Below are 60,948 nucleotides of genomic sequence, written 5' to 3' on the forward strand. Positions count from 1 at the left end.
TTATTTATTTATATTTTGTTATTACTAAGACGAGGAAGTAAGTTGGGTTGAGCGCCTCTTTGAAAAGTAGTATATTATGTGTGTATAGATAAGAGTTTAATGGTGAAGGTTGTGGGATAACTAGGGGTTAAAGTGTGTGTTTGTCACGGCGCAGGTCCCGAATCGATTTCCCGCATGGGTACAATGTACGAAGTCCATTTCTGGTATCCCCTGCCTTGACATTGTTGCTAAAAGCGGTGTAAAACAGTTCTCAGTTCGTTAACAAATTGAAACCCAAGAGTTCGACTGGCAAAGGATCATAATCAGGACGAATCTGAAATCTCCGGATCCTGGCATGGCTAAGGAATACAACTCTACATAGCAATGCCAGACACCCCAGGGCTATACTTGGTTTGGAGATGCCTACTTCTCTTGGCGGGAGGGGAGCGGTCGGGTAGTCTAGTGGTGAAAGCGTTCGCTCGACATGCCGAAGACCCGGGCTCGATTCCCGACAAGGGTACAATGTGTGAAGCCCATTTCTGGTGTCCACCGCCGTGATGTTGCTGGAATATTGCTAAAAGCGGCGTAAACCCATACTCACTCACTCTTGGCGTGAGAGAACGTTTTGAAATATTATTTGGTGACATTTATCAAATCTCTGTCACTGTTGGAGGCCTCATACATGCTTCGTTTCATGACAATAAATGTGCCACTTTTGTGACAGATGATTTTGTTTCGTCATCACACATGCCTGTACACCCACACATACAGTCTGAGTCTACGGTGTGGTAGCCTTGTGGTTAAAGTATTAGCGAGTCCCGACGATGTCCCGGGTTCCTATACCAACATCGGTACAGTCCTTGAAAACCAGCTCTGGAGTCCCAAGCTGGGAAGTGGCTGGGATTTTGAGCAAGTCCTCACACTCAGAGTGAGTGAGTGAGTGAGTGAGTATGGTTTTACGCCGCTTTTAGCAATATTCCAGCAATATCACGGCGGGGGACACCAGAGTTGGCTTCACACATTGTACCCATGTCGGGAATCGAACCCGGGTCTTCGGCGTGACGAGCGAACGCTTTAACCACTAGGCTACCCGACCGCCCCCTCACACTCAGACTCCCAAAGTAGTGGGATATGTATTTACTGCACAAATGATGTATAAGTATATAAGTATCACCAGTCTGAACTGTGGAGTTCCTGGATGATACCGTGCAGAACTTCACATCAACCTTTCCGTCGGTCTTCTTGTCTAAATGGGTGTACTCGACATAAAGAGAACTGAGAACCAAACTTAACCAAATGTGATGTCCTCACGCTACAAAGGTTGTTCTAATGGGCATAATATGACTTAGGTACTGCCGAGATGACGTCAACTCACTCACTCATTCACTCACTCTCATGCGCTCTCTCTCACGCGCTCGCTCGCTCGCATTCACTCTCACACTCACTCCCGCACGCACGCTCGCTCGCTCGCTTACTCACTCACTCATTCACTCACTCTCATGCGCTCTTTCTCACGCGCTCGCTCGCTCGCATTCACTCACACACTCACTCCCGCACGCACGCACGCACGCTCGCTCGCTTTCTCACTCACTCATTCACTCACGCAAGCACGCACGCACGCACGCACGCACGCACGCACGCACGCACGCACGCACTCACTCACTCACTCACTCAAACGGGTATTTCGATAGTGAGTTTCCTGACGTGAGGTTTGAAGTGTTGTACGTTAGGGCGGGGATAAGAAAACCCTAACGAGTTTGAAAGACAGCTAAAGCTTTCAAGATGCCTTGAACATCCTTTACATTAGCTCGGGCCAGTGTGGAGATTAAGCGTTGGAAGGTTCATCATTATGTCTTGAAAAGACCACTATATAATTTAACACATGACTCTCATTAGGTACATGTAGGTGCGCCCGCCTGTAGAAGCAAACCTTCAGATCATCAGATCGGAGCGTGCAAATCTTGAACAAGTGAATCTTCACACGTACCAATTAAAATTGTTACTTCATTGCAATCAGTGCAATTTCAGCACTAAGTCCAGGACCACGGGTGGAGCTGACATCCCATCTTTCAGCGTCTGTGTCGCTTTAGCTGTTGAGCAGAACCGCCAGGAGTGACGTCTTTGACTTGACAGTAATTGGCAGAGCAGTGACGTAGTCTCGTGGTTCAGGTGCCCGCTCGCCATGCGGACCCGCGTTCTACGCGGTAAGCCCATACCTCTTGGCCCCGCATTGATATAACTAATATTCTTGGCAAAAAGTCATATACATCGTCACGACTACCCACTTCGCTGTGGACTTACGTCCCTTGGCCTTGTCAGGATCCGCTGATCTCGGGTTCGAATCCCATTTTAGGATCCCATGTGTTTGTCAGCACCTTATGTCACTTAAATGACAAACATCCGTAATTTGCGTCACTTTAGGCTTTCTATCGCATCAAGCTGACACCCCGTGAAGTAACTGAAATACTGCGTTAAACTCGACGCGTGAAGATCCGGGATAGAATAGGTCCACAGCAACCCATGCTTGCCGTAAAAGGCGACAATGCTTGTTGTCAGAGGCAACATATGGATCGGGAGGTCAGATTCGCTGACTTGACTCATGCATGCATCGTATCCCAATTGCATAGATCGATGCTCATGATGTCAGTCACTGGGTTGTCTGGTCCAGATACGAATATTTACAGACCGCCGCCATATACATGTAGCTGGAATATGTAGCGGTAAACAACAAACAAACAAACCAAACTCACTCACTTCACTATCATGTGATGGCGTGTCGGGTTCACAATAACGCTGGCCAGTAGCCCCTGTCAGGTTTAAGCAGCAGTAAGTTTTGTCCTGAGATAAGATCATCTAGTTATCACATTTCTCCGCTGGACTGACAGGAAACAGTCAGTGTCAGAGGCATCGAGTTTCCCAACAGGTAACGAACGTGGGGGTGCGGGGAGCCTGTGATGTTGGGTTTTTTTAATAGATTTTTTCTGGAAACAAATAGGAATAATATAACGTTTTACAAAGAACAAATGGTCACTAGTCATATTGGGTGTACTGAAAACAAATGTGAAATAACAGAGAACAACTTTGTGTTTGTTTCAGGTTTTGGGGGTTGTTTGGATGAAAATGTATATAATATACACCAATGTGAACAGTTATGACTGGAATATGAATATGGAATATATAAATACGCCTGCCGAATACACACAAACAAATGCAAACCCATACACATAAACACACTCGAACCAGGCGCCACACACACCCAAACCACCTGACAGACGAACAAACGCCTGCAATCACACATGTATGTGGAAACACAGACTCAAACACACATATTCGTACACACACAAGATGCACGCCCACAAACCAACAGCCACACGACCAAAGACACATACGAACAAATACCTCCAGTCCTATATATCTATACGTACAAACACAAACAATCACACACAATAACACTTAAACAAACACTCACACACACTCACATACACTCGAACAAACGCACATACTCCCACACGAACAAACGCAAACACACACACACTAACCATACACAAAATCTCACTAACACACTCAGACAGACTGTACAGACAACAAAAACATAAATCTTGTAAAATATTGACAACACAAAAACTAATAAAACTGCAATCGGTCTAAATCTAAATTTAAAACCGCCCCCACTCCAGCGCCTTGTTTATCAATACGTTTACTCATACACTAACGCAATAAATTATTCTTTCCATTTTATAAATCGATAATGGAAGTCGGTGCACAAAAATCTCACGAACGGGTCTAAGCAACACACTAGTTATGTGTTATAGGAAATTAAGCATACAGCAAGTCCTGTCCATGTCCAATGTAGCCGGCTACAACGCACAGTAAGTGCGCGGTTTAACTTCCTCTATATTTTTATATGAATTATGTAGCAAATGTCAAACTACGGCCAGGTATTTCTGACAAAGTGCAGCACCTTTTCCTCCCTTACTGCAAACAGCTTACATTTTGTACGTTCAGGAGCCTTTTTAAAGTGTGTATTTAGCGTTTGCCTATCAACAACTATTTGCCAAGTAGTAAATCTCGATAACCAAGCATCGCCCTAACATCACGGGAGATGCTCGCTGCAGGCGCTCCTCACCGCCGACTGTCGAGCTAAATATACGATCCGAGCTTTTATACTCCTCCGGAGAGAAGGCGAGGCGATAATTACTACGCGCGGGGACCGACCTCACAGCCTGCGCGGTGTAATACGGCCGGGAAGGGACGAGGACCTATGACCTTACAAAAATAGCACGTGCTATGCAAATTAATTTTTTCTCAGGGATATGGGTTGGGAGGGAGAGTAAACCAGTGACATACCTCTTGTCCTAATTCTTAAAATACCCGACGTGTTGTAAATTACAGCCCAAGTGAATTAGCTTAAAGAAAGGGTGGGTCGCATTTTCACTAAACATCTTTGTATCCGCTGCGGGCAATGTTAGAACAAGAACGATGCCTCTTTGTTTTTAGTGGTATAATTTAAGTCACACAAAGGGAAATCACTGGTGTGTGATTAATTGTGGGGTACAGTAAGGTCAAAGGCCGCATATATATCATGTATACTCTAACTTGCGTAAATAAACATCTTGATATGCATTATATACGCGCAAAGGAGATTTTCTGAATGTTTTAGCGTGTCTATCAAATAGGCCAACTACTTGTAGAACGCGGTAACGCCCAAACTCTAGGTGTGCTTGTCCGCTGGACGCCGGCCAACCAGAAATAAAATAGTTAGAACACATTCTCATTCGCTTCATATAAAGAATTTGAAACGACATATGATTCATGCATAATATTTGATTTGCACAAATCAATAAAATACGGTGTGGATTATCTATATATACAATAACAACAATAGTATGATAGTATCACATTCAATTTCACCTAAACTAACCTCATCAGCATTGCTGCGAGGGATATACATGTATATTAAAACACTAAATACTATACCACGTATACGTACACATCATCAGTGTTATGAACGAGGAAGCAAATAACACGAGTTTGTAGAAACATGGATATTCTATGTTATAATGTATCGATAATGGTTTACTGTAGTTAGACTTATCATTATTAACTATGTTATAGAAAATGAACTACCACCCCTTGTTAATCATAAAAGGTAGTTACGAATGAGTACGTTCCTACATTGTTAACGCCATTGCACCTGTAGACCCCTGCCGTATCCAGATGGGCGTTGTCAAAATTATGTGGTATCGAGTCCTTGCATTGTGCGAAGCGATGACACGCTCGGTGTCTACTGCTTCTGAAATAATCAATACATCGGCTTGGTGATATCCTGGTGGTATTCTGGTGTATGAACTTGATTGCATTTGTAACGGAAGTGCTCGCCTTGTTTCCCAAAGGTTACGTAAAGTTCCGCCATGGGCATTGAACGGCCGCTTCAAACAACTACCATCCTCTCGTCTTGTCATTTCCGGGTTATTCGCTCCCGTCTGAATAAAAGGTGGGAGGTGAGATGAAATTGTGTTTAACGTCGCGTTCAAGATTATTTCACTCATATGGAGACATGTTGCTTGTACTAATCCGGACGAATACTGGTTCTATGGTGCCATCCCTCCGAGATACTATGCTGCATAGTGCTGCATCGATACCCTACTCAGACACATTCTACTGAGCAGACCAGTCCTTGTTTTATCCAACTAAAGCCGAGCGCCAGGCAGGGTAACAACAAGTACCATCTTTAACTTTTTTTTGGTATGATACAATGTGTGAAGATCTTTTTGGTGTCTCCCGCCGTGTTATTGCTAAAAGCGGCGTAAAATCTTAGTTTTGGTACGATGTGCTGGTTTGTTTGTTATTTAACGCCGTACGCAACAATATTCCAGCTACATTATAGCGGCCAGACAATCCAGTGATTGACATCATAAACATCGATCCACGCAATTGGGATACGATGACATGCATCAACCAAGTCATCGAGTCTGACCACCCGATCCCGTTAGTCGCCTTTTACGTCAAGCATGGGTTGCTGAAGACCTATTCCAACCCAAATCTTCACGGGTTCAGTTTTGGTATGAGTGAGTGAGTGAGTATGGTTTTACGCCGCTTTTAGCAGTATTTCAGCAATATCACGGGGGGGGGGGGGGGGGGGGGACACCAGAAATGTACCCATTCACACATTGTACCCATGTCGGGAATCGAACCCGGGTCTTCGGCGTGACGAGCGAATGCTTAAACCACTAAGCTACCCGACCGCCCACAGTTTTTGGTATGACGCGACAGGGAATCAAACCACGACCTTCCTCTCCGGGCGGACGTTTTGTCCACTACACCACCTGGGCGATCTGTTTGAATAGAAACACGGTCTGAATGCACGTCTCCATAAAACGGCGAGTTTGTATGATTGGTTTACTTGCCCCCCCAGCTGTGAATGGGTACCCGGTAGGATAGGTCGTCTTCAGGGCCGAACTGGTAAATCAGCTGCCCGAAGAGGTGTGAAAGCAACATGTTGAGATGGTTGGTTGGTTGCTTTGTTGTTTAACGCCGCACTCAGCAATATTCCAGCTATATGACGGCGGTTTGTAAATAATCGAGTCTGGACCAGACAATCCAGTGATTGATATCATGAGCATCGATCCACACAATTGGGATACGATAACATGCATCAACCAAGTCAGCGTGCCTGACCACCCGATCCCGTTAGTCGCCTTTTACGACAAGCATAGTCGCCTTTTATGGCAAGCATTGGTTGCTGAAGACCTATTCTACCCCGGATCTTCACGGGTAGTTACGCATCATGGATTACATTAAGTTACCAACAGTGAAAGACATGATGGCCCCAATCTGTCCCAGCAAGTGTCCCAAAGCACCTGGACTTGGGGTGGACAGATGGTTATATATAGAGAATACTACACTCATTCTCGTTAGATACCATTTTTACTAAACGATTGGACTTTCTATGCTATCTGACCGAGCGAAAGCGAGTTCAGATAACATAGAAAGTTCACGAGTTTCGTAAAAACGGTATATAACTAGAATGAGTGTGGTATTTTATTTATTACCCACGTTAAATATGTATGTAAGAGTAAATACATAACAACTTGGTAATAAATCTCAGGTTGTCTTGTGTTTGTTGCACAGTTCTCTCGTCCAAATGTAAAGGGTGGTCGGGTAGCCTAGTGGTTAAAGCGCTCGCTCGTCACGCCGAAGACCCGAGTTCGATTCGCGACATGGTACAATGTGTGAAGCCCATTTCTGGTGTCCCCCGCCGTGATATTGCTGGAATATTGCTAAAAGCGGCGTAAAACCGTACTCACTCACTCGTCCAAATGTTTATCATCCCTTAAGGCTTTTATTATAGGGTGTGTTGTTTTGATTGTGTACCCACTATAACATAAGATATGCCCAACGTGACCCGGTCATCTACACTGAAAGAAATTCGACTATTTCTTTTAATCTAAATACCATAATGACTTATCGACTCCCAGGGTAACAAATATACACGTTTTCCTATAAGGCAAACCAGAGACAATAATGACGACCTACAGATTTAACTTATGTCATATGAACACGCTGTGTTGTTGGCGAATGTAGGGAAACAAGGTCACAGGGGAAAAAACACAACAAACAACAGAGGAACAATGTTAAGTTTTCAGTCTAAGAAGTAATTATTTTTATTGTTATGTGTCACGATTATCAATTTTCAAGTGCACTAAACTCTTATATTCAAAATAGTTGTCAGTGTTTCCATGACATTGTGTTTTTTTACAGGCAAATTTGTGATTTTTTCGGGGTAATTTTTGTTCGTTTATTATTTGGTCCTGTGAATTTTCGATCTCCATCATGACAGTGTCCCCAATGACACTTGGTTTTTTATCTCTCTTTTTTTTTATCTCTGCTTCTTATATCTGCTTATCGCAGGAATTAAACAAGTGTGTCCTTCGAATAGTTTGAGCTTTATTCTACGATTCGCATCCATCACGTTAGTCTGTCATACAGACCCTGAAACAAATATATCCACCACCCCATGCAAGTCTATAATGTTCGGCAAGTCTAGATTACTGCTGTATCTGAAAATGAAGAAATTCTCTGGGATCCTTTTATTCTTATTTTATAACTATAATTCAACAACTGGTTTATTTGTTTTTTGGGGGTTTTTTTTGTTTTGTTTTTTTTTTCATAAAAAGGGTCATTTCAGAGACTTAATGTCAGTCTACCATCACAAGGGAGACTGAGGGGATCAGCGCAAAACTCTGTGACCTTGACCTTGTTCTTCGCGTACTAGTAGGTCGAGGTCGATTTAAAGGTCGTCAGATATGGACTTCGAGGGATTAAATTCTCAGGTTAATTTTCTTTCATTCTGATTTATTTCCAGGTCATTATACAAAAGTATTGCCTTACGGCAGTTAGAAACGTCTTGCTTATTAATATGTCAACGTATGTCAATGCAGATTTCACTCATCGTTTGACGATTACATTTTGAATGCTGTCGTAAACCTGCGTCATTTTGAGGGTGTAGTCGGGTGGGTTTGTGAAGCCATTACCGCATGTTGGAGTCTTAAACTCGACAGCGCATCGTGGAGTACGTAGCTAAACTGTGTATTATGTGGGCCAATGTCCACCTGTAATGCCTGAGCGATGGTTAGTAAAATCACTGAAGTGTGTTTGATAAAAATAATATCGCACACCAGCCAACCGATCTAGACCCTTGCTAAGCACATGGCTTCGCATGTTGGAAATCGAGATTTGGAAATACGGGATAACTGTCCGTCAATCCAGTGACAGTGTCAGACGCTCAGCGCAATCCATGCCCATGATTTTTTCGTTTATGTAGGAATATCCAACTGGTGGGATCGATATCCCGGAATACATCCGGGAATATTTACTCCGATAAGCTCACCCAAGGTGCGAAGAGTTGTCTCCCATATGTTGTAATCGCGAGGCACTGTAAGTGATCTTCCAAGGACACTGATGGGCCTACATTTAGAAAAGATTGTTTAATCATCACAGTTTGGCTTCTTCACATAAGAAGTTAAAATTGTTTTGTGAATTCAATGAACATATTATTATGCTTCTGCGTGAAATTATTACCTTTATTATATTGTAATCATTAATTTAAAGTTTTCTCAGTGAGGATACGGTATGTGCAAAATAGCATGGTTTTTTTATTCAAATTAGGCTTAAAAACATCGTCAGTCGCCAAAATAGTATGTTTTTTTTATTCAAATTAGGCTTGTCGTCAGTCGCATGTAGTGTACAAGAGAGGAGACACCAAGAACTTTTAGAAAAAAAATACACATTTTTATTAAAACCTTTTATTGTTCATGATATATTGATATATAGTTCAGTAAATGTACGAGGTAAAAGGAGTTGAAAACCACCCGAAATTTCAAAAGTAAGATTTTAATAAGCCTTCACTATAACAGTAGGGAATGAATCTTGAAACCAATATACAATATTTACATATACACAACAAATATACAAATTGTTTGTCCATGGCCAGCAACATTACTAATACATTAAGCCAAACATGACCCGCTCTCCTTTATTCCTGTTATTAGCTGATGGTCAAGCAAATCAGAAACTGAGCGAACTTTTGACAAAAAGGTGTCCTATAGCTATGTGTACTGGCTATGTCATAAGAAGACAGGCAATGAGATTGAGGTATTTAGCTGACAAGACTTATCCATAACAGCACGAGAAGCTTTTGTTTTGTTGTTTTTTATTCAAAAGTATAACAAAAGTTTTTACAGTTTTTGGTATTGCTGTTCTCTATGTAGTCTATAGAACCATGCAGTATTGATGACAGCCATAAAATATATGGTTCGAGTTACCCAACAGCCCTAATTGAAGGTGCTGACTCCTTTGTTGTACTTACTGGTAATGACACACTTGAAAATGTTTAACATAGTATTACTGTAGTTCACCAACATTGCACAGTCTTAAAGTAAACAACACCTACCTCATCTTCCCGGGACAAGAGAGGTAACTGACTTTAAAAGTCCAGTTTCCACCCTTGCCGAACTAGGCTGGAATTCCTGGTCTCGATCGTAGCGCCACCAGTGGCTATTACCAGTTATGTCCCTTCTAAGCCTTTCCTATGGACCAATCAGATTCCACCTCTCGTATCACTTGCATTTGATTCAAACAAAATGGCGGTGCCCAGTCAAGACAATCTGATCAATAATCAAGATCTATATTGTGATAAAACGGGTCTTACATTGCGAAGTGCATCAAATCATGTGAGCACCTTGATTTAAATCATCAAAAGATTTGGAAAATATCTGCTGACAAGGAGTTGGCGGTGCACATGCTTTACAAATCCTGCAATCGACCGAAATCTGCATGACAGTTTACAAACCGAATTTCGATTTCGTTGCACAATTTTGATTGGACTATGCACAGACTCGTTAGTCCAGCCAAAATGTAACTCCATAATACGAGCCTAGTTCGGCAAGGGTGGGAACTGGGCTTTTATAGTCAGTTAACTCTTGCCTCGGGAGATGCACCTACCTATGGCAACTACTCTATGATTGAAGTGAACCGCCCCTGTGGTGCAGTGGATAGAGCATCAGTCCGGAGAGCAAGAGGTTGATGGTTCGATGCCCGGCCGCATCACAAAAAAAGCGTAAAAGATGGCAGAGATCTACTTGTTGTTACCTTGCCTGGCACTCAGCATTAAGGGAATAAAACAAGGACTGGTATAATGTGTCTGATTGGGGTGTCAAATTTAAACACTGTTACACTGCAGCATAGTATCTCGGAGGGCTAGTACTATAAAACCAGCATTAGTCTGGATTCCCCGGAATTATACAAGCAACATGTCGCTGTTTGAGTGAAATAATCTTGAACGCGATGTTAAATTCCATTTCACCCCATTACACTGAAGCCCTAGGCCCACTTGCACAAAGTGATCTTAGTGCTTCAACTGTCTTTACTCTATGTTAGAGTATGGGAGTTTAGATCATCATAGTGCAAAGATGGCTTTGTGCAAGTGGGCCCTGGTCATCGGTAAAATAAGGTTGAATCATGTATGACAGAATTTTCCTCACACGCAGCTCCAGAAAGACGGTTACGCTGTCATTCCAAATTTCCTTGACGACACCGATATATCAGCACTACGTCATGAATGCAGCAACATCATCAATGACATGGACCCAGCACAGCACCACACCATCTTCTCTACCACAGAACAGGTAACCATGGTAACCATTCATCAACAGGTGGATAAAATGGTGCAATTGTTAGAACAATGGGTGAAGGGTGGAGAAGTCCTATTATTCTTGAAAATGGTCTGTTTTATTCTAAATTAGTAATAATGTACTGTCATCAGTCCTCTGTCTTAGAACTTGAGAACCTGAATAGCTTGCGTTATTGAATACAGATTTGTTGATATTCTTTTCATCATGACAAGAAGACGTTGTCAGGATGGTGGCCCAGCTTAGGTACCAGACATACCATTTTGATACAGTGAGTGAGTTGGGTTTAACGCTGCTTTTAACAGTATTCCAGTTATATCGCGGTGTGTCAGCTTAATGTGGGAGGAAAGCCCGAAGTGATGCAGGTCTCAGATATTTACCACTTCGGTGAAACCCTGCGAGCATGGGTATGGTGCTGACAAACCTAGAAACATATTCCGGATTCAAACCCACAATCATAGGTCTCTGGCATACCTCAAGCTTTCCTAACACTTCAAGCTTTCCTCACACATCAAACTTTCCTAACACCTCAAGCTTTCCTCACACTTTAAACTTTCCTAACACCTCAAGCTTTCCTAACACCTTAAGAATCCAAACACGTCAAGTTTTCCTGACACGTCCATGATTTTGCAAAAGAAAAGTGTTGAAAGTAGTGTTTACCTAACTTTCTCTCTATTGTATTTTTTTAAATTTGGATTCATATTTTCAGACAAATGATGACTATTTCATGACAAGTGGTGATAAAATTCGATTTTTCTTCGAGAAGGGAGCACTTGATAAAGAAGGTGAGAGAACTGTCAAGATGATAATAAGTATGATGTATTCTTATAAACAATAAAAAGAAGCATTTCAGTCCAAAGACTGACTGTGTAGATAAGTGTTCTTAAATCACTTAGTCGACTGATGACACAAAGAGAATGTTGTGCTTGTTATCTATACAAAACTTCATTACAATATGTTCAAGCATGAACTTTCTCCAGCTATGTGGGTTTTTTTCTTGTCTCATTTCCTTGTGATAAAATTACATAAACACATGATAAGCAGATAAAAGCCTGATGAAGACCACGACCATTTGTGCCAAATTCTGCAAGAACATTCTGTCAGTACTCTAAAATAGGAATCTTTTGGTGTTATTTAATGTTTTCAATACTTGTAAAAAATAATACCGTATTCGACCTAATAAGCGTCCAGGGCGTTCTCCAAAATAAAAATAGGGGGCTCTTATTAGAATATTATTTTTGTGGAAAAAAACAGAGTTGAAAGATCGTAAATTCCATGGTTTATGCTCACAGCCTGAAATGTTTATGCACGACAGATATATTTTCCAGAATTTAATTGCTCATAATTAAGGTTGCATATATGACCCATGAGTGTGTATTATACATGAATAAATAAGTCTTGTGTGATCAATCGGAAGAGGTGCTTATTAGAGCGGGGGGCGCTTATCATGTCGAATACGGTATGCTCATTAGTCAGAGCATATACCATTTATATCATGTGTAGTAACATGCTATCACATGCTATTCCACATGAAATCAACATCAGGAAAGACGTGTATTGTGTAATATAAGATTTCATGTTAGTCTAGTATGCTGGTCGTTTGTCCTCAGGGGTGCTGCAAGTGGACAAGCAGCACTCAGTCAACAAAATAGGCCATGGTAAGTCCACAGCTCATCACTTGGGTTTTATCCACCTCTGTTGAAAGTTTCAGATCTGTTCTTTGACTTGGTTATGTCGAGGATTGTCAAATCTGTGGCATGGTTTATATGTTAATCACAGAAACGGCTCAGGAAAGACGGTTCTGTATCACCCTGATGTTGTTTCTAGGTTTGTCACCACCATACCTGTGCTCAAGGTTTCAAAGAAGTTGTTCTAATACATGCATCACCTAGGGCTTTCCTCCCACATCAAGCAGTCAAACTTTGATATTAGGATAAATACTGTAATACTGTTCAAAGCAGTGTTAAACCCAACACTCACTCACTCACTCACTCAACCACTCACTCACCCACAAACCCACTCAACCACTCACTCAACCACTCACTCACCCACCCACTCACTCACTCAACCACTCGCCCACTCACTCACTCACTCAACCACTCAACCACCAACCCATTCACTCACTCACTCACTCACTCACTCACTCACTCACTCACTCACTCACTCGCATCTGTAATGTTATAATATTTCATTATATTTAACATGATTAAGGGTGTGATTGGGTAGCCTTGTGGTGAAAGCTGTCACTCAAAGTCCCCTGGTTTGATTCTCCACGTGGGTTTTTGTTAAGCATTCTCCATGGGCATTCTGGGTTAGATTTGGTCACCAGCAACCAGTGCTTGTCGTAAGTGGCGACCAGATGGATCCAGTGGTCAGGCTTGGTTGATTGGGTGTCATCATTGTCCAGCATCGTGGATCATTGCTCTTAATATCAATCACTGGATTGTCTGCTCCAGTGTCAATTCTTTACAGACCGCTGTCATGTAGCTAGCATATGAGTGTGACATTTAACATGTGCAGAGCTCCAGATAAGCTTTTGGTGTTGTGGGTATTTTACCCATGCATTTTAAAATCATTGGGTATCAGTAATTCTATCTGGGTATTCAAATTTCTGTTACCCACTTGTTTTTACACATGTGGGTATTTAAGTTAAATATTTAAAAACACTATTCATCTAGTCCCTGCAAACTGGTGTCGTGTGGGTTCGAGAGCTTTATAGGACTAAAAAATACCACGATACTTCCACAAGAAAGTGTGCTGGCAAATGATCATGATGTTACTATCATAGTGGAGTTTGGCATGGAGGTTGACGGAATGTCTGTTTATAATTTCAAAATAAGTTGCTGATTTGCTAATCGAATACGCAGGGTTACTTCACAATATTTTGATGATCCGCACAAGTTTTATTTTTGTAGCGTATCTGTTATGTTCGTTGCGTATTTGATATGCTTGGATTTTATTTTACTGCATATTTCTGCATTTCTGATGTGTATTTTACTCAGATACGCAGCTTTTCTGGAGCTCTGCATGTGAAAGCTGGCATGTTGCTAGAAGCTGCATGAAACATACTTGCTTACTCATGTATAGTGAGTGAGTGAGTGAATGTGTTGGGTTTTACACCGCTTTTAACAGTATTACAGATATATCGCAGTGTGTCAGCTTAATGTGGGAGGAAAGCCCGAAGTGATGCAGTTACCACTTCGGTGAAACCCCCAGGCATGGTGCTGACAGACCTAGAAACTTAGTCGGGGTGAACCAGCATTCGAACCCACAATCATAGGGTTCTAGGGTGCACAATGGACACAACTCTGCACAGCGAATCGCGGCACCTTAGACGTGCCCGAACTCATATTGAATAGGATCATTGGGGTAGCCAAGTGGTTAAAGTTTTTGCTGTTCATGCTGAAGACCTGGGTTCAATTCCCCACATGGTTACAATTTAAGTAGCCAATTTTTGGTGTCATGCAATGATATTCCTGGAATATTGCAAAAAGCAGCATAAAACCTCACTCACTCAACTCGTTGATATTGAAGAACATATGTTCCATGAGATGAAATGTAAAGAAATAATGAGATATTTACATTTTTTTCAGCTCTCCATATTCTGAACCCGGTGTTCAGACGGGTCACCTTCAGCGATAGAATGAAGGTGAGTTCCACAGCTGGGATAACATTCTAAGAATTGTCAAGCTTTCTGCAAATTGTACTTCTCAAATAAAGTTGAGGATCTACCGATTCTTTCACATTGTTATAGTTAATCTGTGATGGCATGGCAAAAAAGTTCTGAAAGAAATCGAGGGACCTTAATTCTTTTTTATAGTAGTATATATAGGGAATCTCACCCTCATGTCTTTTGATATCAAATATTTCAACACAAGTTGATAAAAGTTGATCAACGAGTGTTGATATATTTTATATCAAAAGACACGAAGGTGAGATTTTATTTATCATCCAACATTATTCTTCTAACATTTTCAGTTTGTACACAGTAATAAGCAGTGTCTTAAGTGTGAAAAGTACTGATAACAGCTTCAGTACCAGAGCCATCAGTGATGTCATTTGGTTGTGACGTCATGGTAACCAATGACATCACAATGGTCTGCAAAGCATTGTGATGCCATTTCATAACAGCGATATCTACAATGTAGATATCACTTGATCTCACCTAAGGATATGGTCTGAATAATCTAGGACCACAGCATGTTATTACCCCTTGCCATGAAGTCGGGCGTGGGATATAAGACCGGACTTCATACGACAAATGTTCTCAAAAGCTATTTTAGTTGGAGAAATGAAATTTACACACTGGTGTTACTGGTCACGATCTCAAATGAGTTCGAAAATTGGTGTCTTAAAGTAATTTTTTACAGAGTTATGGCCCTTGTTCCATGCTTTTCAACTTTTTGCATACTCAAAAACTATGAAATGATTGAAAGTTTGCATGTTTATCTAGGGGATACTTGTCAAGACTGAGTTTGAAAATTGGTGCCGTAAATTATGTTTTCCAGAGTTACATACCTTGCTACATGTTTTTATATTTTATGCATACACAGTTACGGCCCTTGATCCATGTTATTTTTTTATTTAGTGCATAGTGTCTGCAATGGGAAAATCTTTCTGAGAAACTTCTGAAGTTACATGAGGGGAAATCTGTATACGCCTATCGCTTCCTAAGGCTTTATAGGACTTTTTTTATAATTAACGTTAACTTCCTTGTTATTCACTGCTATGTGAATAAACAAAATTCTAATACGCCCCATAGCGAGGAATAGTGTTAATGCTATTTTCTTATTCAGCTATTTTCGAAAGAAGGATCAGTGTTTGAAATTGCCTCTTGGATTCTAAATAGATAGTTCCTTTAATGATGATGCAGTCATCAGCAAAGTCATGGTCTAACATAGATTCAATACTGCTGACTGACCAATCAGACACAGGATTCTAAAATGTCATGGTCGAGTGCATTTTGACTTTGGCCGAGTTTAGATAATCATCCCCGTCTGTTTTCTCAGTCCCTACCTCGCGTGATTTCATTTGTTATTTTGTCCTTCACCTTGAAACTTAGACTTCCTGTTCATGATTTTGAACCGTCAGAATAGCTGCAGTCTATGATGGAGCTGACTTGTTCCTAAGGCAGAACTTATTTTGGTTTTTGGATTCCAGGACCTTAAAACCTGAAAGTTGGGCAAAAAAAATGAAACTTTTTAAGTAAGAATATGTCATGGCCTGCTTGTGTGGCGCTGTTGTGAGCATCGCCATGGTAACCACAGTGGAACAATCTACAGTCTTTACACAGCCATTTCTGTTCAAGATTTTGTGTATGCATAGTTCGATGGGCTCAACAAAATGGTCTGATTATTGAAATATAAATTTCTTTGTGCCTATATTTTCATTTAGTATACATGTAAAGTGTTCTGGTTTCAGGATGTGTTGCGGGCTGTTGGGATGGTGGAGCCCACCGTGTGTCAGAGCATGTACATATTCAAGGTAACCTGTGAAGATCCGGGGTAGAATAGGTCTTCAGCAACTCATTCTTGCCGTAAAAGGTGACTATGCTCGTCGTAAGAGGCAACGAACGGGATCGGATGGTCAGACTCGCTAACTTGGTTGATGCATGTCATCGATCCCAAATGAATGGATCAATGCTCATGATGTCAATCACCGAATTGTCTGATCCAGACTCGATTATTTAGAAACCGCCGCCATATGGCTGGAATATTGCTGAGTGCAGCGTTAAATAACAAGTATACAAACAAATCATGTTACCTTACCTTACCTTAATTCATTTTATTATCAACTTAACTTATAACTATTTCGTTATTAACTTGTTTTGTTGTGAACTCATATTATTATTAATTCATATTTTATGAACTCATTTTATTATGAACTCATATTATTATCAACTCCTTTTGTTATACCCCCGACCTAAAATGGCGTAGGTATATAGTTATACCAAGGAATTCCGTCCATCCGTCTTCCCGTCTGTTGGCCCATCAATCTGTCCTTCGAAGGACATTTTTTGTGCGACCTATAACTTGAAAACTACTGCATTGATTCTTTTCATACTTCGTGAATACTTTCTCTACCAGTAGGAGAGGCGCAGTGTAAAGTTTAATTTCGATAAGTGGATTTTCTAAAAAAAAGATTGCTTTTTTTTCATTTTTTATTCTTAGAAATATGTCGAAGTCAGGGGTATTAGTGAGCCCTGCTCACTTTTTGCCTTGTTATAAATTCAATTTATTATGAACTTGTTTTATTATCAACTCCTATTGAAGATCAGTGAGCTGAAGAGAAGTTGAGCTTTACTGTCATTATTGGTCCAGCCATCAGCTCAGACTGGCAGTTTGTTTCAAGAAAGATTGTTGCATTTAAATATTTGACAATTCCGTATGTTGGTTTGTTTGAAAGATGTGTTGGAGGTGAGGTAAGGTGGAATGGGGTTTAAAGTCATTGCATTCAAGAATGTTGAACTCATACTGACTTCAAACTGACCAGTCCATGTTTTATCCCCTTAGTGCCGAATGCCAGGCAGGGTAACAAGAACTACCATTTTTGAACACCTCTTGGTCAGTGATCGTCTAGACGGTCCCAATGAGCTGGAAACTGATGAAAAAGTATCCCCCACACAACTACTGTTTCTTCATCCATAGAACAGGGGGGCACAGATGGCTTCGTTGTCTGAGGTGCCATGACCGCTGTGCAGAGTTGTGTCCCTTTGGCACACCAGAAATCTAGGATTGTGGGTTTGAATCCCAGTTCGCCCTGATTATGTTTCTAGGTTTGTCAGCACCATACCCGTGCTCGTGGGTTTCACCGAAGTGGTAAATGTCTAATACCTGCATCACTTCGGGCTTTCCTCCCACATTAAGCTAACAGCTGTGATATACCTGGAATACTGTTAAAAGCGGCGGTAAACTCACTCACTCACTCACTCACTCACTCACTCATCCAACAAGAAAATAATTTGGTGCCTCATCATAAGTTCTTGTTTCCTGTCTTTATCTGAAGAGTATTTCTCATCACATTTCAGCAACCTGGCATCGGAGGTGAAGGTAATTATTAAAGCTTATTTGTCTTAACACAAACTAGGGTGAGTGAGGTGGTTTAGAAGCTCTGTGAACAGTTATGGCACAACATGGTAGGGTAGCCTAGAGGTTAAAGAGTTTGCTTGTCACACTGAAGACCCAAGTCCGTTTCACCACAAGGGGAACAATGTGTGAAGCCCATGTCTGGTGTCCCCCCCCACACACTCTGTGATATTGCTGGAATATTGCTTAAAGCGGAATAAAACCATACTCACTCTTGGCGTGAGAGAACATTTTGAAATATTATTTGGTGACATTTATCAAATCAATTTATTATTTATCAATTTATCAAAGAGTGATACTTCAGTGGAAGAGTAGGACCGTAGTTTGGTTGTCATGGAAGGATACGCTTGCACTCAGCAACATTCCAGCTGTATGACGGTGGTATGTTAATAATCAAGTCTGGGCCGGATAATCCAGGGATTGACATCATGAGCATCGATCCATGCAATTGGTTTATAATGACATGTTATTGACCAAATAACCGAGCCTGACTACCCAATACATTCAGCAGGGGACACATGTACCTATTCCAGAATCCCCATGAAGCATAAGATATCTCATAGATGTAAGAATACCCATAAAGGTTTTTAGATTATCATGTGTGATTGAGTATTTGATACCCTGGAAATATAACATTTGAAACCTCAAGCTTAAACTGTTGGTTATGGCATTAGGGTAGTGGTGTGGTTAAAGCATTTGTTCATCCATCATGCCTAGGTGCTGGGTTTGATTCCCTACATGGGTACAATACGGGAAGTGCCGCCTCCGTGGTCTTGTGGTCCAGGGCTCGATCCCGGCCGCGTCATACCAAAAGACGTTAAAAGATGGTACTTGTTACCCTGTCTGGCGCTCGACATTAAGGGGCTAAAACAAGGACTGGTCGGCTCGGAGACAGTATACAGTGTCTGAGTGGGGTGTTCATGTTAAACTAAGGCATGGTATCTCAGTGACCTAGCACTATAAATCGGCATCAGTCCAGACTAGTACAAGCAGCCACACACACACACGTGCATGCACGTCGCTATATAAGTGCAATAATCTTGGACGCGACGTTAAACCCAATTTCACCTCACCTCACCACACCTCACCTCACCTCACCTCACCTCACCTCAACTCAACTCAACTCAACTCAACTCAACTCAACTCAACTCACCTCACCTCACCTCACCTCACCTCACCTCACCTCACCTCACCTCACCTCACCTCACCTCACCTCACCTCACCTCACCTCACCTCACCTCACCTCACCTCACCTCACCTCACCTCACCTCACCTCACCTCACCTCACCTCACCTCACCTCACCTCACCTCACCTCACCTCACCTCACCTCACCTCACCTCACCTCACCTCACCTCACCTCACCTCACCTCACCTCACCTCACCTACAATACGGGAAGTCTGTTTCTGGTGTCCCCCTGAATATCGAAATCTGTGACCCCCAGGAGACCTTTTGGTTGCTAGGATACAATTGTGATGTGATGTTGTAAAGACGTTTGACGTCAATTTACTTCAGTGAAGACGCCATGTGTGCGGGCTGTACAAAAATATCTTATTTTTCTCTTGTTAATTCATAATGTAACAAAAACATTATTTTAAAAAAACTTTCAGCATACATGTCTACTTCCAATTCATCAGACATTATGTCTGAAAACTGCAATTATTACCTGGTAATATTTAAATAGTTATAAGTCGGAATATGAGTCCAAATGTATCTCTGTAATAAATTTGAATGGAGGCATGTGAGTTGTATTTTTGTGTTCCGAAAATAAAATACAATGAAAAGTCAAAATGTGATTTTTCACCCATAAGGTCCCTTATTTCATGGTTGGTCAGGGACGGTCAGGTAGCCTAGTGGTTAAAGCGTTCGCTCGTCACGCCGAAGACCTGGGTTCGATTCCCGACATGGGTACAATGTGTGAAGCCCATTTCTGGTGTCCCACGCCGTGATATTGCTGGAATATTGCTAAAAGCGGCGTAAAACCATACTCACTCATTCATGGTTGGTCACAGAGAATATCACTAGCATTCTAAAGGCAGTGTAAAATCTGAATCACTCACTAACTCTTTACAGTCGCCCAGAGGTTTCAATTGTTATAATGATACCTTCGAATTTTAACCATTGGTGTTAACGAGCGGTATGACACCTGTATATCTGATGTCTCCCCTACAGTGGTGCCGCACCAGGACTCCACGTTCCTGTACACGGACCCCATGAAGCTGGTGGGGGTCTGGATAGCGCTGGAAGATGCCACACTGGACAATGGATGTCTGTGGTTCATCCCTGGATCTCACAAAGGTAGGGATTTTCATCAGTAGAATTGTCATTCAGTATTCCACATGCTAAAAGCACCGTTAAATTAATAACAGCACGGGCAGAATATGTTCCAGGACCCCGGGCCGATCACACAAAGATCTGGCTAAATAAAGAATCTTGACATTAATGCAAGAGTGAATTAGATGCAAAAAATGCAAGTGGTCTTTGTTCACATTAATGAAACTTCGCATTTATGTCCGCAAAATGACTATCAACAATAAGATGACCTCACTGCACACTTTGGATAGCGGAAATACCAGCTTGAATATAAACACAAACACAGTTTATTGAGCAGCAGTTGTAACAAGTACACAACAATGTCATTAAAAAAATAGGAATTACACAATAGGGATCCGGTGAGTTATCACTGCTGGGGACAAGAGTTCTACCCACTTGTGTCAAACTAGGCGTCATTGACCACTCCAGTTCAAGTTTGTTGACACCTTCCCAGCGTACCAATCAGGGCTAATAAGCAGTGATATGTGCTGTTTGATTGGATTACGATAATGTGTCATTCCACTGGGGATGAGTGGGAGCACAACCCCCTTTCTCCATCATACTCTAAAACATTTACACATTTGGAAGTGTTATGGTTCCGGTGAACACAAAATGTAAACACATCCCAACACTACATGTATTACCTACTCTCTTAGGGGTACGTTCAACAGAAGTAAAATGACCCACTTGTATACTACTCAAAAGAATGATTTAAGGGAGATAACTCTCATTCCAGAAGTTTTGGCGCGTGAATTGTATCGGTAAAGTTGAAGGTTGCAAGTATAGAATGTCCCCTTGATTATGTTGTGTGTTGTCATAGTGTTTCAGAATGATTGTGTGTGTGTGTGTGTGTGTGTGTGTGTGTGTGTGTGTGTGTGTGTGTGTGTGTGTGTGTGTGGAGAAGATCTTATGTCAGTTGTATAATGAAATTTTAACGAATAACAGTGTTTACCTGAAGCATCAAGTTCTGTAGTTTATCATTAGGACCACCATTCTTTCATATTGCAATTGCTAGATAGCTTTATGGTCCACCAGTGCCTTAGATCGGAGGATCAGTGCCCACTTGCACAAAGCCATCTTAGCACTACGATGATTGTAACTCCCAGACTCTAATATATACTTAAGATAGCTGTAGTGCTAAGATCGCTTTGTGCAAGTGGGCCCAGGGGGTTACAGCATGTGACTAGGCTGACTGTATATGATAGTGCTGTAACATTGATGTGTGTTGCTGTCACCAGATGGCGTTGCTGGCAACAGACGTATGATCATCAACCCAGAGCGGGGTCCAGGAAAACCAGGCACCATGTTTACAGGAGAAGTCGTCAAATTTGATGACAAGAAATTTGTACCAGCTGAAGTTAAGAAAGGTAAGATTACAGATACAAGGCGATTAATTGGATTGGGTGGTGAGGTGACTTTGTTGTTGTCATGGTAATCCATGACATCATGCATCCAGCCAGTATTTTCTGAGTTGCTGATGCTAAACATTGACAATTTCTACCCGCTCATCTGTTTGACCTTGCCCTACAGGGTCGCTGGTGTTGATCCATGGCGAGGTGGTTCACAAGAGCGAGCAGAACTTGTCTTCACGATCCCGGCACGTGTACACGTTCCATGTGTACGACCAGCACAACACAGAATACAGCACACAGAACTGGTGAGACATCACATTGTAAACAACTGTTGTGTACGAAGTAGACACTATTCATGGACAACAGTAAACTGAAATGTTGCGTTTACAGTAATTAAAGAGTGAGTGAGTGAGTAGAGTTTTACGCCGCTTTTAGCAATATTCCAGCAATATCACGGCGGGGGACACCAGAAATGGGCTTCACACATTGTAGCCATGTCGGGAATCGAACCCGGGTCTTCGGCGTTACGATCGAACGCTTTAACCACTAGGCTACCTGACCGCCCCCAGTAATTAAAGAAGTTGTTATCCATAAATTGTGTCTATTTTGTCATCCGTCAAGTTCTAAGCAATGCCTATCAAACAGTGTAGCTACCACACTCTCCGACGAACACACTCGGTTGGAATTGTTGCTCATGCTTTCAGTCACTGGTTTGCTTGCCGTAAGAGGCGACTAAAGGGATCGGGTGGTCAGGCTTGCTGGCTTGGTTGATGCATGTAATCGTATCCCAATTGAGTAGATTGATACTCATGATGTCAATCACTGAATTGTCTTTCCAGATACAATTGCTTACAGATATCATATAGCTCAAATATTGCTGAGTGCGGCGTTAAACAACAAAGAAACAAGCAGTCGAGATAGTCAGAATACTGCTGACTGGGACACTTAACAACATTCCCTCACTCACTCCACTTGTATGGGGTATCAAGGTGTTAAACGTTGGAGATAGACATTGTGTGTTTTCAGATTTGTGGTTGTTCATTTTCAACCAACAAGAAACCCGGACGTTTCAAATGTTAAAATTACCCCACATCCAAGTACTCAATAACACTCAAGATCTGTAAAAACACAATGTTCATCCTCATCACTCACTATTCTTCCCTCACTCACTCACTCACTATTCTTCCCTCTCTTCCTGTTTCTCTCCCTCACTCACTCACTGTTTTTCCCTCTCTTCCTGTTTCTCTCACTCACTCACTGTTTTTCCCTCTTCCTCTCAGTTTCTCTCCCTCACTCACTCACTATTCTTCCCTCTCTTCCTGTTTTTCCCTCCCTCCCTCACTCACTGTTTTTCCCTCTCAGTTTCTCTCCCTCACTCACTCACTATTCTTCCCTCTCTTCCTGTTTTTCCCTCCCTCCCTAACTCACTGTTTTCCCCTCTCTTCCTCTCAGTTTCTCTCCTTCACTCACTCACTATTCTTCCCTCTCTTCTTCTCACTGTTTTTCCCTCCCTCACTCACTATTCTTCCCTCTTCCTGTTTTTCCCTCCCTCCCTCACTCACTGTTTTTCCCTCTCTTCCTCTCACTGTTTCCCTCACTCACTATTCTTTCTCCTCTTCCTCTCAGTTGTTCCCTCCCTCACTCACTCACTATTCTTCTCTCTCTTCCTGTTTTTCCCTCCCTCCCTCCCTCCCTCACTCAGTTTTTCCCTCTCTTCCTCTCACTGTTTCCCTCCCTCACTCACTGTTTTTCCCTCACTCACCCACTCACTGTTCTTCCCTCTCTTCCACTCACTATTTTCCTCTCACTCATTTACTATTTTTCCCTCACTCACTCATCCTCTCATCACTATTTCTCACTCACTCACGCATTGTTCCAGGTTACAGCCAACAGATGCCGAAACATTCTCTCCAGTCTACACGACCACACAATAGCAGGGGAGACAACTCACTGCAGATGTGATGCCACATTCAGGAGACGTCCAATCATCCAGCATCTCGTCTTATGCGATATTTGCACGATTACTGCATAATAGAATAAGATCATGCACAGATTTTTTCTCCTAATTTTATAAATACAAAATATATATGTGGATAAGAAATACCATATTTTCTTGAATATGGTGCATCCATCCCTAGCAGATTCAGTATTTTGGAGAATTTTTTTTTTTGAATATTATACGCAGAAAGAAATTACACCATACCCATTCAGCGAATTCCAGTAAACGAAGGGGTGATAAGAAACTTGGTCAGTACAAATTTGTAATTTGAGATGAAAAATCACCAGACATGTTGATTTACCATTTCAATTGTATTTTTTGTTCTGCTAGGCATTGTTTTACATATAGGGTTAAGGTTTCCTTGTGTATTTTCTCGTAAACTAAGCTGGAAACAGCAATCAGCTGTACACACGTTTCCTTGGAATCTACTGGTGATTCGGTTAAAGGTTACCCAGTGATATAACTTTGAAGGATTTTGATCAGGAAGATGCACACGGAATTGTTAACAATGATTGAATTTAAACAGTTTGTTACTCAAGTACAGACATATTAAATTTTAAGATCTGTTTAGGGTGAAATATCAATTCACTGCTGTCATTAATTCGTCATGCTGAATTCATTACAGAATTGTTTTTAATATGATGATAACATTGATAACAGCCATGGGTGTTACATATAGAATCTCACCCGAGTGTGTTGATATCATATATATCAACACAGGTGGATTAAAGGAGTAAAGCGGAGTCTTGTCAAGAATGTCTCCACTTTTATCAACAATCATTCCTGTGGCAAGGATGTTCTTCGCTACCTTGCTCACTTTTTATGAATGCAACGGTGATTATTGTATGGCAGGAGTATTGGAAAATAAAAGTTTTAACATTACAAGACTGTTAATGTGTGTGTTGTTTCATAATCATAGTATTTCATACTGATTCTCTGGTCTTGCGTTAATGAACAGAGTTTGACAAAAACATGGTGACAAGAGCAAGGTGGAACCCACATATTTCTGATAGGGATGTGTTATCAGATGTCATTAGGGATGCATTTGATTGTGTTGCGTTTGGATGACACTCGAAGCTACACAAGGGAGAGAGAGAGAGAGATCGAGAGAGATGGACACACACGCACACACACACACACACACACACGCACACCTGTATGAGTGCAATAATCCTTGACGCAACATTAGACCCCATTTCACCTCACCTCACCTCACCTGAAAATGCCCTTTATTATATGTATAATGTGGAAAGGGTTCTGTCACTTTTATTCAACCAGACTATCAGCATCTGTTCAAGACAAAGCTCAAGCGATACAGCCACAGAACAGTTGCCTCTGCAACAGCTTCAGTCCCTGCTGCCATCAAGCTGTGTCCACGCTAGCCTGTTTCAAAGCAGTGACCGGTCTGCTCGACTATTTACACATCATATCACAGTGGAAGATATTTGGCTTTACGAGTGAACAAAATTGATATTGGTGCCTCATGTATAGAACTGAGTCTTAACTGAGATACCATGCCTGAGTTTAACACGGATACCCCCCTCAGACACAGTATACTGACTCGAAGCTGGTCAGTCCTTGTTTTAGCCCCCTGATGCCGAGTGCATCTTTTTCCTCTTTTGTATGCTGAACCTTGGGATCCCACAAAGACAGTCCAAGCATGAAAACATTCAGACAAGTCAACTCTGTTACAAAGACTTTTGTTTATTACATACAGGCTGTAATAAATATGGCTTTAAAAGCCTCAAAAAGAAAGTCACATTTTCATTGTTTTAAAATACAATGTCTAAAATAGCATATAAAACTACACAGTCACAAAAACTATGCGAGCATTATAAAAATACATAGAAAAGAGCAATATGTGAAAAGAGATATGGTTTGCTGTTGGCATTAAGATGGATTTCACAGACAAGTTACTTGTAAATATCTCGCACTGCATAGTCACTCAGGGGCTACAGACACTCGCCATTGCTGTATTGTAAACCCTTAACCCTTATCCGAGTCATTCTGCCCTTACAACCTTTAAAGCCTTTCTCTAGTTAGTACCCTGTCCCCATACCCTATCTCCTGCTCGTATCTTGTAATATTTAACACATTGTAACAGTTGGTACCCTGTAACTCACTCAAACCCTTTTCAGCATACCTGTTTTCCTTATCAAATACCCCATTCCCCATGCCATAGTTCATATCCCATGCTAGTGGGGGCACGTGTGGCCCAGTCATCTAAGGCGCCGCTATTCGCTGTGCAGAGATGCGTCCTTTGGACATGCCAGAAACCTATGATTGTGGGTTTGAATCCCTGTTTGACCTGACTTTGTCTCTAGGTTTGTCAGCACCATACCCTTGTTCATGGGTTTCACCAACAGTGATAAACATCTGAGGCCTGCATCACTTCAGTCTTTCCTCACACATTAAGCTGACATGCCGTGATATAACTGGATTATTGTTCAAAGCAGCGTTAAATCCCAACCCTCCCTCACACACTTGTTTTCTACACTCATATGCCTTTCTTGTCCATCACCAATTTCTTTATTCCATACCCCATATCCCATACTTTCTTTGCCCTATATCGCTTCCTTATCCTATAGCCCTTGTTCCATACCCGCTTCCTTATTCCATACCCCATATCCCATACTTTCTTTGCCCTATATCACTTCCTTATCCTATAGCCCTTGTTCCATACCCGCTTCCTTATTCCATACCCCATACTTTCTTTGCCCTATATCGCTTCCTTGTCCTATAGCCCTTGTTCCATACCCGCTTCCTTATTCCACACCCCATATCCCATTCTTTCAATATGATAAAAAGTAACCAATCCTTAACCAATACTCACACTTGCGACCTAGCTCTACCTAATCTCATACCCCTTACTATATTCAGTCTCCACTCTCATCACCCCACATCCTCACTACGTTGACAGGATATTTTCATCACATGAAATCAAGTAACAAATAAGGATACACATTTGTACATGTTGTATATATCCAAGCTTTACATATGGTAAGTAAAGCTGAAGGGTTGTTGTCGAATAGGATACTAACAAGATGTACTCATGGCTCAAGTGTAATACAGAAATGTACCCAAGCTAACCACTGCTCAGCTCTCAAGGGACTGGGAAAGTTTCAGTTTACTTGTAACATAAGTTTTGCAGCTGTATTAGAAAGTGGCAACAATGTTGTCGACAAAAATTGATTTTTTCAGACCATGTACTGAACCAAAAGAGTTAGGGATCATGAATATTTTGGGGGATATTTTTTGTAGTGAAGACTGAGCACACAATCCCTAACGTATTTTGTTCAGTATATGATCCTCCAACTCCAAAATGTACAGCCATGCTTTTTGGCATTCTAGAAGTCTACACAGAAGGTGAGGTGAAATGGTGTTTAACGTTGCGTCCAAGATTATTGCACTTATATAGCGACGTGCATATACGTGTGTGTGTGTTTGTGTGGCTGCTTGTACTAGTCCGGACTGATGCCGATTAATGGTGCTAGCTCACTGAGATACCATGCTGCAGCTTAACATGAATACCCCACTCAGACACAGCATACTGACTCCGAGCCGACCAATCCTTGTTTTAGCCCCTTAATACCGAGCGCCAGACAGGGTAACAACAAGTACCATCTTTTAACGTCTTTTGGTGTGACGCGGCTGGGGATCGAGCCCTGGACCTTCCGCTCTCCGGGCGGACTTTCTACCACTAGACCACAGAGGCGGTCTCTACACAGCAGATGGATTCAGGCACCTTTGAATGAACTTATCAAGTGGCTTCAGTGAAGGCCATTTGAGACACATTTCTGTACATGGATCTAGCCAGGGTACACTTCTAGCATACCCTCTATGACAACAACCCCTTCAGCTCCAGTAAGTTCTTTTCAAAAGACTTTGAGAGACAGAACACATTCCAAGGACATGTTGACAGAAAATGGTTGTATATACACAGACACACAAGAAACAGGACAAGACACAAGCTCTCTGGGAGTTGTAGGACTGCATATTGATGCTACATGTTACTTAGCATGGAGCCATCAACACAACACACATGGTGGGTACCTAGAATGCAGTCACATCACACAAATCTCAAATAATGTAGTTCTTGACAATTAGGCTAAATCAGGTGCTACAGCATATAAAATATCCGACCATACCTACAAACTTGGCCCTTGCTCCCTCTAGTGTCCCTCAGAGCATTTCCACACAAAGGGACATCACCCATGATCCTCACACCCACTAAAAAGTTTTCTGTCATATCTTACACAATCATAAACAGTCCTCTTCAATTTAATGAGAATCCAAAGTGCGACATCAAAACTATTATTGTCAAGGTGATGCAAAATACATATGACAATATGGATGACCAAGTCACAAGAGTCCTGATGACAAGATAGAATGGATGATTAACTTCTGCATTTCAATTGTAGCGGTGTTTTGTGGCAATTCTTCTAAATGCTAGTCAAGAGTTTTACACCTGATCTAGCCTAGGGATTGCACAAGTATATATCTACTGTGATCTGATGCAACATCAAAGCGTAGTTAGCATGTGGTTTAAGGCAAGTTATCACACAGGTAGCTCATCTATACTACAGTCATAGCAGCATAGGCAACATTGTATCTATACATGAGTAGGGGGCTTTTATGTCATAGGCAGCAATATATCTTAATTTGTAAGCTATTGCTGATTTTCTCTAGACCTGGCCAAATGTTGGACATAACAACAGTGCATCCAAATCCATACCAAGTGCAGTATCAAAGACTAAAAACCAAGAGTTATATACTACTCTAAAGAAGTTAAGGACCACAGATTCTTTCATATTATTATAGTTAATCTGTCCTGTCCTGACTTCTTTCGAGTAGTATAACATTGGTTTGTATAGACAGTATGTATTAGCTTTGAGTAAGTAGTACTAATTGATCTCATTTCAAAACACTAAATTGTAAAATTGGACAGAATACAAATCATATTTTAATACAGTGCATTAAGAATGTTAAAATGGCAATGAGTTGCTATAATGTAGCAAATTCACATCAGAATTTTAAAAAACCATGTTTAACATCCACAACAAGAGATTCCTATACAATGACAAATACAGCATGTAGAATGTTAAACAAAGATGTGACCATTTGTAAATAGACTACAAAATATGGAGGGATATATTTGATGGACTGGCCAACACAACCATGACATGTAAACAGATCAGATCAGGTCCACACCCATTCCAGGGTTCTAGCAACTTACACAATGTTACATCTTACAATGATGTCGACTCTTACCGACTTCCTTATTTCAATTATTATCGAATATTAAAGCAAGAAGTGCTAGGTACTGTTCTGAATATTCATATCAATAAAGATTCACATAAATGAAATCTTGTCACAATTCATCCTCTATATCTCCAGGTCTAGTATTTCAGTAAACCTTCACTAACCCCAGGGCCCCGTTCCACAAAGCAATTGTAGCGCTAAGATGATCGTAACTCCCATTCTTTATCATAGGCTTACGACAGGCATAGCGCTACGATCGCTTTGTGGAACGGGGCCCTGATCCATACCTGTGGTTCTCACAATCTCAAATTACACAAAATGTATAACAAAATATTCAAACACTGTTAAAAACTTCGAAACCTGTTGTTGCACCTCTTGTAATAACTGAGCCTACATACCAGTACTGTTATTGTATAGTAAGCTGTTGGAATCAAACATTAGGCCACACTTCTTATATTTTTCGGTTTACGAATTCAACCAATCAAAGCCAAAAATTGCAATCAGAAACTACATTACAAATAGCTTATATTTACTTTAACAGGCTGACTGTTCCAACAACTACAAAAATCATATCAAATGTAAGCAATTAATAATCATTAAATAATAATTCATCATATGCACTGTACGTAGACTCTGGTAAACCTCTCACACAGGGAAGAAAACCTCAGGTAACAGAAAACGGTCAACTCAAGAAATTTTATGCCAACAAAATAGAAATATAGTTTGCTACATAAATCTAATCATATTTTCATTTCAACAAGATCCAAGCTAATTAGTCAGTAAAAGTCAATAAACCATACAATCTAAAGAGCATGGACCTTCCAGCAGTCAGGGTGGTCATGAAACAGATTGCAATGCTCATAACGGAAGATGGGAAGACATTTAATGACAAATGTTAGCTCACATATCCAAAACATGACCTGATGTATAACAAGCAATGGAAACAGCTGTTGAATGACACATGCGACACTGAAAGCTTAGTAAGCTTGTACGTATTTCTAACAAATCATAACAAAATGGCCCATAATTGTAACAGAGAACAATAGTTGGACAACTTTCTTAACCAACCCCATACTTAACAAACTTTCCTCTTATTTTTTTAATCAACATTAGAAAAGTGATCCCTAAACAACATTTTCTTGATCCCTATGTAATTTATTTAATTTTCAATTACAATGTATTTCTGAATTCATATGAAACTACTCACCAAAATAAATCATAATACAGTACCTTAGGTAAAAACTGTGCATAAAATAATTAGAACCAATTACTATTTCAATTGTATCACAAAATATTGAAAAAAAACTTGTTTAATAATTTGAGTAGTAGTTAGCAAATATTTTAATTGACATGAATTAATTGAGCTTGGTTTGCCTATAGATTTACATCCTCAATTATCCAATGTATTCTACATCCCTTCTATTGTGACATACGAATCGTATATCCTGATCCCTTTTGGCACCAATAACTTAACACAGAAATTCTCTCTCTCAGCCTGAGGGTACTTTAATTTGATGGTTCTTTTTACCATAATGCCATTCGAATCAGGCTTCGAAACCCAAGTAAATGGGTCAAGGGTGTTTATCCTGATAAGGCCACACATTTTTTTTATTTTCGTTTCACAGGCCTGACCCGACTGAAAAGCAGCCAGTCTAAGAAATAAATTAAACATATTTGAACATATAAACATTTATAAAGTCTCCCACTAGTAATATAGACCCTCTAATACAACTTGAAATGTTATATATGAATTCCATGTCTACATCACTATCCGTGATTCAAGAAGCCAGCTGCAGTCAAATCCTCAGGAGAATGACTTTCATATAAAGAAAAAAATAATTCAATTTATTTTTATTTTTATTGTGACTGACCTTGTGTGAAAAAGCTGGAATAAATCTGTGAAACAAAATTTAAACGGTGTGGCCTAAAAGAATGGAGAGAAGACCCTGGATAATGAAGGACGTGGGATTTACTGACCAACTCCATCACACTTGATCTATAATAATCTCTAAGAACCAACCATGGGCACGTAATTACTCTATACTAATACTTCAAGTCACACCACAAATCTTTGGTTAAATATTTGTACAAAGAGAGTATCTTTGGTTACCATCTATGACACAAAGATGAAAATGAAACAAAGGGAAGTAACTCCATTGGGGCAGAACTGAGAACCACAAATCTCTAGGTCAAAGTTCAAGCTTCCTTATTGCTGTGTTAGGGAAAGACAATTTGGACAATAATTTGAGCTTGTCACATAAATTCAAATCAAATTTTATTCGTCACACTCTCATGGTGTAACAGCATTGGCTCTTGTTAATAACAGGACTGAAAATGTATCACCAAATCATGTTACCTTGTTTCTTACAAGATCGTACATCAAAATACTACTATGATGACCTTGAGTACAGGAAATACAGGATTCAAGTAGTCCTTGTGAGTGAAGAAAAATCGTTTTAATTTAAAACAAAAACAAATGAGAGTGAGTGAGTGAGTATGGTTTTACGCCGCTTTTAGCAATATTCCAGCAATATCACGGCGGGGGATACCAGAAATGGGCTTCACACATTGTACCCATGTCGGGAATCGAACCCGGGTCTTTGGCGTGACGAGCGAACGCTTTAACCACTAGGCTACCCGACCGCCCCAAAACAAACGAGAATCATTGTCGACATTGTCCCCAACCAGCAGTGGTGTTTCCCTGGAAGTAATGATACATGAAAATCAAGTGGAAGTATACAAACTCATTTTGGCTTCTTTTGATAATTGGCTGTAATGCTACGAGTCATGAGGTATTTCATATCCAGAACACAAATCTATGATGATAAAAACGGAAGACGACAACGACACAGACTAAAACGGCATTAACACAAACCTTTGTACAAAAGTTAAAAATATCTGTACATGAAATTAAACATTGATATAAACAATGTTTAACCTTGAATATTGTCTACACTGCTTGAACTAATCCCACTACTTCCTTCTGCAAAGCTAACACTACTTAGGTAACATTACACTGGCTTGACACTGTACACAGCAGTACAAGTAGCATGGGATACATGGCCCCGTTCCACAAAGCGATATTAGCGCTAAGATGATCGTAACTCCATACTTTAACATAGGCTTACGATGATCGTAGCGCTAAGATCGATTTGTGGAACGGGGCCCAGGATACTTTTTATGGATATCAACTTCTTTTATTCTTTCTTACGTTTCAGAGCTACTTCTTGCTCCTTCATCAGGTAAATTAGATCATTCACCCGATGAAGGGGCAAGACGTAGCTCTGAAATGTCGTGACAAAGAATAAAAGAAGTTGCTAGCCATAAAAAGTGTCATGCATTCATAATCAACTTCAAAATGCCTATCAAAGAGTTTAAATGGTATGGGAGTATCAAGGTCTTACACAAAGTTCTCAGGGGTTTATCTAAGGATTCCACTCTCAGGATTATCCTCATCCACGATTATCCAGGGTATTAGATGTCCATTCTCATGGATCGATTCACGACCCTATCTTGTGACAGAGGTGACGCCACCACCTCCATTGCTCCCATCTCTCCTTACCACAGAATTTCTCTTGCTTGTGAGGATGTTCTGACTGGACGGCTATTTTAGCATTGTGCTGTAAAAATTGGGCTCAAAACGAAGATATGGCAGTGATTGGGGCCCAGGTAATTTTGATTTTAGAATGGAAACATATTACACACTATTATCAAGGACAAAGTTAACAGCACAATATGCATTTATAAGCTGAAATAATAAAATCAGGAAGGTCGTTTCCAGGAAATATTTACTTAGGAAATTCATATCTATTGGGTCATTCAAAACCACAAATGTAACGTAAACAGAGCCTAAGGCTGAATGCAGGATGCGCACCTATCCCCCTTTCTTTGTAGTATACTAAAATGTGTACATTAGGAAACTTCCTGGGTGGATTGCTAAAAGTAAATGTATAACAACACTATGACTAACTCACTTGGTGAGATATCCAACAAAATTACTAAACATCAATTGCCAAATCACAAAATGCACCCTTCCTTTTCGAAAAGCTGTATTCACACTTCTGGAACAACTTAGCCGAGTAAGTTTAACTTTCACCAAGAGTTTCTGCCAAATATCAGTGAAAGGCCAGATAAATCCTGACATACAATGGTCTAACTGCCTTCATGACACAAGGATTCAACATTTTGCAACTATATACTGCCTTTTAGTTTTTCTACATTATTTCTCTATTTCTACACTTGTCAATCTCATTAAAATCAGATCTTAGTTCTTGCTACCGCTAAACAAAGATCTGAAGACATTCCATTAGGGGTCACGTCAGAAGACCTTTCATCCGGCCTATCAGAGCGTCGCTTCCCAGATCATAAAAGTGACAGTCGGAATGTGATTTCTAATCATACAACCTCGAAAACTGAAACATGGAGTATTCCGAAAGATAGTTCTGAATCCATACAATCTAGACCATCTATTAGCCATTCCAGAATGTTCTTTTGTTTAGGTTTCAAATTTGTAATCGAGAATATGTTGCAAAGCGCAGTCGCCAATTTCAAATTAGTGCCGTAAAGCATGAGAAAGCTGCCTTCTGATTGGTCATTCCATTGGTCAGTCAAAGTTCGCGAAGGTCGGTCTGACGTGACCCATAATGGGATGTCCTCAGATCTTTGTTTAGCGTTGCGAGAACTAAGGTCTGATTTAAATGATATTGCTACACTTGTAAGATGACTACTTCAAGTAGGTCCTTTCACTTATGCTTATCATGATGATGTATTAGCTATTAACACTGTAAAGCTACAGGGTGGTGTATATAGTTTGAGACAAGTCTTGCATGCACCATAAAAATATTGTCTTGTGACTCCAAATGGGTATATGAAAAAGCACCATGATCAAATCTATTGGCAATCACATGATAATGTCACATGATCATTGTAGTCACATGACCTGTCACATGACACAACCTGGTCACATGGCCATATGGATATGTAAGGAAGGGTGGTATTAGAATCCTTTTGTTAATGTGACATATAAACTTCACGTCATTGTCACAAAAACCTAAAGTGGCAATACAGCATATAAAACAGCGCCATGACTTTTTAGCTCACCGGTCCATATAATACCACAGTTACTTCAGCATTCCAAAATAACGCCATTTCTGTTTCACAGCCGACTGTTTACCAAAAATTACAGATAACTTCTGTATGTACAAACACTCTTGTAGATTTACTCCATGTTTGGTCCTGGAGTATCTAATGTAAAAAATAACCATTAAAAATTATCAACACTAAGGAGATGTTGAGCATGCCTGGCAACTATACACAGACGTGGAAATAAACTCACTTGGAATTTCAGTCCAGGTTAGCTACAAAGTCATAGAGCAATATGGCATATCAATCCAATACATCAATATCAAACATAAACCTCACATGGCAATACGCCATATGAACCACATAAAGCAATATGGCCAATAAACTCACGTGTCAATACGGTGTGTGACACCCCCTGTTGTATACAAAGTCTATATACACGAATTGAAGTCATCAAACAAGGTTCAAATACATTAAAGCTGCCTAAAACATATCTACATTGGAGCAGGTGGGGGTGGGGCAGTGGCCTGTTGCCGTGGAAACTCAGAAGATTGCTGTTGGTTCGTGTTGTATTGCTGGGCAGCCATATTAACTTGCCGCTGAAACTCTTGTTGTAAATGATGTGGCACCCCTTGTGGTAAAGGCTGCTTCATCTCGCCCGGCCCGGGGGAGTAGAGAGAGTATGGCATGGGTGCCCCCCCTGAGGTGTTGGCCTGGGAGTTCTCCGGGGGTGCCCCGTCCGGTGCTCCAAATACTGCCAGAGTTGTCATAGGCTGGAAGCTAGGCTGGGGGACTTGGTACATGTAAGGGGGCCCCATGTTGGCTGCGTTAGGGTACCCAGGGTAAGGCTGGTGTCCGGGATGGCCTGGGTGGCCTCCGTACATCTGGCCCGGCTGCTGGGGGTGTGGCATGGGGGGGCCTGGAGAGGAAAACATTGAGTGTAAGTTGTGCCATCATTATCTTCATGAAACAACAAAATATCATTCTAATGTCTGACATACAAGCTTGTAGAGCATATAGTGGCTGTATTATGCACACTAGTCTAGAAGAGATTACAAAGACCTAAAAGACTGAGAAAAGCATGAGTGCTGAAAATATCTTCTTCTTTGGAACCCCTAAAGGGCAAAGACAAGCATGAAACACCTATAGGAACTGCCAGGTCTGGCATACCCGAGGGGAGAGACAAGCATGAGGCACCTATAGGAGCTACCAGGCATGGCATACCCGAGGGGAGAGACAAGCATGAAACACCTATAGGAGCTTCCAGGCCTGGCATACCCGAGGGGAGAGACAAGCATGAAACACCTATAGGAACTGCCAGGTCTGGCATACCCGAGGGGAGAGACAAGCATGAAACACCTATAGGAACTGCCAGGTCTGGCATACCCGATGGGAGAGACAAGCATGAGACACCTATAGGAGCTACCAGGCCTGGCATACCCGAGGGGAGAGACAAGCATGAGACACCTATAGGAGCTACCAGGCCTGGCATACCCGAGGGGAGAGACAAGCATGAAACACCTATAGGAACTGCCAGGTCTGGCATACCCGATGGGAGAGACAAGCATGAGACACCTATAGGAGCTACCAGGCCTGGCATACCCGAGGGGAGAGACAAGCATGAGACACCTATAGGAGCTACCAGGCCTGGCATACCCGAGGGGAGAGACAAGCATGAAACACCTATAGGAACTGCCAGGTCTGGCATACCCAAGGGGAGAGACAAGCATGAAACACCTATAGGAACTGCCAGGTCTGGCATACCCGAGGGGAGAGACAAGCATGAGGCACCTATAGGAGCTACCAGGCATGGCATACCCTAGTGAGAGACAAGCATGAGGCACCTTTAGGAACTGCCAGGTCTGGCATATCTGAGGGGAGAGACAAACATGAAGCACCTATAGGAGCTACCAGGTCTGGCATATCTGAGGGGAGAGTGAGTGAGTATAGTTTTACGCCGCTTTTAGCAATATTCCAGCAATATCGCGGCGGGGGACACCAGAAATGGGCTTCACACATTGTACCCATGTCGGGAATCGAACCCGGGTCTTCGGCGTGACGAGCGAACGCTTTAACCACTAGGCTACCCGACCGCCCCTCTGAGGGGAGAGACGAGCATGAGGCACCTATAGGAACTGCCAGGCATGGCATACCCGAGGGAAGAGACAAGCATGAGGCACCTATAGGAACTGCCAGGTCTGGCATACCCTAGTGAGAGACAAGCATGAGGCACCTATAGGAGCTAGCTACCAGGCCTGGCATACCCTAGTGAGAGACAAGCATGAGGCACCTATAGGAGCTAGCTACCAGGCCTGGCATACCCTAGAGAGAGACATGCATGAGACACCTATAGGAACTGCCAGGTCTGGCATACCCTAGAGAGAGACAAGCATGAGGCACCTATAGGAGCTAGCTACCAGGCCTGGCATACCCCAGGGGAGAGACATACATGAGGCACCTATAGGAGTTACCAGGCCTAGCATACCCTAGGGTGAGACAAGCAGGCGTATGTAGGAGCTACCTGGCCTGGCACACCCTAGAGGCGAGACAAGCATGAAGCACCTATAGGATTTTCCAGGTCTGGCATACTCTAGGGTGAGACAAGCATGAACCACCGATAGGAGTTACCAGGACTAGCATACCCTAGGGTGAGACAAGCAGGCACCTCTAGAAGCCACCAGGCAGGAATCCCTTGGTTGAGAGACAAGCATCAGGCACATACAGGGTTATCTGGCCTGGAACCCCAATAGGGGACAGACAAGCATCAGGCACATACAGGGTTATCTGGCCTGGAACCCCAATAGGGGAGAGACAAGCATCAGGCACATACAGGGTTATCTGGCCTGGAACCCCAATAGGGGAGAGACAAGCATCAGGCACATATAGGGTGACGTGGCCTGGAACCCCAATAGGGGAGACACAAACATCAGGCACATATAGGGTGACGTGGCCTGGAACCCCAATAGGGGAGGGACAAGCATCAGGCACATGTAGGGTTATCTGGCCTGGAACCCCAACAGGGGAGACACAAGCATCAGGCACATGTAGGGTTATCTGGCCTGGAACCCCAATAGGGGAGAGACAAGCATCAGGCACATGTAGGGTTATCTGGCCTGGAACCCCAATAGGGGAGAGACAAGCATCAGGCACATACAGAGTTATCTGGCCTGGAACCCCAATAGGGGAGAGACAAGCATCAGGCACATATAGGGTTATCTGGCCTGGAACCCCAATAGGGGAGAGACAAGCATCAGGCACATACAGGGTTATCTGGCCTGGAACCCCAATAGGGGAGAGACAAGCATCAGGCACGTGTAGGGTTATCTGGCCTGGAACCCCAATATGGGAAGAGACATGCATCAGGCACATATAGGGTTATCTGGCCTGGAACCCCAATAGGGGAGAGTGAGTGAGTTAAAATTTAACGTCGCATCAGCATTATTTCAGCCATATAGCGACCAATAGGGGAGAGACAAGCATCAGGCACTCGCAACACATAGGGATTAACACAAGCATGCTGTACATTGTATTTTTTCTGCCCGGGAATACCATCAAGCAGAGACATTAGGGCTGTTAGATATGATTATACAATACGATTATACGCATGATTCGGTACAAATTCAACTAACAACATGAACATTGACTTGATATTACATAACATAGACAAGCAAAAAGCATTTTGGACCTATTCTGCCCTGAATCCACTCAAGGAGAGACTAGCATGAAGCATTCGGGATCTATTATGTGCCAAATCCCCTCTAAAGGAGAGACAAGCATGAAGCACTGAGGATCTATTGTGTGCCAAATCCCCACTCAAGGAGAGACTAGCATGAAGCATTGAGGACCTATTTAGCCCCTAATCCCCTCTCAAGGAGAGACAAGCATGAAGCACTGAGGATCTATTGTGTGCCAAATCCCCACTCAAGGAGAGACTAGCATGAAGCATTGAGGACCTATTCTGCCCCTAATCCCCACGATTGTGGCACAAGCATGTAGCACTGAAGTCCTTTTGTGCACTGTGCCCCAAATCCCAAGACTTAGTGACAGACAAGCAGGAAGCACTGAGGACCCATTTTGCCGCAACTCCCCACATTCAAGGAGCGACAAATGGCTGCAGCAATGGTTAGTAAAGCGAGACTCTTGACAGAGACCAGCCTACCTCCACTGGACATTTGAGACGCAGCGGTTGACGTTGTCTTGGACACTGTCATGCCAGACTGGGTGGACGGAGCACTACCTGTTGTCACTGGACCGAGGGGGTAGGAGGTGACCACGCTCTGGCCGTCCGACGTCGCTGCCCGCTCGTACATGGCCCCCTGGGAATCTGGAGGCTGTCGCTTCCTGCACACGCAGCAGATGACCACTATCAAGATGGCTGCTCCCACAAACGCCATGGTGAGGCCCACAATGAGAACCAGAGATGGCCCTGATTGTAGTTCCCTGGGGCTGTCATTGTAGTCTGTAACAGGACAAAGATAGACACATTCAAACATCTGTTCAAAGGCAACCAACCATTTGGGGCCTGGAATGTATTTGAAAAAAATAACTTATAAATAATTTGTCAGGTTTCGCTTAAAAAATGTTCGCTGACAATGCTGGATCTTCTGAAAAATATGTCATGTGAAACTCTTGTCAGTTGTTTAGCTCTTCTTTTCATATAAAAAATTCGTGTTTTGAAAAGGGAACAGAAAAAAGTATCCCATCTGACAAACATCCCATTCCAGCCACACCAGGGAATAAATCATGCAAATAATGGCCGCTTAGTAGCACTCACTCCTGGTAGTCCAAACATGAAGTCTATTAGCAATTCTTTCAGCATACATAGACTAATCGAACCTGGACCACACAATGCAGTGATCGATATAGTGAGCAACAATCAATGCGGGTTAGGTACAATCATACTAGGGCAGGGACGGGTAAAATCCCGTAAATATTGTACCCAGTTTGGGTAGGTAACGAGTCGGACCCAGGTACCCATTGGACTACCCGGACTTGTGGTTAGTCACGTGATATATTGTTTAATGACAAAAATTATCAAGAACTCTGTGGTTACACTATAAGTCACTAATGTTGGCATTTCTTTCTGACTATGCATCCATTCCTTCTGACTTTACATATTTTTTATATAACTTTAGTCAACTTCAGTGTGTGCATGACCAGATTGTTTAATACATGTATCTAAATATGTTTTGCCAGGACTATGGTAAAAAATTCCCAATTGGACATTTTGTGCCTATCTCTTGAGACCTACAGCAGGTACCCAGGTAGGGTCGGGTAATAGGGGGTTGGGTACCTGGGTAGTAAATTTGGACTCGTCCCAGCCCTAAATCATACAGAATCATCCAAGTCAGAAAGCCTGACCACCCAATCCTTTTTGTCGTCCCTTTCGACCAGCATAGGTTGCTGGGGACGTATTTTAACCTGGAATGTCTACATGGGCTTATATTGTGATTCAGGCTGTTACCTCCTACATTTCTTCATAAAACTGTTGACATGTTGTTAAATTTGAACTATGAATACTTTTTTTATAGCATGTTGCATGCATGAGAGTATGAAGACTTATAACAAAACCCAACAAGAACAAAGTAACAATATGTATATCAGTTTACCTAAATGTAAACATGTCAGGTGTCATTTTCACAGGGTTTTCACAGGGTTAAGGATTTCCCATGGCCATTGTTCAGAGCATTCAACTTTTTTTTCTAAAATGAGAATTTGTAAAGTCTAAATTATTTAATGTTATTTTTCCCATAAACAGAAAGGGGTCAGTGTGCACACTATTGCATGGGGCAAACTTATCAGCTACCTACGAAATTCAAACTTTTATGTTTAGTATTGCACCAATAAAAATGGTTACGAAATCACCGACCCGTGAAGATCAGGGGAAGTTTTGGTCTTCAGAAACCCATGCTTGCCGCAAAAGACGACTAACACTACAGGATTGGGTGGTCAGGCTCACTGACTTGGTTCATGCATGTCATCGTATCCCAATTGTGTGGATCAATGCTCATGATGTCAATCACTGGATTGTCTGGTTCAGACTCGATTATTTACAGACCACCGTCTTATAGCTGGAATATTGCCGAGTGTGGCATTAAACAACACACAAACTATGAAATCACTCACCATTTTTACAGTTTAGCATTAATGTATAATTAAAAGTTTTTAACTTAACTTTTTTAACTACATTGTACATATGGACAAAATGTTCATCTATAAGCATGATAAGAAAATGTAAAACTTTTTATACATTTGTGTACTGGTTTTTTTCAAAACTAATAAAAATTTAATCTGATAGGTTGGTTGACATTTTGACCAGCTTTATTTTGTTTGAAAGAAACCAAATTTTAGACTCATGGGTTTATACAGAAAACAAGTAATTCATGAAATTAATGCAAGCATGAAATTATGAAAAATCTGAGTGTCTGTTAAATGAAATGACCTATTTTTATCTGCACATGCTGGAGTTGATTGACAGGTCAGTTTACTGCATGTACCAGCTATCAAGGACATGGATCTCCCAGCCAAGCTGGGAGTTAGTTCTAGGCTCTGTATTTCTTGAAAAATCGTAAATTTCGTGGTTTATGCTGACAGCCTGAAATGTTTATATACAACAGAAATATTTTTCCAGGATTTAATTGCCCATAATTAAGGGTGCATATAACATACGAATACGTATTATACACAAATAAATAAGTCTTGTGTACGTAAACCACTTGGAAGGGGTGCTAATTGAGATTGTTCACTAGCCAATATATTGGCAAATATCGCCTTGGGCGCTTATTAGAGCAGGGCGCTTATTACGTCTAATATGGTATTTGTTTGTTTGTTAACGCAGCACTCAGCACTATTCCAGCTATATAACGGTGGTCTGTAAATAATCGAGACTGGACCAGACAATCCAATGATTGACATGAGCATTGATTCATGCAATTGATCAATGTACACAAGACTTATTTATTCGCGTAAAATATGTGTGTTATATGCATCCTTAATCGTGGGAAATAAAATTCTGGGAAAATATAACTGTGGTATATAAACATTTCAGGCTGTCAGCAAAAACCACAAAATTTACGATCTTTCAACTCTGTTGTTTTTCACCAAAATATTATTCTAATAAGAGCCCCCTATTTCTAATTTTGAGAGCGCCCTGGGCGCTTATTATGTCGAATACAGTATTTGGAATTTTCTGCTGTTGACGTTAGCATGGTTAGAATTATGTTTGCCCTAATATGCTCAGCAAATAATTAAGAAAAATAAGGTTCCTCTACTCCCATGTGTAGTGTAATAAAGTGTAGTTTTACCCTGACATATTATAGTTAAAGCACAGAGACACCTACATCCATGGTGGTCTTATCAGACTCATGTTAGGAAACTATCTTATCGATAATATTGATGCGGATACGCCATCTTGATTGACAGAGTAATGTTACCAAGGGTATGTTAGATCACAGGGGAGGTAATTTGATCAGTGTCATGACTTCAACCCATTATGATGAAGCTCAATAACTGTACTTTATCGCAGGATAAAGTACTGCTGCCTCTTACGATCTTTTAGCCAAACATCTTAGAATAGTCCTTATCATCCAAAACTGGCTCCCACAGGAGACATGCTTGGGTGAGATCAAGAATTGCATCACAATGCTTTGCAGACCATTGCGACGTCATTGGTTACCATGACGTCACAATCAACTGACATCACTAATGGCTCTGCTACTGAAGCTGTTAGCAGTACTTTTTACACTGGAGACACTGCTAATTACTGTCTACAAACTGAAAAAGTTGGAAGAATGATGTGGAATGATAAATAAAATCCCCCCTGAGTGTCTTTTGATATCATATCAACACTCGTTGATAAAAGTGACAAAAATCCTCGGCAAGCCTCAGAATTTTTCCACTTTTATCAACTCGTGTTGATATATTTGATATCAAAAGACACTCGGGGGAGATTCTCTATATATGATAATGCTAAAAGCTACTGAAAATGTTGCTAAGAGATATGTTCAGGATAGTAGACTCAGTAGCTCTTGGCAGACTGATATCACCAGATTTTCTTCCAATATCGAAGAACCGCCTCACTGCCTTCCAGTGCCATGCTAACAACATTATCTGCACTGACAATAGTCGTCTGTCATAGTTACATAAGATCTCGTAGATTACTATTACATGAATTTTCCACATTTCGCATCCAATTTTATAAATATCATGTAAAGGGTGACCAGAATATGCTAAAAGCATATGACAGCATGAAGATTCAACAAATTCATTTATAAAACTGTACATTATATTCTGTCAACCAATAGATACAACTATTTTATACTTTTGTGTACAATTATGTTTGTAGTAAATAGTTTTTATTGCATGTATTGACATACTAATCTTTCTGTACTTTTGACAAGGAAAGAATCAAGTACGCTCATCCTTACCAAACCTATTGATTGTCAATAAGATATGTTTGAACCAATATGTCTATGTCAGGTCATGTGATATACTCATTAATTGTATGGTATTTCATTAATACTGTGATATGAGTTGGTTTTCTTACCTTTAACACTTGCAAGAAATGAATTTGGAATAACATTTTTAGCGGCATTAATCTTAGCAAATAACTAAAAAGAGAATGGTTCTGTATTTTCTGTTTTCAGAAAGAGCGGGTGCTTTTTAGACAAGTCAAATGCTTTATTGAAAACCACATTTCATCAATCATAATATAAACTTGCAGCACACAATGACCATCTAGAAAGATTAATAAATATATCCATAAAGGTTATCATGTTTACATTTACCTTCAAACCTTTCAAACATTTTACATTCAGTCTGGGTTTATTATACAGTATAGTCTATTAGTTTTAATTATTGACTGGTTATCCTGGATCATTTTGATCATTTTGAAATAATATCTCAATCTCACAGAAGCAGTCATCACTGCTAATAGCACACTGATACTAACCACTTCTAACTGCACCCAGGTACTAATCACAACTATGAACATGATGAAGTAATCTTACACTTACATGATGATCATGTCATGACACTCTTGCTAAAAGTTCAAATTTAAGAGACTCCCGTGATTCAAACACCGAAGGGCCAGACCCTCATCCCTAATTTCAAACTCTGATACATGTATTTGTAAATTATCTATGACCAATAATGTATACGTAATTATACAGCCAATGTTTCAAATCAAGCATGAAACTTGAAAGTAAAGGGGGCCTTTTCATAGCCCTAGTCCCTAGTGTTAAGAGTCAGGGGTCCATACAGTTTCAAATGCGATAGGAGCAGACGTCAAGGACATCTGGATCCTCGTTAATTTGAAGACTGTGTACCATGTTATGATCTGTCATTACTAATAATTCAGGGATTTATCTAGACCTGCTCAGAGGCCGATATTCGGCCACAAGTCTGCAGCAGATGTCAATAAAAATTTCCAATTTGGAACTAAACATTTCCCAATTCATGTTACCATGTTTCTATATATGTAACTAATTTCATGGCTTTGTACAAGTAACCTGTGATCACTTATACAAGTTATAGCAAGACCAATAAATAGGAACAGGTTTTATATTATTGCATTAAATGTGCAATCTCAAAACACTTCGGAATTAAGAAAATATGAACTTTTACAAAACCCCAATTTTTAACAAAATAACGATTTTGTTCAAATTTGCGAACCAGGCACTTAGATATGAATCCTAGATAAATCCATGTAATTACCAACATTACACCTTCAGACCTTTACTAACTTGGTTATTTTCAAACCAGGAGAACCCATACAGCTAATTTCAACATGTTCACTGTATTAATCTTGTATGTTGCCAAGGAAACTATACACAGCCTGGTCAGGTATGTTGTCATATCTTGGAGGGTTTCAAAATATGCATCAAAATGAGAAAATGATAGCAATGCAGACACTTACTTTCAAGTACAAAACAACGCTGAACAAGATGGGTGAAATGTTAAGACTTCTGAATTAATTCTTGAAACCATACAAAAATGTTCAAAACATGTTATTGTTTTTCTCCTTGTAGATTTGTTTATAATTACCATGACAAACATGACAATTAAACTGAAATAATATTAGAAGGATACACATAACCTGCATCAAGAATTCCTCATTATAAGCACACTTTCAAACAAAAGCCCAAAGCTATACATTTATCCTCCGCAAAAGCCTGTTAAAGAAATGCACACATGGCGGTAAATGCACTACGATAGCGAAAATATGGAAAAATACTTACAACTGTCATCGAAGTAGCCTGTAGTACTTGTAAAATCTGTTGCTGCTAATTTTCGCATCATTTTACACGTCGGTCACACATATATGTAATATCAAGTAAAATAAAATCCGCAACACATTTGTTGCAAGGTACAATCACTGCACAACACGCTGGAAAATCGTTGAAAACCCAAGTGATGCCGGTTCAACGCCGGGTTAAAAAATAAAATGTGAGATGTGAGTCACATCAAACTGCACAGTAACGTGCTGCCATTTTTAAAGAAAAATTTGCCACAATGTGCCCGACGTCATGTGTGACACATTCTCTGTCCTAAAACTGCATAGAGCAAGACTTGGTTCCCGCGACGCATGAGAACAGGCGGATTCGCTATAACATTGTCTCGTCTTTGTCTGTCAAATTCACGTTTGACATAAAACCGGAAGTGGTAGCGTTATCGTCCCTGAAAAGATAGTAAAAATGTCATCCTGGAAATTAAGATGGAACAAGTGCGAGCTCTTACTAAATTCTATTCTCAGGTAAAAACGAAAATGGAAGATCGGTTTTAGTAAGGGATTTAGTTTAATTTATAGGTAAATACAAATAGACAATACTTGTAATGTTAACTTACAGAAACCTACTGTAACTGTGTTTACCTTACATTCTGCACTTCAACGGGTTACTTACTAACAGTGAAGAAAACGACTGACCTCTTTAAAACATTACATAAAGTAACAGTTGCAAGTTGGTTAAAAAAAGATCTATGGCCGTTAATAGCCTGTACATAATTAGTTAAATTTAAACAAAATTAGGTATTGCTGATATGAAATATGGCATATATTTTTTTAATTAAAAACAAGACTACACTCGTCGCTATTTTCAGTGAGAAATTGAGAACCATTCGATCTCATAATGCGTTTATGTAATTATGTATGCAGAGTGTTGTCAACATATTTGCTGGTACCAGTATATATCTGTCAGAGTGCGAAATCGGCTCTACCGCAAGCTCCCGTAAAATCTCAAGCATCATTATCATTTTTACAGAGACGCCTTTTGGGGTGAATATGATTACAAGATAGATCTAGACCCACACGATGATTTATGTAATTGAAAGCTGATACATAAATGACACTCGACTCAATATTTTGTCGGTCATAGCTGTCATAATGTAACCTGGTCTTAGCATGTTTGATTCAAGTCATTCAAAACTCACAAGTTATCTGTAGGGTTGGTTGGTTGGTTTGTTGTTTTACGCCGCACTCAGCAATATTCAAGCTATATGACGGCGGTCTGTAAATAATCGAGTCTGGACCAGACAATCCAGTGATTGACATCATGAGCACCGATCCACGCAATATGGGACACGATGACATGTATCAACCAAGTCAGCCAGCCTGACCACCCGATCCTGTTAGTCGCCTTTTACGACAGGCATAGTCGCCTTTTACGGCAAGCATGGGTTGCTGAAGACCTATTCTACCCCGGATCTTCACGGGTCTTATCTGTAAGGTTTGGGGTTTTTTAATAACATTATATGAAATGACTCAGAACTCTGTGATTGATATGAGTTTTGTGAATCAGTCCTTTACGTAACTTTCACCAAAATTTCCCCAGTAATTATTTTCAGTTGTTTCTGTTTCAGCGGGCGTGCTAATTACTTCGTTTCACAAACCAGTTTTACTTTTTGTACTAACCATCAATACATAGAGGGCGCTGTTGTTACCAATGTAAAAGATCTATTCACGGAAGAAGGTCTATGGCCTTGGTCAAATGATATGCGCTCTATGTCTCTCGTATAAGCAGAGAGAAAAACAAGTTATATTCTTGGTGTTCAAAACCTTTTACAGGCAATAAGTTCCACTTTCGACTGAGATTCACAATATGGCTGCCCGAAAGTTGCTCGATTTCGACGAAGACTGTAAGCTGAACCATGTTGATTTTTAAGTTCTATATGTTTTATCATTGCCAGAATGACATTTCAGTTTATAAGACAACTGAACCCTCATACCTGCTGGGATAGATGGTGACTATTCAAGAATTGTTAATTTATCAGAGTTGATAAACTCATATAGCCTAATCATTCTCAATCTCACTTAGTCACTGTTCTGGGAAACCCCAGGAATTCATCAGCTGTTCCAAGCGAAACTGAAACTGCAGATGAAATCAGAGACCATATACCGATTTATACGTGACAGCCTCATACTATTCATGGGAAGTGATGATTTATGTGTTTGACTGTTTCATTGATATATTTCATCTTCATCTACGAAATCATTTGAGAAAGCATGAAACATAAAGTTGTCCCTAAAGGTATGTGAGTCACTTCCAGTGGTTTTTCTAGAAACAAATGGCATGAGGACATTATACCAATACTATTAATGGCTTATCATTCGTCGTGAAGAATTTTGCAAATTTGATAATGATATAAAAGAATTTTGTATTTAAATATGATAAAATGAACTGATCTGAAACTGCACAAAAATGATTCACATTAATTCTTTTGAATGTGAAGTTTATAGTTTGTTGTTTCACATTTTGAAAATATCTTTTATCATGTTTAAGGTCCTACTAAATAGAATCTGGGTGAATGATACTAAATATTTGAATTTGATCTATAATTGTGTTCTTGTATTAAATGTAATAAAGTGCCATTAATGAGCGTGGCATGATCGTGTACTTGTACTTAGCTTGGGGTTTTCTATGGCTGTGATTTATTTGTACACCATTGGCGGTGGATATTCTAAGGATCGTACCAAATTGAGAAAGACATGTTTTATTGACTGACTGCACTGCGTTATTAAACTCCCTGACGTTCCCGGATGTAAATAGTAGGACTTATATTTTATAAAGATTAAGTGGAGATCCTCTCCCTGTCACTCTGGCTTTCTGTATACAAGTCAAATTATGATAAAAGTAAGAATGCTGACAATTGATGTAATGTCTCAAAAATCCTCACAATATCAACACGGTTTGAAATTTCTTATTAACATAAGTCCGCTAGTCCGAGACTAGTAAAATTCAGGAAGGACTAGTGACATTTCCATGTGGACTACTTCTTTTACCATTAGGGTGATGGCAACTCTGTAGAAGATAAATTTTGTGGACTAGAGAAAATAAAATAAAATCTAACCCTAATTGATAACCAATGAATTTTGAAACTTATCCTTGTTCACAATATGGATTTCTTCCTTCTTCTTTCAATTCTTATGTGGAAATGTGCTTGAACAAAATTTCCAGCTTCTGAAAACATTATACCCAAACACATCCCAGCATCACCATGGTAACCACCCAAACAAATTGGTTACGCACTGTAATTACATGCGTTGTGACCTTATACAATATGATCACCTGACTACCCCTGCCACATCATTCAAAAGCATGACAACTGTACATTGTGTGTTTGTTCCCAGATATCGAAAGGGCTGCCTCAGTGACAATGACAGCCATCATAGGCATCATCGTAGGAATAATAGTGCTGATAATTATCGTGGTCATCCTCGTCTGTTTCTGCGTGTGTCGTCGTCGACGAGGGTACACGGGCCGCACGCTGTACTCGCCTGCTCCACAAGCGACAACTACAACAACAACAACATCATACCCAGCCAATGCAACGATAATGTACCCAGCCCAGCAGCCGATGCCACAGCAGCCTGTCAACTACCAACACTATCCAGCTCAGCCACCCCCAGGACAAGGTAGATAGTGCTGTTCAATTCTTGTTTCCCAAAATTGTAAATTTCTTAATTTCCACCCCATGGGGACCCACTGGCTGAAAGAGGAAACTGTGGATTGGGTGGTCAGAGTCGGTTGACAACGTGTCATTGTGCCTAGACAGCGTGGATCATTTCCAATAATGTCAATCACTGGATTGTCTGATCCAGACTTGATTATATGCAGGCCACCTTCATACTCTAATTGCTGGAATATTGCTGAGTTGAGCGTTAACCAACACGCACTCTTGATGCCCATGCTCATGGACTTTCCAAGACAGAATAGGTCACTAGTACCACATGGCTATCTCGACCTGTGAAGATCCGGGATAGAATAGGTCTTCAGCAACCCATGCTCGCCGTAAGAGGCAACTATGCTTGTCGAAAGAGGCTACTAACGGGATCAGGTGGTCATGCTCGCTGTCTAAATTAATGTTTGTTATCGTATCCCAATTGCATGGATCAATGTTCATGATGTTAATCACTAGATTGTCTGGTCCAGACTCGATTATTTTCAGACCGCCACCATAAGCTGGAATATTGCTGCGCGCAGCGTTAAACAATAAACAAACAACATGGCTATCTCCCATTTATATTCCTGGGCAGAGGTTTGATCAGTGCATCAATCTCTATAAATCTCATCTTTAACATGTTTACTCTGATGTGATACGTCTGTGAGGGACCTCCACAAGACCTCACATCAGACGAGCATATCTGATTTCTGTATCTCGAAACCAAATTTATTAAATTTTATTTCTGAATGCAAGAGAAAATATCAAGGGTATATCTATGTTCTGTGGTGATTGGAATTTCCAAATGAAGGTGGTAAGGAAATGAACATGAAGCTGAATCGTTTTTGAAAGCTGACCTCTGATTGGCTCAAGAACCCACACATCATTCACTTAGATTAGTCAGTCAAAGTTTTTGACGTAGATGCGTATCATATTAGAGTTGTTTGTTTGTTGTTTCACCCTCTGGATGCCGAGTTTTTTTTCTGACGCACATTTTCCTAAGATCGGAAAAGTGAAGGTTGTGCGAGAATTGCGCTCACCCGGCACTGGATCTACCTCTGGCTATAAAATTACGCAGAGATGAAGAATATTAAATTTCCTATTTGATGGTGTAAATTTAACTGTAAATATCAAACCGGTTTACAAAAAAAGACACTCCTAAGTGTTGTCCGAGAATATATTCTGCGTTGAAAAACAGTAAATTTCTCCGCTTTTTATCGTACACCGATAAAAGTACTGTGCGACAATTTTTTTAATTAAGAAGCTTTACGGAATCTGTGAGCGAACAAAATACTGCCTAATATCTGAAGGACATAACTACATATCAAATGGAGTTATATGCGTTTGTATAACGACATACATTCAATTCCAAAAATAGCATGCCGTAAATGACGAAAACTGCTTTTTCTCTATGACGTCAAAAGGTGACAGAGAGATTTCACACCTACAAAGAAAAGGGGACATAACTCCGCTATGCTTAGCTCTAGTTTGTTGTAACTCAGGTCACTTGGTGAGAATTAGCTGTGGGTAAGGACAATGTATTTTCGTGGTGTTTTGTTCAGGAGGAACCAAACTATTCCAACACAAATATCGATATTGAAACTGTACACGTTTAGTTATAAAATATAACCATAAGAAATTATGAAATCGTACTTCATTAAAAAGGAGTTAATAGAGAAATGGATGGCCTTATCTAACCTATAACTTAGTCCTTAGATTCCAACATTCTCCTGATTGTGTAAGTGTAATTTGACTAATGTTGCATCATTATCAATGAAGCACAAGCCTTATCATCAAATGTAATGAAATACTCTAAAAATAAAACCATTCCTTTTAACAATTAGATAGTTTATCGTGTATCTTTATTGGACAAGACACGCACCTGTTTAGCATAAATTTACGTAATAAAATTCCCAAAAGAATATTTCAAAACAACCAAACATATATTCAATATTGGACATATATTTGTTCATTATTATGTTATTATTTCTTACACAATAAAAGATGCAAAGAAAGCTCTATTGGTATAGAATTATCAGGATAATCGTATACGGTTGAACCAACGGGGTACCTGGCATGGGTTTTATTTTTATACATTTTACAATTCCTGGAGAAATAAAGTAAACTGTTTACTATCCTGTGATCACAATATTGACAAAAGAATGAAACCATTGATTATATAATGCAAAACGAGAGGAATAATTCGTAAATTGTTTGTGACTAACGCGCACCTGGCGAATCGTTAGATATCACTTTTCTCTGTATCTAACGACATAAAAGACAATTCCAAGACCAAGACATTATAGAAATGTGTGCATATATTTTACCGAAAAATATTATCCATTTTGTTAAAGTAATATAATCAGTTTTAGTTATAAAATAAAATGAAACGGCTATTCATGGACATTGGTTATATGATCTTATAATATTGACTTATTACACATCCAAAGAAATACGTACATGCTGCAGTTACATTTACACTTCATCTTGTAACACTTGTCCAAAGGAAATAAGAAATATCGTAGTCGACACTATAGACCTATCACATTCTTATGTAAACAATGTTCAAACAAACAGGAGAGTATCAAAGGTTCGTTCATAAATGTTGTGGCCTATATGTACGTATGATTTCATTTTGAACATTGACAAATATCCAAAGTGAAATTAATTGTGTGAAAAAATGTATAAAAGACATGCAAAATATACACCATAACTGAAACTGTAAACAGCATGATACAATGATCGTGTGCACTCTCATTCAAGGACCTTCACCTCAGTGAAATTACCAAATATGTACAACAATGTTGACGTATGACATCACTACCTGTCACACTTTTACAAAATGGCGTGTACACTGTCAACAGTACGCAGGATTGTACCAGGGGACTTTCGTTGATTCAGGGATCGTATAAACATAAATGTGACATGTAAGTAATCAGAAACATTCTGACAATCTATGTACTGTTGTTTGTTGTCATAATTTTCATTGAAACAAACGGAAATAGTCAGAAATTCCGATAAATACCGTTGTCGTTGTGCGTGATTTTGCGTCAGTCATGGCGTCAACCAGAACGGTAACTTTGACAACTTCTGTTGAAAATATAAAATCATTGCAATGTATCTATTTTAAATTCCCTAATTCTTCCTACAATTCTCTTCCCATGCATATTCTGAAAATGTTGAGCCTATATCTTGAACGAATAGACGAATGGATAGCTCAAAATAGGAGAAAATTCTACACTGTGTAAAATCTGAATTTTGCTTTGTTTACATTTCAAACAAGTGCAGTTTTTCGAGGACAGCGTTCGTTTTCACACCTAACATATTTTGCTTGATTTCATCCAGCCACTTTGTATTGGTGACAGAGACCATTGGTCATTTGATCCTAAAATGTATGAGGAATTCAAGGATGTGTGTATGGCAGCTAAGTTTGACATATACGCCATGTTACAGGCGCCTCATAACCGGTGTACCTGAAACGTGATTTTGTAAACACTAGCCAATATGGCAAAAAGTTCACTTCGGTGTTCGTGTTTGCGTATTTTCCAAAACATTCTAAACGATTCTCGGGTTATGGGAGACGTTTTGGAATGATCATTGGTGTTTTCATAAAAGACAGATACCTGTGATCACTAATATGGTATTTTTGAAATTCATTTCTCCGAGTAGATATCCTAAATATAGATTTCAAAACATGCTGTAAATAACGCCGTGAGCGGTGATTTAGTAATGTGTAAAAAATGGCGACATTTACAATGTACCTAATTTTCAGAGGTCATTTTCAGTACTTTTGCTTGGCCTAAAATGCCAGTGGATGATATCACAGAACAGGAAATGTCCCACCTTATTCAAAATTGTGAAGTGTATTTGTGTTGGTGATGTATTTTGAATTTTATTCGACTTCAAAATGAGGGTTGTAGAGGAAGGACATATATGTCCCTCTGGCATCCAGGGGGTTAACGCCACACTCAGCAATATGACTGCAGTCTGTAAATAATCGGACACTTCCGGACAAGACAATCCAGTGATTGACATCATGAGCATCGATCCACGCAATTGGGATCAATGGCATGCATCAACAAAGTCAGCGAGCCTGACCACCCGATCCCGTTAGTCGCCTCTTACGACAAGCATAGTCGCCTTTTACGGCAAGCATGGGTTGCTGAAGACCTATTCTACCCTGGATCTTCACAGGTCTCATATTAGAGTAAAAAGTCTCATTATAATGAAGATGCTCCACTGAACACTGAACCACATATAAGGGAAACTATGTATGTATAGGAGGGTGGACGGTGATTCGATCCCCAGCTCCGTTATGCCAAAAGATTTGAAACGATGGTACTTGTTGTTACCCAGCCTGGCGCTCAGCATACTAAAACAGATCGATTTGGGAGTCTGTATTTTGTGTCTGAGTATGGCATTCACATTAAACTCAGCTTGGTATCTCATGGCTGGTACTACAAGACCATCATTAGTCCGCACTAGTGCAAGCAAACGCACTTGTCACAATATAAATGCAATAATCTTGACTGCAACGTTATGCCCAATTTCATGTCACACCACCTATTATCATGTATATATTCAAGGGTTTTACACAATCTAGAAATGTGCATCACCTATAAAAATATATATTGGGTCGCACAATAATATTGTGTGTAGGGACGTCTTTACAAGAAATATTAAGGCTCTTTAATTGAGATAATTATCAAAGTTTATAGTACAGTACTTTACAGGACCCTTGAAGTTAATTATTGAGGGTCCCCTGTATCCCCAGTTTTGTAAGTCAAGGTAAAACCCTGTATCCCCAGTTTTGTAAGTCAAGGTAAAACCCTGTATTTGTCTAATGTTTCTGTTTGAACAGCTCCACCCCCGTATCCTGGGCCACCACATTCAGGCTACCCTCCTGGACCTGCTCCGTATCCCATGGCAACAGCTGACCAGCAGTGGCAACCTCCTCAACATAAAATGGACTCTGCCGGATACACAGGAGGAACGGACCAATCATATTTGCAGAAAGCCTCTGCGCCACCCCCTGAACCATATTAGATGTGATGCGAAATGTGATTGGACAATGCACAAAGTGCCAAAAGTTCTAAAAGACAGTGATGGACATTGGATTCTACTTGTTGTCATGGTGACAGTGGGAACAGAACATGTGTAATTAAGGCTGGACCTATTTTTATTAGTTCCATCGTCTCTATTCTCATTTGACAACTTTTAAAAAGAGCAGAATAAATCAGGGTTGAAAAAAACCTCTTGAAGTAAGGTTAAGACAGTATTATGATTATTATGTTTTCGTTATAACTAATATAAGAATATTTGATATAATGTTAGATTATTTGATATAATGTTAGAATATTTGATATAATGTTAGAATATTTGATATAATGTTAAAATATTTGATATAATGTAATGCAATTTTGAGATATTTTGTTAATTTTTGCTTAAGGCAGGTTTGTTGGTAAGACATGAAAATTGTTTTGCCCTTATTTACATGATGGAGGAGTACGAATCTCAAGCGGTAGGATGATGGAAACCAATAGTTAGTCAAAATTGGACTCCTAATAGTTTTGAGGCCAAGACAGTTTGGTTTGTGGAGGATTATTTGTCTTGCCAACAAATGTGGATGCTGAGATGGCGTTATAAGGGGAACAATAATTTCTCTTCCCCGGAAATCTGTTCACACATTTCAGTAATTGAAAAAAAATGTGTGGGAACTCTTTGATTACATCATCCAACCCACATTGTGTTTTACATTTTGATCATCTAAAGGGACTACTGTTGAAAATGTGTTTTTGCAATTTTATTTTTATTCTTCAACCACTGCCTTTTTTGTTATCTTAGATCGATCCCATAATCAAGGAGTAAACAATTTGGCCTTCCCCAAATTATTATCTTGTTTCATCGGGCTATACCTTGTTACCATGGTTACACACAGAGAATACTTGTTTGAAAATTGACACAGAACACAAGCACCGCACAGTTCTACAGATTGGTGGTCTCCACTTCTCCAGCTCGGACTATAACCATTGCTACAGTTTACATTTTGTTTTATTACCACTGCTGACATGATGGATGTGTGATTGATTGGATACTTGTAAGTGCATAGGAATATTACTGTTAGTGTGCCCGACAGCATGGCTCCTAGTTTCATTCTGTTACCATGGATACTTCAGTGCCCTACAGCATGGCTCTCTGTTTCATTCTATGTTACCATGGATACTTCAGTGCCCGACATGGCTGTTCCATTCTGTTTAATTCATTTTATTTTGTTGCCCCAAGTTGGATTGGCATCTCTGCATCTATGAATAGGTTCTTTTTTATATGTTTTTTTGGACATGGGTCGTGCATTTAGGAAAGATGTTCGCTGTGAAGAGTTGCCTCCCTTAGGCAAAGCTATTATCATCATTGTGGTCGGAGCGAATCTCAAGTTGACTGTGATTATGTCTTTAGGTTTGTTCGCGCCATACCTGTGCATGTGGGTTTCACCAAAGAGGTAAAATCCTAAGACTTACATAACTTAGGGCTTTTCTCACAGATGCCATGCCATGGTATAACTGATAGCTGTTCAAAACCAAAGGCTATCTCACTATAGGCGGATCCAGAAGGGTGTCCAGGGCGCAACCCCTCCCCCTTTGAAAACCCGATGTAGTATGTTGTAGGCAGTAAAATTATCTGAGAAGGTTTTGATATTTTGTACCCCTCCCTTTTAAAAATGCTGGATCCACCCCTGCTCACCCACTGATATGTGAATGTCTACAGGGAGGTCACATGATGAAGACTGAAGTATTTTTATTCAACCAAAGATCTATGTCACAGTTTCCCGGGAGTTTTCCTGAAGTGTTATAATAGTTTTTGTGTCAATTCGTTCAACAATATGAACAACCGAATCACAGTAGGTGTCAAATGTTTCCCATCATGCTTTGTTTCCTTTTTCATCAAAATGGTTATAAAGTTATGTTTTGTATAAGTATCTGTTTCTGTATTTATTGGATGAGATGTATATTGTGTGACATTGTCAATATTTCATGAGTATGTATGCTCCATATTCCTCCATCACTGTGAATACATCCGGACGATAGGCAGTGGAGGGTGAGATGGGTCTAAGTCTAACTTGTGTATTACCATGTATAACTGGTGTATAACTCACGTATAACTCATGTATGACTCGTGTATAGCTCATGAAGTCAAATAAGTCCTTATCCATGCTTAAAGATATGCTGGATAGTGGTGACATTTAGTGAGCCAATGAAATGAGATTGTGTATAACTCAGGAAGTCGAATGAACATCTTTGAACTTTGTGCAAGCCCTGCCATCACCTGACAGTGAAGCAATGTGCAGGACAGATGCCACAAGGCTGTAGCGCATACTACACACCATCTTCTCGAGGCAAGGGAGTTCACTGACTGTAAAAGTCAAATTTCCACCCTTGCCGAACTAGGTTGGAATGATGGAGTTGGACTCACGAGTCTATGCATAGTCCAATTGAAATCACTGGATTGTCTGGTCTAGACTCGATTATTTACAGACCACCGTCATATAGCTGGAATATTGCTGAGTGCGGCGTTAAACAACAAACCAACCAACCAACCAATTGGCATCGCATAACAAAAGTGACATCCGGTTTGTCAACTGCTGTGAAGAGTTTGGTCAATTGCAGGAGGTTTAAGACATGTGTACTGCCAACTCGGAACCAACAGATATGATACAAGTATTTTCATGCTTTTAATCTAGGTGCTCACATGATTTGATCCACTTTTCGCGAAGTAAGACCTGTTTAATTACAATATATATGTTGATTATCGATCAGATCGTCTTGACTCTGCGCTGCCGTGTTGTCTGAAGCTAGTGCAAGCGATATGAGACATGATCAATAGGAGGGACATATCTCATAATAGCCATTGGTGGCGCTACAATAGAGCCAGGTGGAAGGCAAGGGTGGAAACTGGACTCTTACAGTCAGTTAACGTTGTAAACAAGTACTCACTGGAACCAGATTCACCTTTTCATTAGTTATAGATAGCCAGGTACAGCTCAAAATTGGCGTATGTATTCACAGGTGATGGATGTAGGAAATGTAGAGTATGCAAACCCATGAAGTTTTCATGATGATTTTTAGAAGAACCTTTAGAACTGACATGCTGATATTACAAGTACCATACTGACTATTTACTTTCTTGCTAAGAAGCACACTTGGAATCTCCCTGGTCACTGGAGTGTTGATTAGTGAAAGGTTTACCTAATGAGATCTACTATCAAACATCAGCTGATTGATTCTGTGTCTCACGTTACCCCAGTATGGCTCCAGCTGCTTAAATACTTAATTCCAGCTCAAGGCTCGCGCTCTTAGTCCCACTTCAGCCTAAGCAAGGCTCAGGCTCTTAGTCCCACATCACCCTCAACTAGGCTCACGCTCTTAGTCCCACAATAGCCCCAACAGACCCACATCAGCCTCAACAAGGCTCACGCTCTTAGTCCCACATCACCCTCAACAAGGCTTACGCTCTTAGTCCCACAATAGCCCCAACAGACCCACATCAGCCTTTACAAGGCTCACGCTCTTAGTCCCACATCAGCCTTAACAAGGCTTACGCTCTTAGTCCCACAATAGCCCCAACAGACCCACATCGGCCTTTACAAGGCTCACGCTCTTAGTCCCACATCGGCCTTAACAAGGCTCACGCTCTTAGTCCCACAATAGCCCCAACAGACCCACATCAGCCTTAACAAGGCTAAGGCTCTTAGTCCCACATCAGCCTCAACAAGGCTCAGGCTCTTAGTCCCACAATAGCCCCAACAGACCCATATCGGCCTTAACAAGGCTCAGGATGTTAGTTTATCATTTGCCTTCACTGGCCTCAAAATGGCTCTGGCTATTAGTCTATAGTTTGCCGTCACTGGCCTCAACATAGCTGAGATTAGGGTTTGCCTGCACCAGCCTTGTCATGATTGATAAACTGACTTTGCACAGCGTCTATAATATGTACTTTCCGACCATTGAAAACAGCACAACTACAGTGATTCAGCTTAAATCCCCACTCACTGATTCAGTCTAGAGAGTTAGATTAGAACATCAACCAGCACATATACCATGCACATCAGTGAAAGTCAGCTGCCTTGCTTGGATTCTATCTCTTGCCCCTGCAAGCAGATTCTGACATGTTGACCTGTGTATGGTTACTGGTTAAAGAGTCCACTTCCTGGTCTCGTGGCCTGTCATAAGCATCACGTGTAGACTCTGATTCCCAAAGGTCCACTTCCTGGTCTCGTGGCCTGTCATATAAAGGTCAGCCGATCTGTGATCCAACAAATGAAACATTAGCAGCTTTATCAAAGAAACTGCTAATACCTTCTAGCCAAATAGTATTGATAGTTTATTGTATTCTGCCCAGTTAGGATAATGTTTGTTCAGGTTAAAACTGACCAAGAGAAGGTAATGAGTGAAGATGGATGGAAGCAGACAATAGAGCAGTGATTGATCATGTTTATGTATTAAGAATATAATGATACTTTTAATATCTGTTAAAACTGTTGATTCGAAATGAAAATGTATTGAAATGACTGGATGTCTACCTATGTGGGATTATATGTTACACCTGTGATTCTGTTTATGGAAATTGTTATATTAAGATGAAGTTGTCCGTTAGCCTCATCTGTTGCGATCCCTTGATACTTTATCAGTGCATGTTTTACAGATCACAGTGGTCTCCCTTGTGTTTGACAGAGTTCTTTCCCTTAGCTAGGCTGTGCATGTGATTAGTTCGATTCCAAGACCATGAATATGATCCTTGACCTCTTTACCTTTACTGTTCTACAAGGTGGTTGCTGACCAAGCCTGTAGTTGTTGACAACACATGAGGCTGACATACAGTGATACAACAGAATTATTGTTCACAGCAGTGTTAATCCTGAAAAGTGAAATGGGAGTGTGTGCTAGATTGTTCTCCTTGTGTTTCTTTTGTAGCCATTACGTCAGTCGCCGCCAGTTTTGCCGTTATCTATTTCCATCCTAAAGCAGAGACATAGCGTTCAAAAACGAATTTTTATTTGTAATCTCCAAAACTCAGTGAAACACCTTTATGGGCAACACATAAACATCATACCTTGTGCTTGACAAGAACCATGAACACAAGGGGGCTTAACTTTTGCCCTTTAATGATACAGACCACTAAAAATATACCATGCCTGCAGTAACAGGGGTGATTTTAGAAAGTTTATCTTCCAGATCACACACCATGTCTAAATGAAACTGAAAGGAAATGTGTCTTAGACAAGGCTCTGGATTAGAAAATTCTGAAATTAAAAAAGAAATCATCTTATTACATATAGTGCTTAATTAAATATTCATTCATATCTACCAAGGGGAAATATTTGTGTATGTATAATTCTCTTATTTTTTAACTTGACCGAATTATGATAACAAAATAACACATCTATCAACCCAAAAGATATCAAGAAATATACTTTGAACAAGTGGACAGGTGCCACATTCCGATTCGCTTTATAGATGGGGTATATAAATTAGCTTGATTTTAAAGGTTTGTACGGGGAGTGGGGGGGGTCTTATACGTTGGGTCGCTTTATGGACGGCAATATACGGTAATATATTTATCCATCTTTGATGAGTGGTTTATAGGAGCAAGATGGCGGACAAATTGTAAGTTTGTAGCAGACATGTACTTTTGAAGAATGTTGAAATGTAGATTACTTACTTTGAAAACAGTTATATATATAAATTGTGACATGATTCAGGATATTAATTCAGTTTGGTTATAAGGGTGTAGCTTTATCAAGGCTAGAGTTAAAAGAGTTAAAACAGGATGACGAGCAGGTTAGGAATAGATTTAGATAAGACTACTTTCAGTTAAGAATCTCTTTTGACTTTTATCTTTTCTTATTTTTTTAACATTTATTTTTATTTATATACATATATATATACTTTTAGTAGTTTTATTCCCAGAATGATACAGAGAAAAATTTTCCTTTTGGTACATCATGTGTAAATTTAGGTGGCCATATTGAGTATTCGTAAACCAGAATGAGTTGCACATTAGTGATGTTGATAGGAAAACATCATCTGTACTTCATGGTATACGCTGGTTACTCATTCCCTCATGAGTCTATTGGGCCTATCTATTCTGTGTAGAGGTGACAAGTGTTCAGTTTCGGTCAGCTAATGAAATAACTCCGTCAAATGAGCCCTACATCCATGAACTTTGTGCTAACCTACCGTTGCCAGACATTGAAGCAATGCATGGAGCGGATACCACCATGGTATCTAAGCTGTCAAGTGAGAAATATTGTTTGTGTGATATACGCTGAACACTCATTGGTCTGCGCAGTAACCCATGCTTGCTGTAAAAGGCGACTATGCTTGTCGTAAGAGACAACTAACGGGAATGGGTGATCTCGCTCGCTGACTTGGTTGATGCCTGTCATCGAATCCCAATTGCATGGATCGATGCTCGTGATATCAATCACTGCATTGTCTGGTCCAGACTTGATTATTTACAGACCGATGTCATATAGCTGGAATATTGCTGAGTGTGGCGTCAAACAACAAACCAACCAACAAGAGCAATGATGAAGTGACAATTTTTAGTCTCTAATGTTCACATTTCTTCATGACTATGAACACGTTCCTTCTGACTTATATATGTTTGAACAAAGCTAAAACTTCAGTCAACTTCAGTGTATGCATGACAGATCGTTTTATACGTGTCTCTAAATACATTTTGCCAGGGCTACTGTCAAACTATTCCCAATTGGACATTTTGTACCTATTCCTGACACCAACAGCGGGTACCCGGGTAGGGTTGGGTAGTAGGGGGATGGGTACCCGGGTAGTACATTTGGACTCGTCCCAGCCCTACAGGATATGCAGTTGTTGATAGGCAGATATAGTTTTCAGTCTAATTCCATTTTCATTGTTTAGTATTTTTACATTTGGGAAATCATATGGTCTGGAACTTGGTTTCTCAAACATTATGTTTTAATGACACAAGTGAGTTCTTTTCCCTGATAGAAAGATTTGTTAGGGAAACTAATTTAAGAAATGAGACATATCATTTTCAAATGATGTTTTGCGATGAATATTAGGCCCCACAGAAAAGGGCTGTGAAAAGGGCGTTCTAATTCTGGAGGCTGCTAGATATTTCCTGAAGATGTTAATGTCACACATGCACACACACACACACACACACACACACAAAAAAAACAACAACAATGTGGCCTCATGAATATTCATGACATAGGACACCTAAGCACTTTTAGCTTGTATTTCTTATATGATGCCTTTCACCTGATGTTTTCAGCTTTTAGCTTTTTCTGCATCAGAATACTCATGAGATGACATGCACTAATCTTAAACATCAGTTATCTCCCTTATATTGCCAGTATTGCTTGTTACACTTGTTTAATAGGACAACATATACAGTTTCTGAATGCCTACAATATTCCATGAATTGTCTTTTATTGTACAGTTTTCACCTATTAAATATTGTAATAAAAATATGTTGTGTTGTATTTGAGCCGAAGGGGATCATGGGTGGCCCAGTGGTCGGGGTCACCACAGAGTTATATCCTTTAGGTGTGCAAAGATGTGAAGATAGGGGTTCAAATCCCAGATTTGTCACGAGTATAATCCAGCTCATTCATTCCTTGAGATTTTGTTTCTTGTTAAACGCTACACACTACAATATTCCATCTATGTGATTTCTGCCTTTTATAAATTGAATCTATACAGGCTAACC

General features: G+C 40.3%; 3 protein-coding genes across 6 annotated transcripts; 2 read left to right on the top strand and 1 right to left on the bottom strand.

The window, feature by feature from the left end:
* Positions 1-8,250: 8,250 nt before the first annotated feature.
* On the top strand, positions 8,251-24,801 carry LOC124120245 (phytanoyl-CoA dioxygenase domain-containing protein 1-like). Of its 2 annotated transcripts, XM_046483022.2 has the most exons (12): positions 8,251-8,312; positions 11,028-11,165; positions 11,878-11,953; positions 12,779-12,826; positions 14,762-14,817; positions 16,590-16,652; positions 18,196-18,217; positions 20,425-20,550; positions 21,804-21,932; positions 22,096-22,222; positions 23,797-23,862; positions 23,935-24,801. In XM_046483022.2, the coding sequence occupies exons 1-11, from the start codon at positions 8,286-8,288 to the stop codon at positions 23,849-23,851; spliced, it is 867 nt and encodes a 288-aa protein (XP_046338978.2). In that variant the 5' UTR covers positions 8,251-8,285; the 3' UTR covers positions 23,852-23,862; positions 23,935-24,801. The 2 variants fall into 2 exon arrangements, with proteins under 2 accessions (XP_046338978.2, XP_046338977.2); XM_046483021.2 differs by having other exon boundaries at positions 23,797-24,801.
* Positions 24,802-27,514: 2,713 nt separating this feature from the next.
* Positions 27,515-44,980, bottom strand: LOC124120239 (trithorax group protein osa-like). Of its 2 annotated transcripts, none has more exons than XM_046483012.2 (3): positions 44,499-44,980; positions 38,498-38,719; positions 27,515-35,179 (listed from the first exon to the last, which is right to left on the bottom strand). In XM_046483012.2, the coding sequence occupies exons 1-3, from the start codon at positions 44,557-44,559 to the stop codon at positions 34,755-34,757; spliced, it is 708 nt and encodes a 235-aa protein (XP_046338968.1). In that variant the 5' UTR covers positions 44,560-44,980; the 3' UTR covers positions 27,515-34,754. The 2 variants fall into 2 exon arrangements, with proteins under 2 accessions (XP_046338968.1, XP_046338967.1); XM_046483011.2 differs by having other exon boundaries at positions 38,420-38,719.
* Positions 44,981-46,182: 1,202 nt separating this feature from the next.
* Positions 46,183-56,720, top strand: LOC124120247 (protein shisa-5-like). 2 transcript variants are annotated; one of them, XM_046483026.2, is made up of 3 exons: positions 46,183-46,392; positions 47,885-48,169; positions 53,057-56,720. In XM_046483026.2, the coding sequence occupies exons 1-3, from the start codon at positions 46,356-46,358 to the stop codon at positions 53,239-53,241; spliced, it is 507 nt and encodes a 168-aa protein (XP_046338982.1). In that variant the 5' UTR covers positions 46,183-46,355; the 3' UTR covers positions 53,242-56,720. The 2 variants fall into 2 exon arrangements, with proteins under 2 accessions (XP_046338982.1, XP_048244841.1); XM_048388884.1 differs by lacking the exon at positions 46,183-46,392 and adding an exon at positions 46,435-46,784.
* The last annotated feature ends 4,228 nt before the right edge of the window (positions 56,721-60,948 follow it).

The sequence above is a fragment of the Haliotis rufescens genome, unplaced genomic scaffold, assembly GCF_023055435.1.
Source record: "Haliotis rufescens isolate VD_foot unplaced genomic scaffold, xgHalRufe1.0.p SCAF_8, whole genome shotgun sequence".
Taxonomy (NCBI): domain Eukaryota; kingdom Metazoa; phylum Mollusca; class Gastropoda; order Lepetellida; family Haliotidae; genus Haliotis; species Haliotis rufescens.

Excerpts from the sequence above, each read along its gene's own strand:
- LOC124120245 (XM_046483021.2), top strand. The coding sequence starts at position 8,286 with ATGGACTTCGAGGGATTAAATTCTCAG. Across the intron at positions 12,827-14,761 it reads AGTCAACAAAATAGGCCATG|CTCTCCATATTCTGAACCCG; the intron begins GTAAGTCCACAG and ends CATTTTTTTCAG. Across the intron at positions 20,551-21,803 it reads CATCCCTGGATCTCACAAAG|ATGGCGTTGCTGGCAACAGA; the intron begins GTAGGGATTTTC and ends TGCTGTCACCAG.
- LOC124120239 (XM_046483011.2), bottom strand. The coding sequence starts at position 44,559 with ATGATGCGAAAATTAGCAGCAACAGATTTTACAAGTACTACAGGCTAC. Across the intron at positions 38,720-44,498 it reads AGGCTACTTCGATGACAGTT|ACTACAATGACAGCCCCAGG; the intron begins GTAAGTATTTTT and ends GTCCTGTTACAG. Across the intron at positions 35,180-38,419 it reads GTCTCAAATGTCCAGTGGAG|GCCCCCCCATGCCACACCCC; the intron begins GTAGGCTGGTCT and ends TTTCCTCTCCAG.
- LOC124120247 (XM_046483026.2), top strand. The coding sequence starts at position 46,356 with ATGGCTGCCCGAAAGTTGCTCGATTTCGACGAAGACT. Across the intron at positions 46,393-47,884 it reads GCTCGATTTCGACGAAGACT|ATATCGAAAGGGCTGCCTCA; the intron begins GTAAGCTGAACC and ends GTTTGTTCCCAG. Across the intron at positions 48,170-53,056 it reads TCAGCCACCCCCAGGACAAG|CTCCACCCCCGTATCCTGGG; the intron begins GTAGATAGTGCT and ends CTGTTTGAACAG.